General features: G+C 47.8%; 1 protein-coding gene across 1 annotated transcript; it reads left to right on the top strand.

Moving 5' to 3' along the window:
- The first annotated feature begins 31,840 nt into the window (after positions 1–31,840).
- Positions 31,841–32,309, top strand: LOC112878575. Its single transcript, XM_025942836.1, has 2 exons — positions 31,841–31,902; positions 31,973–32,309. Exons 1-2 carry the CDS (start codon positions 31,841–31,843, stop codon positions 32,307–32,309), a joined length of 399 nt encoding a protein of 132 aa, XP_025798621.1.
- The last annotated feature ends 39,780 nt before the right edge of the window (positions 32,310–72,089 follow it).

Below are 72,089 nucleotides of genomic sequence, written 5' to 3'. Positions count from 1 at the left end.
AGCATGATACGTGGTTTTTCTTCGAAGAAAGGTAACGAGCCGTCAGGTCCGGTCGAACGGATCTGATAAATAAACAGATCGGATGTTGAGAATCTGGAGTCGGTCACCAGCTGACCTACGTCGGATCCCTGCGGATGGGAACTGGGGCCCCACTTGGACCAACCCATTAACAGCTCACCATGCACCATGTTTCGACCAACGAGGAAAAACATGGCACGGCTCAGCCTTTTCGCCTTGCCAAAAAAGATGCTTGAAGCGAAGCGATTTTAAGCTGAAACGGTCCCCTCACTGGACCCCCACTGACATTGATATGAACGGGGGTGCCCGATCTTCCATCAGGTGAAGGATAACTTGTTTTGGTCGGAATGCGACACACCGATCCGGCTTCAACTCAGCAACTCGAACCCCGCAATCTTAGCACCACAACTCCTCTGGTTATCAACCGTAGTCACAATCCGGTTGACCTCGCCGAGAAGGCTAATCCCTGCCTGCGAAACGAAGAACACAAGCAAGAACTCGAAAGAAACGCAGCACTCAAATTAAAGTGACAACTGCAGATGAATGATTAAGCTCGAAAGTTGGGGTTCTACAAACCGAAAGACGGCGACTGTTCAAGACAGATTGATCTAAAGCAAAACCCTCCTAACCTAATGGCAGCTTCTGTGTATATAGAATAGAGAGGCTAGGGGGGGGGGGCAAGGGGTGGCCGAGCAACCCTAGGGAGTACAAGGACTTCGGGCCCAAAAACTGGCGTCGCTGCATCCAGACAGATTCTGGTCGTCATGTTGTTTCGACGATTCCCATCGACTCCAAACGTATTTTGATATGGGATCAATTGGGTTGGAAAGCTTATCTCCGTAGCTTTCCAACGATACATAGAACGCCCAAAACGGAGCCCGTATGTGGCCTGGGCGTCCGTTTTCGTGAGGCCTGCTCCTGCAGTCCGAACCGGACTCGCGAATAAATCGGACTTCAATGTGGATTGGGCTTTGAACTCTATCTTCACTTGGGCCTTGGTCATATGCGTATTAGTCATGTCCTCATCATTCTCCTCTTCTTGGTTTTAAGTCGTCCTCGACTCAAAGTCGCTGATGCTTGCGGAAGTAGTTGTTCCCATGCTTGACATGATCGTGCGTTGCTCCCCTTCTTGAAATTAAACCTGTTGTGACAAAACAAACAAAGAAGAACAAGAGGAACTCTGCGTGATAGGATTAGTCTTAAAATAGCCCTCTTTTTCTTCAAATTGTTGCACAGCAAAAGGAGATTTCAGATTTGAACACATATAAACACGATGTACCATGTACTCTCCTTTACAATTATAATTGCCAATAAAGTGATATGTACATCGAGATAACCATGGCAACCCAACACATTTAAATTTCTCCTCCAAACTACTAAGTGCACACAAAGTATCAAACTCTATATAACCCAAAGTATTTAAAGAAGACAACAATTTTCTTTCATCCGTTTCTGTAGCAATTGGAATCAAATGTTTATTTTTAGCATAAGTCTTTGGTTCCAAAACAAAAGGATCAGTTTCCTTCACAAGTTGTGGCACAGGGATAAATATAGAACTATCACACAACTCTTCTTTATCACAAAAATTAGTAGAATATTTATCATGTGACAAAGTCAATTCAGATTTGGTGTCCACTAAATGTTGCTCTATTATAGCATGAGTGGTGGACAATTTCAGCACATCAAGAGAGCTCTTACCTGAGACAATTATCTGTTCATTCTCTATCACCTTGTCTTCTGTTTTAGATACATGCTGCAAAATATTAGGTCCAACAGAAGACAAAGCGATATCTTTAATTTGTACAAAATCAGATTTAGAGGAAGGCACTGTAACATCTGAAATAAGCCAGTCTTTTCTAAAAGGCTCATTCTTTCTTCTCTCTGCTCTGTCAAGATCGGCTTCGAAAATTTCAGTTGCGGTCATAGAGTGAAGTGTAATTTTTCTACCATTGTAGTTGAAAGAATATCTATTTGCAACTTTTTTATGTACCACATTATTTATATTAAGCCATAGCGTTACTAACAATAAATAACATGCTTGCATGGGTACTATATCAAAATCAGCACTACTCTTGTAAAAACCAATGCTAAATTCAATATGTGCTTATTCAGTTACCTTAATCTTATCGTAAGAATTTACCCACTGCATGTAGTATGGATGTGGATGTGGCTTTGTGGTCAGACTAAGCTTCTCGACCACCTCTAAACTTCCAAGGTTGTTGCAAGTCTCACCATCAATGATGACTCGGCAACGTTGTTCCATCACGACAAAGAAAGTCTGGAACAAATTGTTGAATTGATTGTGCTCCACTTTCTCCATTTGAGAACTCAGCACTCGTTGAGCAATCTCAGTGTTTCCTAACATTGTTAGTAAGTAGACAAGAGAAAGCACAAAAGGTTATCCCTATCAACTACTATATGTGGATGTGGATGGTGGAAACACAATCTCGCACGTCTTACCAAGCTCTTACAAGTGTTCTTACCAATACAAAGCAGAGGATGGTACAACCGGTGGCTGGTTCGTGATACCTGTGAGGAAGTGGTACCAAGATTGCAAGATCCTCTGGATGTACTGATCTGTAGTAATATGTGGATCTTCGGGGGGCTTTATTTAGTAGCAAGGATTAGCACAATTGAAAATCAGATAGCAAAAATTGAATAAATATCCAAAGTACTTATCAATGTTGCTGGCCTAAACGTGTTCCTAGAACTAGTTTAAGCAAGAAAGCAACATATACCAAGCACAAAGGACACAAAAGGATGCAAGCACTTCTGATTTTTTTTGTGCGGCTCTTTTTTATGCACTTGCCTTTTTCGTTCTTTCTTTTTCTATTCAAAAGTGCTACAAGAGCAAGAGACAACTCCACGCTATCACAAAATTGTTGTCTGTAAATTACAGATTTGCTACACAAACTTATACAGGCTGTTTGACAAATTGAGAGACCTCAAACACGAAAACTTACAACACGAAAGTTGTAGATCCTCCTTTTCTCTTTCTTTCCAATATATGGCAAGACTCTTTTGGATAAAGGAAGTAGAAGATATTGACGCCGAAATACAGACTACTCAGAAATTGCTGGGTCACCAACAGATTGACTTCCAATACAGATTAGGCGCAGATAAATACGTTTTCTGGAATTCTCACAATTGATAAAGTTGTAGATAGTTTCACAAGCTTTCCAGAAAGTACTAGAACACAAAAATCCTAGTTCGTATGTGAGAGATATCAACAAAATACCGAACTGGACAGAGACAAGTCCGAACCGGACGTGATGACGGGCTGGAAAAGGACACGGTGACACGATGCAAAACTCAAACCAATCTAAGAACTCGATCTAAACCAGCAACAAGACCACGACTATGGACACAAACTCAATGATGTGGACTCCGATATCAAAATATGCAATGGCTTAAAAGGGCTAATGGGATGGGAAAACAGCACGAACACAAAATTGTCTAGGGCTTTTTGGTGGACTGTGGGACAATGGTGAAATTGATGAAACTAAAGATAGATGTGAAACCTGATAGTAAACCTGAGTCTCTGACTACCACTTGATATGAACGGGGGTGCCCGATCTTCCGTCAGGTGAAGGATAACTTGTTTTGGTCGGAATGCGACACACCGATCCGGCTTCAAGTCAGCAACTCGAACCCCGCAATCTTAGCACCACAACTCCTCTGGTTATCAACCGTAGTCACAATCCAGTTGACCTCACCGAGAAGGCTAATCCCTGCCTGCGAAACGAAGAACACAAGCAAGAACTCAAAAGAAACGCAGCACTCAAATTAAAGTGACAACTGCAGATGAATGATTAAGCTCGAAAGTTGGGGTTCTACAAACCGAAAGACGGCGACTGTTCAAGACAGATTGATCTAAAGCAAAACCCTCCTAACCTAATGGCAGCTGCTGTGTATATAGAAGAGAGAGGCTAGGGGGGGCAGCCAAGGGGGTGGCCGAGCAACCCTAGGGAGTACAAGGACTTCGGCCCAAAAACTGGCGTCGCTGCATCCAGACAGATTCTGGTCGTCATGTTGTTTCGACAATTCCCATTGACTCCGAACGTATTTTGATATGGGATAAGTTGGGTTGGAAAGCTTATCTCTTTAGCTTTCCAACGATACATAGAACACCCAAAACGGAGCCTGTATGTGGCCTGGGCGTCCGTTTTCGTGAGGCCTGCTCCTGCAGTCCGAACCGGACTCGCGAATAAATCGGACTTCAATGTGGATTGGGCTTTGAACTCTATCTTCGCTTGGGCCTTGGTCATATGCGTATTAGTCATGTCCTCATCAGACATGTGGGAGCTTGGGGGTCGGACTCGCGAGGAGAACAAACACGTGGTCGCATACAAAATGGGAGGGGGAGTCGAAAGAGAGGGAGGGAGATCTCCCCGCTTTTCGTGACCCTCCTGAACAGAAAATCCCCGGGATAGCGCCTGACCACTCGACGGGCTCAGGGGCAATAGCTGGGCATCAGAATTAAGCACTAAAAGGCCCTCGTTTTATTTCAACATCACCAAGGGACACAGTTATATGGTGCACTTCAGGCACATAACGAAAGCCATGAATCAGATTTGTCAAAATGACCTATATTTTGGACAGAGGAGGTAGCTGGCCATTGGCCATGTACAAGTAAAGCACCACCATGCAATGCAGCGCTTAAAGTTGCCCAAGGTCTGCTTCAGCAAGGGCTGAGATAGGATAGGCGACAACATCATAGTCCATCGCCTAGCAGCAAAGCTGTCTTGAAAGCAGGGGCGGTACGCGGCCATCGACACGTACATCTCGTGCTACCTTGACATACGCCTCAACCACCGTGAAGCGGCTCTTGCAACGGTAGCGAGAGGATGAGAAAGAGGGAAGCTCGGTGAGGCTGTGTGGCACCAAGTGGAGCCGGCAGTCCCACGCGAAATCAGGGTAGGTGCGGCAAGGCTCGCCCCGCCTCCCTATGGGAAGGAAGTAGGGAGTTGCGGGTGAGTCGCCACCTACCGAATGGTTTCACAAAGAGCGGGGAATCCGCCTCTGCCCTCGCGAGGAACTAGCACCTGAACCAAGGCAACCATCCCATGAAGGTAAAGCCGAGGATCTGGACGCTCGAGTTCTCCTTCCTCATGCTCCTCGGCTCGCAGTCAATCCACTGACAGCAAACAAAGAGGGACCGGGGTCCGGCTCGAACGAGCCGAACTCGGGATCTACGAAGCTTAGTTCTACTAAGCATTGCTGGAGGCTTTACCGTTTGGTCCTGGTGAAACAACTAGAAGCCCAGCGCCGCTATTTATAGCCGCACCAAGGCAGGGCAATGCCGCGAGGCTGGATGGGCCAAAATCGAGTAGCTAGCATTAAAAAGGCCCACCAGCCCCAGTTCCCGTCAATGACCGTGGGCCCGACGGGACAGCACAAGACAAGACGGGGCAGGCAGATGCAGGCTGGATGGAAGCAAGTGGCAGGCATCATACAAGCCCCAAGGTGAGTGAAGGATGGGCGCAGGAGGAAAGCCCACGCCAGATGACTTGACGACCGCCAAGGCTGCCACCGGCTACTGTCGACAGACAACGAAGACAAGACCCGATTAGAGGGCGCCTAAACCAAGGCATCGTCAGATTGTACCCTTCGGACCCGATAACTGACCATCCACGCGAATCTCTGATTCGCTTAGAGGCTTGAGGGCTACACCCACTAGGTGCGCTCGCACGCATCCATGTGAGACAGGAAGAGAGGGACCTCGCATCGGTCATGTCGATCAAGGCACGGAGGTGAACATGTCAGCAGGACCCTCTGCGCGAATCTCTGAGTCGCCTAGAGGCTCAGGGGCTACACCCAGTGGGTGCACTCACGTGCACCCACATGAGCCTAACAAGGGTAAGACCCACCCGAGTCATGTCAACCCAGATGCAAGATCGGGGATGCGTCTAGACCGGCGCGGGACTCGACGCCTGGGTAAAGCGAAGCCCTAGCATGGCTCACCGAGCCGTGCAGGGCCTCAGGAGCTACTGTTGTGGGCGAATATCACAGACCCCTCGAAAGTACGTTCCTTAGGAATCTAATTATGGTTTAGCTCTCCGGCAATATGCGGCTCAGCCTAATCAAGGCTGCCGCATGGCCGCGGTCAGCCCACCGGAAAGAAGGGCACGAGCCACCTCGCTTGACCACCAGAGGACGGGCTCTGCCTCGCCCGACCCCAAGGATGCGAGCACGGCCTCGACCGACCAATGTGAGAGAAGCCCCACCTTGCCCAAGCTCAAGGGCGTGGGCTCGACCTCGCCCAACCTCGAGGGAGAGCTCCGCTTCGCCTGACCCTGAGGGAACGGATTCGACCGTAACCACCGCAGGGAAGTGGGGCCCTCGAGGTCCCACGAAATGACTAGTCGTGCTGGGGGTTGAACCTCTAGCGTGGGAGCAGGGAAGGACGTGCCTTGACATGACCCTTGGTCTTGGAGAGTACAGGCCATTATTGCAAGCTCCGGTTGTCCGTTGCACTGGAGGTCAAGCCGTAAAACGCTCTGGGGGCTCACGCCGCCCGTGCCGCCCGCCCTGTTGAGACGCACATCGCATGTCGCACCAGGGAGCGGCGTAGGGACACCCCATCATCATCTACGGGACTAGTGGGGACCGCACGCAAGGAGGCAGGAAAGTGGGATCCCAACAACCTTTCTCTCTCTCTCTCTCTCTCTCTCTCTCTCTCTCTCGTGTATCCGACCCCTGCCCCTTGGCATATAAAAGAGAAGGAGAGGAACCTCATAGGGGGGACGGATTTGGGAGCCCGTTCCCTCTCTCGCCCATTTGTAACCCCTACTGCAAACCAGTGCAAGCACACGAGCAGCTCGAACTGGACGTAGGGACATTCCGTCCGAACCAATATAAACCTCTATGTCTTCCTTGCACACCATCTAGGCCAAATGCACAAAAACAATTTCACTAGTCAACGGTACGAAACACCAACATATTGCTTGAGCTCGGGTGCTCATGAGAGTTTGGGAGAGTTACAAGCTTTCGAGTGAGGATGGATGATGAGTCTACCTATGGAGCGATGCCCTTTTCCTAAACGGATGACCCTCCCTTTTATAGTCCAAGGGGGGCCCTCCTTAAGGGGGGCTGGTAGAAAGAAAGAAAGAGAGTGAGAGAGTTTCCTTGCACTGCTGGTCGGTGTCGTCAGCTCTGCTAGTCGAAGTCCTTGTGTGGCCACCGCCCAAGTCCTGTGTTGCGGAGTAGCCATCTGTTTTGTCCCTATACATCATGCTCTATTGATCGGGGGGCGGTTGTGTGCTGATAAGTATAGTATGGCAGTCACGCCCCGTCCCTGGCGCTACGCCATGTCACTCCATCATGATGGAGGCGTGTTTGCCATATCGTGATGACGTCGCTCCCTGTCCCTTCGCGAGGATAGGCAAGTGGAATAGTATCCCCCTGCTGTGGTAGCAAGGGGGACCGTAACCCCCCGTGTGGGGAGTGGTTGGCCCCGTACGGCAAGTTGACTTCGGCGTGCATCCTTATCCGCTACACCTACTCTCGAAGCCCGCCAGTATGCAAGGTCTGCTAGCCTCGGCCTCGCCAGTCAGGGATAGTGATGCGTGTAAGGTGGAGCCTGGCAGAGCATCTAAGTCGGGGCCATGGTACGGACCCAGTCCCCATGCATCTCCTCGGTTGGGGACACAAGCCAAGTTCTCCCTGACCGAGCGGTCGGTCGGGGTCACGGGCCCAGGCGGTCTAGATGGAGCCACGGCCCATGAGGATGGTCGTTCATTCCAGATGCGGTCTTGGGCTAGCCAAAATGCTAGTGGAAAGTGAGCCCACTGGGGACCTCAAGTCCTTGGACCCGTCAAGATGGTTCGGCAGGAGTTGGAGTAGTCGTTAGCAGCGGGATCTCATGCGGGTGATCAAACACGGAGCGCTCCTAGTGTTGTTGAGCTTGTTCACCTCGAGACGAAGGTCATCGATGGTGCCCTCGATGTCCGGTCTCCAGGTCTCGAGCGACTCCGCGACGCGCTCCATTTTGGCAACACGGGCGTCGTTGGAGTCAATGAGGTCGGTATAGTTGTCGAACTGCTTCTCCTAGCGAGCATCCTACTCGTCCATCCTCTTGGTAAGCTCATCGAGAGGAAGCTTGTTCTCTGGGTTCATGGCTCCGTGGTGGCGCTAAAACTGAGTGAAGTGGTCGTGGGGTGGATGCTGCTCCAGATCGGCGATTCGCCATAGATTGGCTCGTGAGAACTGCAATTACAGGGTATGGGACTCGTTCAATTCAGATCAAATCCCTGTGGCAGAACCAACCTGAATTATACCGGCTCAACTACGTGAGTCCACTTTCGAGGGCTCCAACGTGCTTCAAACGGTATAATCCCTTGGCCTGTCGGGTAACGTCCCGATAAACCACCGATACACAGGATCAAATAAGGTTACCTCACACGAAGGTGAGTCCAGAGATATAGTCACCATCATATTTTACATCGAAGGGAATTACATTACAAGAGTTTCCAAAAGAAGTATGAAGTTTCAAATCTAGAGAAAAGATTACAAACCATTAAAGCTATGGTTTTTGGCAGTGGAAAACATACGCGACGATTACAACACGTCGTTAAGACGGATGTCATGCTAAGCCCAGGCACGACATCACTCGGAATCACCAAAGTTGGTCGGGGACGGATCCCATTCCACGGACCAACCTTCTGGAAGAGCACAGGGCCATGACAGGGAAAGAGTAGGGTCTTCAAAGGCTTTACCTGAAAAACATAAAATTAGCAAGGCTGAGTATACTAATACTCAGCAAGGCTTACCCGGGATTGGGTATACTTTAGCCCATAACTAGACTCATGAAGGCGTGGTAAGGTTCTGGGTTATTTTTAGCTGAAAAGCATCTAAGAGTATATTCTATTTGTAGGTTTTAGCTTTCAGATTCTAGTTTGATTAGCCATTCTAGGTAAGCACCTGCACTAAACAAGCAATGTAGATATTATCATTCATCAAGATTACTTTCTCAACAATTCACTTTTTACTCTCTGTGGTAAAAGGGATAAGCAGTCTCAATCCTCGTGAGAGGCGGGCGATCCGAATCGAATTTAACCTTGCAAGGTAAACCTAACACACACGCTTGGAATACCAACAGGGCGTTCCGAAGCAACCGTTTCCCTCATATTCCGGGTTATGGATCGGGGCCACCACAAGCGACTGCAGGACCGTACGCACATCACTCGTGCAGGACATACGTCTGTAGCGCGACTACAAAACCCGTATTCCTGTCTACCATGCAGAACGTACTCCCACACGTCGGTGCGTGTAAACATAAAATAAAAGTCGAGTGGTGGAGACGCGTCCATTTGCCGGGCCATTCGGGTACTAGGCTTACCGCTTACCATATTTCGCGGCATGTGGCTAGTACTTTCAAACGCTTAGCCACCACTACCACACGCTGCGACCTTATCCACTTTTAACAAAACAGACAGGGTAAACCTTCAGGTCATGATACAACACATGACCCTGTCCATCATCCTTATAGTGATTGCAGAATTGTAAACAAGCAACTCCTATATCGCGCGAGTGACAGGAAATCACCCGACTTTTACCGATCCTATTTAGCAGAGCATCTAAGCGGTAAGGACTCGGGTTCAATACAGTGGAATCCTAAGAGATCATGCAACTAGGGTTTCATCTCAACTCCTAGACTTAATGCATAAGTATAGATAAATAGACATAGAATGTAGTGTAAATAAAGTAGTGGGATATGTCCGGGGCTTGCCTTTACTGGTGGGTCTGAATTTGGAAATGTTAATATCTTCCGAACTTTGGTTCGGGGCTTCAGATACTCCTTTGGTGACATTCATTTGGTCTTCAGGAACATCCTCCGTAGACTCCGGGGAGATCTCGTAGGTACCGTTGCCGATGTAGTTACATCTACATGTAATGCAACATCACATTCAAAGTGTGCACACAAGGCTATTTTTCTTCATGACAAAGTTGCAATTCAACACTCATTTAACATATTACTTACATAACAAACAAAAAGATTTGAAACTACACTTAGATAGAGCTTCAAGAGGACATCTAAATAGGATCGGCTACTAGTTGAGGGTTACAGCAGAACCGATGGGAAACAACGGGGGTTTAGCTGATTGATGTGCTTAGGTTGTGCCTAACAGAGGTGTGTCTGTTGTGTTAGCTTATGGATCTAGGGTGGTGTACTTTGGCCTGTGTAGCTGATTGATAGGTGCACCGGTTTCTAGATAATCGATGAAAACATCGATTACTTCAGCAGAGGGGTGATTCCTAAAGTAGTTGTGTCTTAACTGAGATGTGCTTAAGTGTTATTCTAGGTAACTAAGTGTGGTTGTATCGACTCGATTACGTCAGCACAACTATTGAGTGACGTACAGCCGATTGGAGTGTGGTTAAGGGTATGTGACCGATAGATATGCAGCCAATCTCTCAGTCGATAAATCGGCTGATAGAAGTGTGTGGGCAAGGATGGGGAAAACTAAGGATTGATTGGTCATATTTGACCGATTCGGAAAACGACTAGAATCGGCTTGGATCGGCCGAACGCAAGAATCTTAAGGTCGTGCGTGCAACTCTGATACAGCGTCTAGGTGCAGCCGACGTAGGATAGAACAAAGGAATTGTATCGGCAGCAGCCGATACTAGAAAGGTAACAACTGTATCAGCTAACCAGCCGATGGTAGAAGTATCGACCGACAGCTGTTACACAGAAACATCCTAGACTCAAAGAAAACGGATACTAAGTGGCTGGGTTGATAACCTGATATTGAAGCATAGCTGTTGAGATGTTTTTGCTAAGCAGCAGACATACACAAACTAACAGAGATCCTTTTACGAAAAGGATCCTAAGGAAATGGCAATTGAGACCAGGTTAAAGTTTGGATGGCAGGGATAAAAGCACTCATATGAAAGGTTTAACGAAACATCACATGTTTCTATTTAAGATCTATATTCTATGGCTTACTTTTCAGTTATAACACAAGCATACAATATAAAGCACAATAAAACATTCATTCCCTAACATTTGACCTAAACCACACATCAAAGACTTTCACTCAAGATTACAACATAAAACTTGTAGGTTTTGACTTAGGGTTTCAAACGAAACTGATTTTACACTTCTATGAACTTCTTACGAAAATCCATGAAATGTAGAAGTTCATTGATTTGAAATAAAGAAAACTTTGAAAATCTTATAGAAAACACCCTAGAACTTTTCAGGTTAAAGCAATTGAGTCCCTGGTCTGGGAAAACAGATAACAGGAAGTTAACAACGATATTCCGGCAAAGGAATCGCCGGCATTAGGAAGATTCAGAGAATCGGGGCAAACCTTGGTTGTGAAGAAGAAAAGACGGAAAGTGATTGCTCGTGGCGAACAAGATTGGCGATGAGAAGAGCTCGATGAGAGGGTTCACGAGCTTTCTTGAGGTGTTGTGGTCTTGCTCAGCGATCGACGAGGGAAAGGTGCTGCTGGATGTCGTTGGACTCATGGGAGAAGCCGATAGGGCCGGATTGGTTCGCTATGCCATCTTCTCTGCAAATCTTAGGGTCTTCCTACTCACGGACTGAGCCTTCTCTGCTCATGCTCATGCACCGCAGAAACACATCCGATATGCCCGTGCAGTCACTTGCAGGGCCGCCGTACCTGGTTGCAGCTCCGGTGCGTCACTCTCGCTCGCACAAGGTGTAGCTCTGCCGCCTTTCCCCGCCAGCTGCGACGCCATCCGAATCGGCCTACCACCACCGCGGGCAGAACGCTTCCGCTCCACACTTGCGGACGCGCTAGTCCAATTTAGCCCGGACCTCCGCCTTCGCTTTAGCCGCGTCACACTTGCCCCCTCTACCTCCCCGAGAACCGAAGCCCGCTCGTACCGGGGCCATCTCCATATCCTCCGTGAGCAGTCCGCAGTGCCGCTTGATCTCAACCGCTGCTTTCCCTTTAACGGCCTCCGACGTCCTCCACGCGCGACTCTACTGCCCCCTGGGCGGGTTCGCCCCGAACCGTCGTGCTGCAGCATCTCTACATCCGCGCGTGCGTCTGCATGCTACCGCCGGTCCCGAGCTCCGCTCCAGCGTCCGCGTCGCGTCGCATGTGCCACAGCTCCTTCACACGGGGGTCTCGTTGTTTCCCTGCCGGTCTACGCCGAGCCGCCAGTACTACGCCGCACCTCCTCCGCGTTTGCGTGCCTTCGCGCCATCGCCTGCCGCGGCCTCGCTCTCATGCATTTCCACACCTGTGCACTTCCACGCCGCGCCACCAGCTCGCACGGGCCTGCCCCAGCGCCGCATGCTCCCGCGCCCAAGCCGTTCGCCCGGCCGCTCCGCGCCTGGATCCACTCTTGTGCCGCCAGTTCATGCGCGCCGCCAAGCCCAGCTCAGCGCCGGCGTTCTGCCCCTGGGCCCGCCCGCGCCGTGCACCTGCTCCCGCTCCGCGCGCCTGCGCGAACGCGCCCGCGCCGTCCTGGGCCAGCTCGCCCGCGCGCTCGACCCGAGCCGCGCCGATCGCCCCCGCTTGCGCCACTGCCAGCTGGGCCGCGCCGCCTCCCGCGATGCCCGCGCGCGCGCGCCGCCTGGGTTGCGCCACGCGCCCGCCCACGAGCCGACCGAGCGCCTGCCGCATGCGCCTGGCCGCTGCCGCGCTCGCTACTCCTGCGCTTCGCACCGCGCTCGCCCAGGCGCCTGCCAAGCCGCACGCCCGTGCCTGAGAGCCGGCCTGCCGCTCGCCGTGTGCCTGCACTCACCCGGGCCCGTCGCCCCCTGCCTGGATCCGCCGCCAGCCCGCCTAGCGCAGCGCCGAGCCACCGCCTCCACTTGCCCCGATGCCCGCGCGCGCCTGGGCCGCGCGCCTGCCGCAGCCCACCCACTGCTTGCTCGCTCCCTGCGCCGCTTAGCACCCGAGCCGCCTGGGGCAGAGAGAGGAAGGGAGGCAGGGGATAAGGATGGAGCCAGGAAAAAGATAGGCCGCCGGTGGGGAGAAAAGGAAGAGCACCAGGAAAGGGGAAAGCTGAGAAGGGGAAGTGGAACTCTTCCAAGGACTTGTGCGCAATTTAGAAAAACAACAGGGACCTTTTTGTAAAACATAAATTTCTTATCAATCTAAAACTCTAATAAAGAAATGCCCAAAACGAAAGTTGGAGAGTTTTTCAAACTCTACAACATTGCTTTAGGGCCCAAGTTCAAAAACTCAACACTTATATTTTTACACGTGAATTTTTGAACAAAAGTCGGATTTGAATTGCTTTTGTCCTAAAGAATGAAACTTTATAAAATTCAGGATCTAAATGCAAGCATTTATGACACGTCATAATGATGGGATAGACTCGTCATAATGGTTGGATAGACATGTCATGATGACTTGCACTTTTGACACTTTAACCCTAAGTAATTTTGAAAGTTACTTTTGTAAATCAAACATTTGCATAAAAGGACTTGTACTTTTATAAAATTACATAATTACCCTTATTTTCACCACTTTATCCAAAATTGTTACACACTTCACCACACACATTTCAGATGAAACTTTTGATTAAATATATATTTTTACAAGACATAAAGTAAGAAAAACATATTTCACTCATTTTGAAATTACCCTAATCCACTTACATTTTGCAAAAACAACCCTACATTTTTCTGTAATTATAAAAATACCCTTTCTACTTGCACTTTAAATTTTCAAAAGCTTCACATAAACATACACAAGCTTTATACTAACAAATACATATTTCAAACTAACAAAATATATGCCTAGCATTACAAATACACGAACATCTTCTCGATCTCCCCGGTGAGACCGGGGAGCAGCATCACATCGAGGTTGTCGACGAACTCATCGAGATCACTACATCGGGTTGCTGCAGAGGCCTCCAGCTTGCTGGTGTCGGCTAGGTGGCTGTTGAAGCCACTTGAGCCGTTGGCGACGCAGATCTAGGAGCCGAAGACGAATGTTGTGCTCTTGTCGAGCATGATGCTAGTGAAGTTGAAAGATGCCATCGAGTTCTCCAGTGGATGCTCGATGAACACCCCTACTTGGCATGCCAGCTGTTGGTGTTTAACCTTCAAGCCCACCGAGTGATATCCCCGAGGTGGTAGATTATAGGCGGGATATCGTCGAGATCAGGAACTCGAAGGTATCAATGAGGGTCGCGAAGGGCAGCACGTGCCAAGGTCGGAATCAGAGAGATGGTGTTGGCCGGTAGTGGAGCTGGACCTGAAGCGCTAAGGGCATACCAAGGGTTCGGCTTGAACACACCCGCACATGCTCGGGTCATCATCGGGTGCCGCGGAGCTTCTTGTACAGGGGAGGCTAGTGGCACTGGTGGTGGTGAGGGCGTGGCGTCATATCGAGGCAAGGCAGCTAAGGGCGTGGCCGATGTCACAGGTGGTGATCGTGGCAGCGAGGGCGCAGGTGGTGACCACGTGGGCAACATCGTTGTTGCCTGGATAGGTGATGGACCCGGAGATGGTGAGGCAATAGTCGTGGGCGAACAGGGCAGCATCGGGGAGCTAACTGCAAGTGTGGTGGTGCGTGCAGGAGCTTGACACCAACATCGCTTGGGCGCGCTGTAACACCCTAGTCTAAATTTCAGCTTTTAATAATAATTTTAATTGGCTTTATTTAATTTTCTAGGTTTTCACATGCTTAGACTTGCATTTAAATTAATTTTCTCTCACAAGTAATTAAAATTTCTCTAGGTTCAAACTTGTTTGTGCATTCATGCTGTAGCATATGTTTTATTTGGTTGAGTGCATAAGAGTTGAGTTTGAATCTAATTTGAATTCAACATAGTTTAGTTTGGTTTGAAAAAGAAAAGGAAATAGGAAATAGGAATCGGCTCGGCAGGGCAATCTGCTCAGCCCCATCGGCTAGGCTCACTCTCTCCCTTCCTTTCCTCCGATCGGCTCTTTATTTCCTTCCCTCCAATCGGCTCAGGCCCCACCGGTCAACCTCCTCCAATTTTGTTCATGAATCGGCTCGGCTTCTCTGCTTCCCCGACAACTCTTCAATCGGCTACTTCGTTTTCCGATCGACTTCCCTCTTTCCGATCGACTTCTTTGCCGATTCTTCGATCGGCTTCTCTGCCGATTTCACTGCCGCCGTCCCCACCTGTAACACCCTAAGGTAAATTTTCCCTAATTTTAATGGATTTATTTGCGCTTAAATAAATTTTCCATGCTTTTCTTTAATTTTTGTCGCATTTAAAGTAATTTTATAACATAGGAAAATAAAATTAATCATAAGATCAACTTGATTGTGCATTCATGCTGGTGCATTGTTTTAACTGTGTTGGGTTTGAATTCAAACTTATTTGAATTCAAATGAGTTTGTTGGAATGTTTGGGTATAGAAAAGGAAAAGGAATGAAAAGAAGCAGCCCAACCCCAAACCCTTGGCCCAGCCCAATTCCCCTTTTCCCTCTCCTCTCCCTCACCCGCGGGCTCTCTCCCTCTCTTCTTTCCTGGCCCAAGCCAGGCCCAGCACCCCCTCCCTCCTTCCTTTCCCCCGCGTGGGCCACGCTCGGCCAGCGCCCTTCCCTCTCTCCCCTCCCCGCACGGCCCAGCAGCCGGCCCATCTCCTTTTCTCCCGGCCGAGTCGCGCGCAGGCTCTCTCTTCCCTTCCTTTCTCTCTCTGACCGCGGGCCCCGCACGTCAGCGCCATCTCCCACCTCCCTTTCTTCCCCCGTCCTCTGTTTCCCCGGCGCCCAACGAACTCCGATCTCGCCGGCGACCCTCTCTTCCCGGGCCCGCGCGCCAGTGTGACTCCGCGCCCTACAAAGGGCCGCCCCAAACCCTCCTGGACCCTAACCCTAAAGCCCTAGCCGCCACCGGAGTCTTCCAGCGTCGCCGCCACGGGTAAGTTCATTCGCCTCCGCAATTACCCGCCGCCGGCGATCCTCACGCCCCCTTGACCCCCCTGCCATCTCCACAGGACTACCTGGAGCCGATCTACCCCAGCTAAGGGCCCCGGCCACCCCTGCAGCACCTTTCCCCGCGAGCGCCGTCGTCCTGCTGCCGCCAGTCGCCGTCGTTGCACCTCCTCCGCCACACTCCGGGCACCGTAGCCCCTCGGTGAGTCCCCCTTCGCGCTCTGGTCCTTTTGCACCAGCTGCGATAGCCTTTAGCCACCTGTAACACCCAGAACGCGAGCGCCGCCGGCGTGACCGCCGCCCCGAGCCGCCCTTGCCGCGGGAATCGCCTACCCGAGCCCTATCTCGCCTCCTGGAGCGCCTAGATGGTTTCCCCGCATCGTGCTCTACCCCCTAGGCCTGGTCTCGTCGTGAGATGCCCCCGGGAACGTTGGATTGCGTGTCGCCGGCGAGGCGCCGCCGCGGAGACAAGCTCCGGCGACCAGCGCCGCCGCCCGAGCGCCCGAGAGTCCTCAACCATCCGATCTAGAGCCCACGCCCAGGATTAGATCGTGCCGGGGTAGATCTGAGCCGTGCGATTCAGATCCGAGGGACCCAAGCAGCGCGTACCGGTTCGCCGGAATTTTAAATCTCAGCCGTCCAATTCAAATCCGGTGGATCGCGCGAGTTGTAAACCTAGATCCGTTCCCGACCGTCCGATCTCGATCCAGAGGCTGAGATCGTCCCGTACCCCTTCGAGTGTGGATTCTAATCTGGGCCGCACAGATCCAATCCGAGGATCCAGATTAAAACATACCGCTTCAGCCGCCCCTTTTGCTAAAGAGTCCCTGCCTTTTTGGGGAATCAACCCGCCGTCCACCCGTGAGTCAAAAATAATTGCAGATAGGTCCTTTTCCTTCCGTTTGACCCCCTGAGTTCCCTGGAATTTGTGGCCGCAGTCCATGTCTCGGGTTTTCATGCGCTAGCCCCTGAGTCTAAGCTTTAATTACGTTTTAGTCCTCAGTTTTTGTCCAGAAGCCCCTGGTTGCTCTGTTTTTCTTACAATTAGGTCCCTGGATCCTGTTTTAAGCGCAGTTTTCACGTTTTAGCTCCGTTTTAGGTGTTCTTTATATCCACGCGATCGTTGTAATGCGTAGATTAGTTCTAGGCTAGTTTCATGTGCTGTTCTGTTAGGTTGGTGTACTGTTTTCTTATAGTTTGTTCTTGTTATGCATGTGTGTATGTGTGGGCTATGTTTGATGATCGTGAGTAGACGCGGAACCTTTGGAGCAGTACCAGGAGCAGCCGTCTTCCGAGCACTTCGAGCAGCAGCCGGGAGAGTACGAGGAAGGCAAGTATAGCATGAACCTCCTATCACTTTTAAATACAATTTCATACTGCATTTAATTCTGTATACCTATAAGGATTTCCTAGCCACATTTATATCCTTATATATATCCTATGGGTTGCATTCTTAGTTAGTTGTGCTAGGTTGCTGCGCTATAACACACTTGGTCCTTTTTAATTAATTTGACTAATGGTCTTATGCAACTTAATTCTGGAGCCGACCCTCTGTGCTGTGTGCTTGAGTGGTTTGTGCGTCCTTAAAAGATGTTTTTGTTAGAAACATGGTTTAGGGGGCCAGCACGGTGCTTAGTGCTTGGTTGGCCACTCTCCATAAGGACCGGTTCATAGAGCGACAACCTGGGACAACCGCGCAACCACAAGACTGGTATGGGACGGTCTTGACTTACTAATTAGGTCATTTTGGTTCGGGAGTAACTTACCTGCGTGGGCAAGAGGGGTGGTAAGCTTCAATGGTCTCTGCTCCTCCGGCTTGGTCTGTGCTGTGTGTCTTGTACCCCCGGAGGTGGGCCCCATCATCGCTGATCCAGAATCCTTAGCGGTTACACCTTACTAACGTGTCCTTTGTAACGGTCTCATAGTGTGCTTGCTAGCCATCTCACCTAAGGAAGTGTGATGAACAACTAGCGTAGCTCACGACTTGTGGGTAAAGTTGTGCAACCTCTCGAGAGTGTAAAACTGATATATCAGCTGTGCTCACAGTCATGAGCGGCCCAGATCCTCCGTCTGATTAGTGGGGTTATCAACCTTTGACGAGGGCGATTCCCCGGGTGGCTTTGGTTTGGATGGTTCTCAGTAGTTCTTAATTAATATTGATTAATTCTTATGCAATTTGGGTTATGGTAATTAATCCACTTGTAGTAATTAGCTTTAATAAAATTTGCCAAGACTAAAAGCTAATGCAGTTGAGTCAGCTAACCTTAGAGCCTCATGCTCGTGTTATACTTGTTGAGTACGAGTTTGTACTCACACTTGCCTCTCTACTCTTCTGTTCTATTTTGGATATCTTCGACTGCTGCTCAGTGCCCGGCAACGTGGAGGACTACGTCAGCGGCTTCGACGACTTCTAGGCGTTTGTCTCCCAGTCGACGTCCCTGTGGCGCCCAGCTCTTCATGAATTTCTTTTACGCTTCCGCAACTCTTGAACCGATTCTTGATTCGGTTGTAATAAAATAATTCATTTATTGATTCATTTACGATTTATATTAAATGTTATTCGTGACATGTGTTGTGATATCTTGATGATCTGTTGTATATATGCGTGACTTGATCCTGGCGCATATATGATTGCTCGATTTATGTTCTTATAAATCGGGTGTGACAGATTGGTATCAGAGCCGTGTCGACTGTAGGACGAAGCCTAGGTAGAATCGGTCGAGTTTAGGACTTCCCTTCCTTTGCCTTGTTTCCGCAAATCTTCGACCATCATTTTTCTGCTCCTATTCCTTGAGTCTTAAGCCTTGGATTTGCTATCTCCCCCGTCTTTTCTGAGAAGTAGCTTGAGTTTTCCGTAGACGTTGGCCTGAGTTGCCTAATCATGTAATTTATAAGTTTAGGTTGCCCCGATAAAAAAATACGCTAGAACGAGTGCGTTGGTCGAGTAGTGTGGAAAACTCGACCAAGTCGTGAATATTGAATGTTTGTTATTGTGCAAATGTTTGATTTGGATTTTTGGTTGAGTGCATAGGCTAGTAGTTAAACTTGTTCATGCAAATCGACCTAACCCCACTTGAACTAAATAATAAAATTGAGTTAGAACGTTGGGGGTAAAACCTATATTCCTTTCTTTCTGACATCTTCTTCCGAAGTTCATTTCCGCAGCTGCACGATATCTTATTCTCATAAAATTTCGTTTGTTGCAATCAGATGGTGAACACCAGGTGCACCGGTTCCGGTTCTAACCAGCAGGAGCAGAACAACCAGAGTACCGGTCAGCCGTTACCGATGCCGCCACCACTGACCCCGGAGCAGTTCTTCCAGCTCCAGATGCAGATGATGGCGACCCTGAACAACACCGTTCAGGCTTTGCAGCAGATCCATGCTCAGCCACCGCCTCCTCCGCCGCCTCAGCCCCGCGACAGGCGTGCGGATTTCCTGAGAGGTCACCCGCCGACCTTCTCTCACGCCACGGACCCACTCCAGGCGGACGACTGGCTTCGTTCGGTGGAGCGTCAGTTGGTTGTTGCACAGTGCGACGACCGTGAGCGAGTCCTTTACGCAGCCGTGCAGCTGCGAGGCTCCGCTCTTGACTGGTGGGAGTCCTACCCAGCTCGGGATCGTGACGCTCTCACGTGGGACCAGTTCCGTGAGCGTTTCAGGAACCATCACATTCCTGAGGGCATCATGAAGATGAAGCAGAAGGAGTTCCGTGCTCTTAAGCAGGTAAAATTTAACGGAATTCCCTACCATTTCTTTTGAGCTTGATCTATCCTTGATCTCTTTCGTAAAAATCTAACCAATTGAGCGATTTCCATCCTTGTTATCTGTGTTCGTTATTTCAGGGATCTATGACGGTGACGGAGTACCGTGACCGTTTCCTTCAGCTTGCCCGCTACGCCCCTGCTGACGTCGCTCGTGATAGCGATAAGCAGGAGTACTTCAAGGAGGGGTTGGATGATCACATCCAGTATGCGCTGCTGAACCACCGCTTCGACAACTTCAACCAGTTGGTTGACGCGGCCCTCAACACCGAGCGCAAGCGCCGGGAGATTGAGGATAAGAAGAGGAAGATGGCTCCATCCTCTTCGGGCAGCAACACTCGTCCCCGCTATCAGCATCCACCACAGCAGCAGCAGAGGCCGCCCCAGCAGTACCAGCAGCGGCAGCAGTTTCCGCCTCGTCCTCAGCAGCAGCAGCAGGCGGGACAGGGTCAGAGGCTTCCGGCGCCTCCGGCTCCACCAGCTCAGAGGCAGGGAGCACCCACTCCTCCTCCTGGGCAGCAGGCTCCGGCACTTCCTCGAGTGTGCTTCCACTGCGGCGAGCCAGGACACTACGCCAACGTCTGCCCTCGGAAGGCGCAGGCAGGACAGCAGGGCCGTGCAGCACCGCCCAAGGCCCCAGCTCAGGGCAGGGTGAACCACGTGACGGCCGAGTCAGCAGCCGAGGCTCCCAACGTGGTTATTGGTACGTTCATGGTTAATGCCCATCCTGCTACAGTGCTTTTTGATACTGGTGCTACACATTCTTTCATCACCCAGTCTTTTGTTGAGCATCATGGCATTCCTACTAGCACATTAAAGAGGTGCATGATAGTATCTTCACCGGGAGGGCAGTTGAGGTCTCATGTCTTCTGTCCCAGAGTCAGTGTGGCTATAAGGGGGGTAGATTTCAGTGCGAATCTGATGGTGCTTGACTCCAAGGGCATTGATGTGATCCTTGGGATGGAGACTCTTGCTAAATGGGGAGTCCGGATAGATTGTGCTCAGAGGACTGTCCTTCTGTCAGCACCGGATGGTCAGGAAGTCACTGTTGGTGCCACAGAGCCTTCTGGATTTCTTCATCAGATGGAGGCTAGACCCACGGATGGTATTCGCGTGGTGTCTGAATTCTCGGATGTCTTTCCGGATGATTTGCCAGGTATGCCGCCTGATCGCGACATTGAGTTTTCTATTGATCTCTTGCCTGGCACAGCTCCTATTGCTAAGAGGCCCTATCGTATGGCTCCTGTCGAGCATGAGGAGGTTAAGAAGACTGTCGACGAGTTGCTAGCTAAGGGTTATATCCGTCGCAGTTTCTCTCCTTGGGCTTTTCCTGTATTGCTTGTAGAGAAGAAGGATGGTGCGAAGAGAATGTGCGTCGATTATCGGGATCTGAATGCGGTCACCATCAAGAACAAGCACCCATTGCCCCGTATTGAGGATCTTTTTGATCAGCTTCAGGGTGCTTGTGTATTCTCGAAGATTGATCTGCGTTCGGGTTATCACCAGCTGAAGATTCGTTCTGAGGATATTCCGAAGACGGCATTCACCTGCAAGTATGGGCTCTATGAGTATACGGTCATGTCCTTTGGCTTGACTAATGCTCCGGCTTTCTTCATGCATCTGATGAACAAGGTTTTCATGGATTATCTGGACACCTTTGTGGTGATATTTATTGATGATATCCTGATATATTCCAAGTCAGAAGCGGAGCATGAGGAGCATCTGAGACTTGTGTTGCAGAGGCTCAGAGAGCACAAGCTGTATGCCAAGCTCAGCAAGTGCGAGTTCTGGATTGACGAGGTTCCATTCCTCGGTCATGTTATCTCCAAGGGAGGTATTGCTGTGGACCCCGGAAAGGTGAAGGATGTGCTTGACTGGGTTGTACCGCAGACAGTGAAGGAAGTCCGCTCTTTTCTGGGCTTAGCTGGATATTATCGGAGGTTCATCGAGAATTTCTCCAAGATTGCGAAGCCTTTGACTTCCTTGTTAGAGAAGGGTGTGGATTTCTCTTGGACTGATGGGCGTCAGAAGGCCTTCGAGGAGCTGAAGAAGAGGTTGACTACGGCGCCAGTCCTTACTCTGCCAGACCAGAGCAAGAGGTTCACAGTGTATTGTGATGCTTCGAGGGATGGTCTTGGTTGCGTTCTGATGCAGGATGGCAGAGTGATAGCTTATGCTTCGCGGCAGTTGCGCCGGCACGAGCTGAATTATCCCACTCATGATCTGGAGTTAGCTGCAGTTGTGCATGCTCTGAAGATATGGAGGCATTACTTGTTTGGGCAGAGGTGTGATATTTACACCGATCACAAGAGCCTCAAGTATATTTTCACTCAGAGTGAGCTGAATATGCGGCAGAGAAGATGGCTAGAGCTGGTCAAGGATTACGACCTGGAGATTCACTATCATCCGGGCAAGGCCAATGTTGTAGCAGATGCTCTGAGCAGGAGGAGCTATGCTAACATGGCCGTGGCTTTTCAGATGCCTCAGGAGTTATGCGAGGAGTTTGAGCAGTTGAGTCTGGGTTTCTTGCATCATACCTCGGGTACATCGTTCGAGGCGGAGCCCACTCTAGAGGCAGAGATCAGGCAGCATCAGAAGGAAGATCAGAAGCTGCAGGAGATTCGTGAGTTGCTCAAGACTGGTAAGGCTCCTCATTTCAGAGAGGATGATCAGGGTACCTTGTGGTACAAGGGTCGTATATGTGTGCCGGATGTAGCCGATCTCAGGAAGTTGATTCTGAGTGAGGCTCATGATACAGCGTATTCTATCCATCCAGGCAGCACGAAGATGTATTACGACCTGAAGGAACGATTCTGGTGGTCTGGAATGAAGCGTTCCGTTGCGGAGTACGTGGCTATCTGTGACACTTGTCAGCGTGTCAAGGCAGAGCATCAGAGGCCAGCCGGGTTATTGCAACCGTTGAAGATTCCAGAGTGGAAATGGGAAGAAATCACTATGGACTTCATTGTTGGCTTGCCTCGTACTCAGAAGGGGTACAACTCCATATGGGTAGTAGTGGACCGGTTGACGAAGGTGGCTCATTTTATTCCGGTAAACACTACTTACTCCGGTGCTAGACTCGCAGAGTTGTACATCTCCAGGATTGTCTGTCTGCATGGCGTTCCTAAGAAGATTATATCTGATCGAGGATCTCAGTTTACTTCACGGTTCTGGGAGCAGTTGCATGATTCGTTGGATACGAAGCTGCGCTTCAGTACTGCTTATCATCCTCAGACAGATGGGCAGACAGAGAGAACCAACCAAGTGTTGGAGGATATGCTTCGAGCTTGTGCTATTCAGTATGGTACCAGCTGGGATAAATGCCTGCCGTATGCTGAGTTTTCTTATAATAACAGCTATCAGGCCAGTCTGAAGAAGTCCCCGTTTGAGGCTCTGTATGGTCGAAAGTGCAGGACTCCGTTGTATTGGGATCAGATTGGAGAGAGGCAGGTATTTGGCCCAGATATTGTTAAAGAGGCAGAACAGCTGGTACAGCAGGTGCGAGAAAATCTGAGGGTCGCTCAGACTCGTCAGAAGAGCTATGCGGATGTTCGTCGTCGGGATTTGACCTTCGCAGTGGGTGATCATGTATATCTGAAGGTCTCACCGATGAGAGGAATCCGCAGGTTTAATGTAAGAGGGAAGCTAGCTCCTCGATACATTGGTCCGTTCAAGGTGTTGGAACGGAAAGGTGAGGTGGCATATCGTCTGGAGTTACCACTCAATCTCTCAGGAGTGCACGATGTGTTCCACGTGTCTCAGCTGAAGAAGTGCTTGAGGGTGCCAGAAGAGCAAGCACCGATAGAAGGGTTAGATGTGTAGGAGGACCTGACCTATATTGAGCATCCGGTGAAGATTCTGGGGACATCTGAGAGAGTCACTCGAAACAAGAAGGTCAAGATGTGCCGTGTTCAGTGGAGTCATCACACGGAGGATGAAGCTACTTGGGAGCGAGAAGATGATCTGAGGAAGACATATCCCGATCTCTTTGCTAGCTAGCCTATTCGAATCTCGGGACGAGATTCCTGTAAGGGGGGTAGGTTTGTAACACCCTAAGGTAAATTTTCCCTAATTTTAATGGATTTATTTGCGCTTAAATAAATTTTCCATGCTTTTCTTTAATTTTTGTCGCATTTAAAGTAATTTTATAACACAGGAAAATAAAATTAATCATAAGATCAACTTGATTGTGCATTCATGCTGGTGCATTGTTTTAACTGTGTTGGGTTTGAATTCAAACTTATTTGAATTCAAATGAGTTTGTTGGAATGTTTGGGTATAGAAAAGGAAAAGGAATGAAAAGAAGCAGCCCAACCCCAAACCCTTGGCCCAGCCCAATTCCCCTTTTCCCTCTCCTCTCCCTCACCCGCGGGCTCTCTCCCTCTCTTCTTTCCTGGCCCAAGCCAGGCCCAGCACCCCCTCCCTCCTTCCTTTCCCCCGCGTGGGCCACGCTCGGCCAGCGCCCTTCCCTCTCTCCCCTCCCCGCACGGCCCAGCAGCCGGCCCATCTCCTTTTCTCCCGGCCGAGTCGCGCGCAGGCTCTCTCTTCCCTTCCTTTCTCTCTCTGACCGCGGGCCCCGCACGTCAGCGCCATCTCCCACCTCCCTTTCTTCCCCCGTCCTCTGTTTCCCCGGCGCCCAACGAACTCCGATCTCGCCGGCGACCCTCTCTTCCCGGGCCCGCGCGCCAGTGTGACTCCGCGCCCTACAAAGGGCCGCCCCAAACCCTCCTGGACCCTAACCCTAAAGCCCTAGCCGCCACCGGAGTCTTCCAGCGTCGCCGCCACGGGTAAGTTCATTCGCCTCCGCAATTACCCGCCGCCGGCGATCCTCACGCCCCCTTGACCCCCCTGCCATCTCCACAGGACTACCTGGAGCCGATCTACCCCAGCTAAGGGCCCCGGCCACCCCTGCAGCACCTTTCCCCGCGAGCGCCGTCGTCCTGCTGCCGCCAGTCGCCGTCGTTGCACCTCCTCCGCCACACTCCGGGCACCGTAGCCCCTCGGTGAGTCCCCCTTCGCGCTCTGGTCCTTTTGCACCAGCTGCGATAGCCTTTAGCCACCTGTAACACCCAGAACGCGAGCGCCGCCGGCGTGACCGCCGCCCCGAGCCGCCCTTGCCGCGGGAATCGCCTACCCGAGCCCTATCTCGCCTCCTGGAGCGCCTAGATGGTTTCCCCGCATCGTGCTCTACCCCCTAGGCCTGGTCTCGTCGTGAGATGCCCCCGGGAACGTTGGATTGCGTGTCGCCGGCGAGGCGCCGCCGCGGAGACAAGCTCCGGCGACCAGCGCCGCCGCCCGAGCGCCCGAGAGTCCTCAACCATCCGATCTAGAGCCCACGCCCAGGATTAGATCGTGCCGGGGTAGATCTGAGCCGTGCGATTCAGATCCGAGGGACCCAAGCAGCGCGTACCGGTTCGCCGGAATTTTAAATCTCAGCCGTCCAATTCAAATCCGGTGGATCGCGCGAGTTGTAAACCTAGATCCGTTCCCGACCGTCCGATCTCGATCCAGAGGCTGAGATCGTCCCGTACCCCTTCGAGTGTGGATTCTAATCTGGGCCGCACAGATCCAATCCGAGGATCCAGATTAAAACATACCGCTTCAGCTGCCCCTTTTGCTAAAGAGTCCCTGCCTTTTTGGGGAATCAACCCGCCGTCCACCCGTGAGTCAAAAATAATTGCAGATAGGTCCTTTTCCTTCCGTTTGACCCCCTGAGTTCCCTGGAATTTGTGGCCGCAGTCCATGTCTCGGGTTTTCATGCGCTAGCCCCTGAGTCTAAGCTTTAATTACGTTTTAGTCCTCGGTTTTTGTCCAGAAGCCCCTGGTTGCTCTGTTTTTCTTACAATTAGGTCCCTGGATCCTGTTTTAAGCGCAGTTTTCACGTTTTAGCTCCGTTTTAGGTGTTCTTTATATCCACGCGATCGTTGTAACGCGTAGATTAGTTCTAGGCTAGTTTCATGTGCTGTTCTGTTAGGTTGGTGTACTGTTTTCTTATAGTTTGTTCTTGTTATGCATGTGTGTATGTGTGGGCTATGTTTGATGATCGTGAGTAGACGCGGAACCTTTGGAGCAGTACCAGGAGCAGCCGTCTTCCGAGCACTTCGAGCAGCAGCCGGGAGAGTACGAGGAAGGCAAGTATAGCATGAACCTCCTATCACTTTTAAATACAATTTCATACTGCATTTAATTCTGTATACCTATAAGGATTTCCTAGCCACATTTATATCCTTATATATATCCTATGGGTTGCATTCTTAGTTAGTTGTGCTAGGTTGCTGCGCTATAACACACTTGGTCCTTTTTAATTAATTTGACTAATGGTCTTATGCAACTTAATTCTGGAGCCGACCCTCTGTGCTGTGTGCTTGAGTGGTTTGTGCGTCCTTAAAAGATGTTTTTGTTAGAAACATGGTTTAGGGGGCCAGCACGGTGCTTAGTGCTTGGTTGGCCACTCTCCATAAGGACCGGTTCATAGAGCGACAACCTGGGACAACCGCGCAACCACAAGACTGGTATGGGACGGTCTTGACTTACTAATTAGGTCATTTTGGTTCGGGAGTAACTTACCTGCGTGGGCAAGAGGGGTGGTAAGCTTCAATGGTCCCTGCTCCTCCGGCTTGGTCTGTGCTGTGTGTCTTGTACCCCCGGAGGTGGGCCCCATCGTCGCTGATCCAGAATCCTTAGCGGTTACACCTTACTAACGTGTCCTTTGTAACGGTCTCGTAGTGTGCTTGCTAGCCATCTCACCTAAGGAAGTGTGATGAACAACTAGCGTAGCTCATGACTTGTGGGTAAAGTTGTGCAACCTCTCGAGAGTGTAAAACTGATATATCAGCTGTGCTCACAGTCATGAGCGGCCCAGATCCTCCGTCTGATTAGTGGGGTTATCAACCTTTGACGAGGGCGATTCCCCGGGTGGCTTTGGTTTGGATGGTTCTCAGTAGTTCTTAATTAATATTGATTAATTCTTATGCAATTTGGGTTATGGTAATTAATCCACTTGTAGTAATTAGCTTTAATAAAATTTGCCAAGACTAAAAGCTAATGCAGTTGAGTCAGCTAACCTTAGAGCCTCATGCTCGTGTTATACTTGTTGAGTACGAGTTTGTACTCACACTTGCCTCTCTACTCTTCTGTTCTATTTTGGATATCTTCGACTGCTGCTCAGTGCCCGGCAACGTGGAGGACTACGTCAGCGGCTTCGACGACTTCTAGGCGTTTGTCTCCCAGTCGACGTCCTTGTGGCGCCCAGCTCTTCATGAATTTCTTTTACGCTTCCGCAACTCTTGAACCGATTCTTGATTCGGTTGTAATAAAATAATTCATTTATTGATTCATTTACGATTTATATTAAATGTTATTCGTGACATGTGTTGTGATATCTTGATGATCTGTTGTATATATGCGTGACTTGATCCTGGCGCATATATGATTGCTCGATTTATGTTCTTATAAATCGGGTGTGACACCACCTACCAGCGCCCGTCTTCCTCCCCTTTCTTCTTTCTTCCCCGGCGTGCAACGGCTTCCGAAGTCCCCGGCCACCGCGCTCCAGCTCGGGCCCGCACGCCAATGTGGCCCGCCGCCCTACAAAAGGGGAGCCCCTGCGCCCTAGACCCTAACCTTAGCCGCAGCCCCACCGGAAATACCCCAGTGCCGCCACCCTCCTTGCTCCGCCGCGTCGCCCTCTCTGCCTGCCGTCGGTGAGCCGCTCCGCCGTCCCGATTCTTCGCCACCGGCATTCGTTGGTTCCTCTTAACCCCCTCTGCACCTTCGCAGAAGTTCTCTGAAGTGATCTAAGTCATCCAGGATCCCGACCGCTCGTCTGTAGCCGCCTGCCCGCGAGGACCCGACCGCTCCCGCCGCACGGCCATCATCGACGACATCTTCCGCTGCAGCTCCGGCCACCACGAGCCTTGGTGAGCTTTCCCTCCTTTCCCTGGGCCTTTTGCGCCGGATCTCGTAGTTTCTAGCAGTCAGTAGCTCCTAGAACGCCACTCGCCGGCGATGTCCGCCGCCCGAGCCGCCCCGAGCCGTGGATCATGAAGCCCGAGCCTCTCCAGGCCCAGCTGTAGCCCTAGGTCGATCCCTTGAGCCACGGTGAGGCCCCCTGGCTTGATGTCGTGGAGAATTAGCCACCGGAGTGACGGGAACGTCGAGCTCCGGCGGTCAGCACCGCTGCCCCCTCGCGACCCCGCGCCCTGAGCCGTCCGATGTAGATCCAGTGGCCCAAATTAGTCCCGCGCGCGAGTCAAAGGAGCAGCGTATCGGTCAGCACCGGTAACTTTTCTAAAGAGACCCTATGCTTTACTGAAATAAACCCGCGGTCCACTTCAGTTCAATAATAATTGCAGTTTAGCCCTGTTTCTTGCATGCACCCCCCCTGAGCTTTCCAAATTTGAGGTCTGAAGCCCAGCCCGGCTGTTTAGCGCATTAGCCCTCAGATCTTTCTGGTTTTGTTCAGAACCCCCTTGGTTTTCCTATTTTCTTACAGAAAGGCCCCTGGACCTTGTTTTAGCCCTAGATTTCGCGTCTTAGCTCTGTTTTAGGTGATTCTTGCGCTCACGCGATCGTTATAATGTGTAGAATAGCTTTAGACTAGTTTTGCATGCTGTTTTCTTGTATTGGTGTACTGTTTCTTATAGTTTGCTATTGTTTGCATGTGTGTGCATGTGTGGACCATGTATTGCTGTTATGATCGTGAGTAGACGCGGAGCCTTTGGATGAGTACCAGGAGCCACCATTTTCTGAGCAGTTTGAGCAGCAGCAGGAGAACTTCGAGGAAGGCAAGTATAACATGAATATCCTATCACTTTTAAATACAATTTCATACTGCATTTTAGTATTGTGTGCCTATAAGGATTTCCTAGCCACCTTATCCTTTATATATATCCTTGGGTTGCATTGTGGTTAGTTGCGCTAGGTGCTGCGCTCTCACACACTTCGGTCCTTTGTAATTAATTCGACTAATGGTTATATGCAATTTAATTCTGAGAGTGGCCCTCTGTGCTGTGTGCTTGAGTGGCTCACGTCTCCTTAAAAGATGTTTTTGATAGAAACATGGTTTAGGGGGCCAGCACGGTGCTTAGTGCTTGGTTGGCCACTCTCCATAAGGACCGGTTCATAGAGCGACAACCTGGGACAACCGCGCAACCACAAGACTGGAATGGGACGGTCTTGACTTACTATTTAGGTCGTGTTGGTTCGGGAGTAACTTACCTGCGTGGGCAAGAGGGGTGGTAGGCTTCAATGGTCCCTGCTCCTCCGGCTTGGTCTGTGCTGTGTGCTTGTACCCCCGGAGGTGGGCCCCATCGTTGCTGATCCAGAATCCTTAGCGGTTACACCTTACCAACGTGATCCTTTGTAACGGTCTCGTAGTGTGCTTGCTAGCCATCTCACCTAAGGAAGTGTGATGAACAACTAGCGTAGCTCATGACTTGTGGGTAAAATTGTGCAACCTCTCGAGAGTGTAAAACTGATATATCAGCTGTGCTCACAGTCATGAGCGGCCCAGATCCTCCGTCTAATTAGTTGGGTTATTCTTGGTGGTTTGGATGGTTCTCAGTAGTTCTTAATTAATATTGATTAATTTCTTATGCAATTCGGGTTTATGGTAATTCATCCACTTGTAGTAATTAGCTTTAATAAAATTTGCCAAGATTAAAAGCTAATGCAGTTGAGTCAGCTAACCCCAGAGCCTCATAATCCGTGTTATACTTGTTGAGTACAAGTTATGTACTCATACTTGCCTTCTCTATTCTTCTGTTCTCTCGGGGATATCTTCGACTGCTGCTCAGTACCCGGCGACGTGGAGAACTACATCAGCGGACTCGACGATTTCTAGGCGTTGTCTCCCAGCCGACATCCCTGTGGTGCCCTGCTTCTCCTGTATTCATTTTACGCTTCCGCACTCCTTGAACTGATTCTTGATTCAGTTGTAATAAAGATATTCATTTATAATTTATACGCTTTTATTTCGAGATACGTGTTGTGATATCTTGATGATTCTGTTGTATATATGCGTGACTTGATCCTGGCGCATATATGATTGCTCGATTTATGTTCTTATAAATCGGGTGTGACACGCGCGGGGCGGCGCAGTTGGGAGAACGTCGATGTCGCCAGTCGGTGGCGAGGGAGCTGGAGCAACCGGTCGGTACGGGAACGCCGATTCATTGAAGACAACATGCCGGGAAGTGATGACGCGCCTGGTGGAGAGGTCGAAGCACCGGTAGCCCTTGTGGTCGCTGCAGTAGCCGAGGAACATGCACGTCATGGACCGCGAATAGAGCTTGTTGGACGCTGTCGCGGACTGATTCGGGTAGCACAGGCTCCCAAACACCCGCAGGTGATTGTACGATGGAGAGATGCCGAAGAGGAGGTGGAATGGAGTGACATATCCAGTTGCTTGACACGGACGCCTGTTCAGAAGGTAGGTGGCCGTCGACAGGGCCTCGGCCCAGAACTATGGTGGAACATGAGCATGAAACAACATAGTACGCACGCTGTCGTTAAGGGTCCGTAGAGTGCGCTCAGCCTTCCTGTTTTGGGCAGATGTGTATGGGAACGACAAGCGCAGGGCAATGCCATTGGCAGTGAAGTACGAGCGAAGCGCCAAGTTATCAAACTCCTTGCCATTATCAGTTTGTAACGCAAGCAATGGTAACTGAAATTGGTTGCGTACATATGCATGAAAGGATAGGATGGTGGGCAGAACTTTGGATTTTGCACGTAATGGTAAAGTCCAAGCATAGCATGGTAAAGTCCGCTTCTTCCTAGAGTTGGAGCTGGAGCGCCCACGGTTGGATGGGGAGCAGAAGGGCGGCTGCCGTGGGTGGTGACGAGGGCCTAATGCGTCGCCATTTTCAGGTGTTCCTTATCATACAGCTCCTCCAGGAGAATGTAGGAGCGGGTGGAGAGGAAGGTGTGCGGCGGCCGACGATCGCTGATGACGGGGATAATGTAGCGGTACTTTAGGTTCAGGCCACGGAGCAGGTTGAGCACCTAACTCTGCTCGGAGATGGGCTTCCCAACATCACGGAGGGCGTCGGCCAACTGCTTCAGACGAGAGGTATACTCGATCATGTTCATGTCTCCTTAGTACAAACTCCGGAATTCCACCTCCATGTAGATGGCTCGATGCAGCTGGTTGTCGCGGAACAGGTCGTCGATGCCGGACTAGATGGAGGAGAATGTTGTGGCTTCAGGCATGCGGACGATGCTCAGAACATCCTCGGAGATGGTGTTCTAGAACCAGTTGATGAGGCATTGGTCAACCATCATCCACTCGGGGTCGCGGCGGCAAGCGGAGGTCGAGGAAGCAGCAATGTGGGAGCCGAGGCTAAATTTTCCGATGACGGAGTCCATGAAGCAGCGCCACTCGGGGTGATTCGGCTCGGAGATGTCGAGGACAACGGGAACGTGAGACTTGATGTTCACGGTCTGGAGAGTCACCGCAGAAGCAGGCAGAGCAGAGGCAGATGCATAAGAGCTGCGAGTGGCGTCAGCAACAGAGGATGCAGAGGAGGAGGAGGAGTCGCTAGCGCTGGTGAAGTCGAACAGCGGGTTGAACGAAGAGCCCATGGCGGCGAGGAGGAGGAGGCAGCGGAAGAGGAGGTGGTTGAGATCAGGTCACGCAGCATCAGATCGCACAAACTGATACCATGAAACATGGTAGGACTCAATCCACACTCATTGCATTGACCATTGGTTCATTTATACACGTACAAGATAGCAAGGCTGCTAACTGACTTCCTAGCACTATGCATAAGCGATGCGGACAAGCGAGCTGCGTGGGCGCATGGCCAGCGACCCGGGCGGGCGTAGCTGCTAAAGACTCAGTCAGGCCGTTACAGAAGATATGCTTCAACACTCCCGGTCGCCGCTCCCCCTGCCGTTGCAGCTTGCCTCGTAGCGCGCGCTTGGAAACAGGTTCACCCTGTGCCTGCCCGGTGGCGGCTTGTTCCTCGGCTTCACAATGTTCGGCAACATGTTGGTGAACTGGGGCGGCACCTCCCCGAGATCACCTCCACGATCCCGTACTACCCACTCGCTAGGAACCCCAGGAACGACACCTATTATCTCCCCGTCAAGGCAATCTCGGTGCGTGGGCAGCGAACCGTCGAGGTATCCCTGCCCTCCGATGCCCTCGATATCGACATCAACAAGAGCCACGGCGGCGTGGTGCTGACCACGGTGACGCGGCACATGACCATGCGCCCGGACGTGTACCGAGCCTTGTTGCAGGCGTACGACATGGTGGTGCAACGGTACGAACACATAAATTAGACTCCCTACTTGACCAAAATCCGGAAATGCTAACTCGCTGACCGTTGGCAGGAATAGCTACGCGGTGAAGCGGGTGTCGGCGGTACCGCCGTTCGAGCTGTGCTACGACGAGTCGACGCTGCGGCTGCGGGAGCGATTCGGCTACGACGTGCCGGTGATCTCACTGGAGCTCGCCGGGGCACCTCAGGCCTGGACCGTGCCCGGTGTGAACCTTCTGAAGCCTTGGGGCAGGCCTGTGTGCATGAGGGTGGTCGAGATAGGGCACGACACCGCGGGGGCAGCAGAGGACGAGCCAGCCATGGTGCTCGGCCTAGACCAGCTGGCGGGGCACCCGCTGGTGTTTGACCTGGACAAAGGCGTGGTCGGGTGTCACACCCGGTTTTTTTAAGGATAAAACCGAATGCATAACTATATGTATGCCAGGATCAAGTTCCATACATATAGTGACTTCATTAGTAAATATTCAGCAATAGTATCACGAAAAGAGAATTAAAAGACTATAAAGACTATCAGAGTTATACAGCTTATCCTAGAAACGAAAACTCCAAACTTCACAGGCAATCGACAGGGGGTTGCGCAAGCCTATAACTTAGCATCATCTTCAAAAGGCTTAACACCACTTTCTCCTCTAAGCAGCAATTATAACAAGCGTGAGTACACTTATAGTTGGTACTCAGCAAGTTTGGGAATTATATGACATGAAGGCCAAAATCAAGGAAAGGCTGACTAGCTTACTGTGATAAGCAATTTTAGTTGATCAAGTTTTATTAGAACCTAATTACTAAGGTATAAGTTCATACCAAAACCCACTTTTAAAGAGAGACAAGAGATACAGCATAAGCATAACCACAACCATAAACATGATCCACGATAACCATAACCATAAACATGGTCCACAATTTAATTCATCTTCAAGTTCAATTATCATGTGAGGGTCCAAGCCGCTCTTAACCATGAGCACGGCTGATATATCATTTTTCACTCTACAGAGGTTGTACACTTTACTCACAACTCGTGTCTCCCGATTTGCCCGAGGTAGCTAGCCTCTTAAACACTTCCGAGGTGAGTGGCAAGAGATTCACTACGAGGCCTTTATAAAGATTCCCTAACTTATGACAATCCACTAAGGTTTCAGACCGCAGTGGTCATAACCCTCCCTAATGAGGAAGACGCCTTAACCAGGAACATATCTACGCCTCAAGAGGACAGGGCTATACCCCATCAACGCACTCCCCTCTTGCCCTTTCGGTAAGATCATCACAAGCTAGAGTTTCTAATTAATTAGCCAAGACCAGAGCCATATAGTATTGTGGTTGCACTATTTTCCTGGGTGGTTCTCCATGTTCCGATTAAAACATATAATCTTGTATTAACAACGCATAGCGCATGAACATGGATAGAACAGGTGTAGCATCATTATTGTTGCCATCATGGTTATAAATTATTCCCAAACCATAACTAGTTATAGCAACTAAGCAATAGCTAACTAACATAAAGGTAAAACCTAGGTTGACAAGGAATGGTCATAAAGACTAGGCATATCCTTAATTAGGATCCATCAAAATTAGGACACATGCATACACAAAGAAAAAGTTATATTTATTGTGATTATTAGGATAAAAATATGATCAAGGAAACACTTGCCTTTCTTTTAGAGAATAGCTACTTAGAGTCTTCAACTCTTATTCTTGAAACTCTAAATCTTCAAAACTCTTGGATCAGGCTCCTTCTAACGTCACACAAGCATCGGGCCGAAATCATACAAGCAAGCAAACAAACAAGAACAACTAAGAACAGATACAACAAATAAAAGAAAAGCTTTAAAAGAGCGTACAAAAGGATAGGGCTCGTTGCTACGGTCACAAGAAAGAAAGAAAGAAACGCGAACAACGGAGCTAGTGTTGAAAAGATACAGCTATCAGAAGATTTATATTATAAAAGAAATAAAAGAACTATAGGCTTTCAGTTATTTTAATTTAGAAAACTAATGTAAAAGATATAAAAGAGAAATATCCCTAATTATAATTAACTTATATTATATTTGCATTTATAAAAATGAAGTAGAACTTCGTCAAATTTTATATATAATTATCTATGTACAAGTTACGCTAATTAAACAATTAATTAGAAAAGAAAGCTTGTGAGAACATCTAAACGCATAACTTTCTGATTTGAGTTGAACTACAAATTAAATTACAAACACATTTAAGTTGATATTAATCAAATTAACATTAATTATGAAAACCAGAGTAAAGATTTAATTGGATTTTATTTCGGAAAAATAGATGAGAGCATATTATTCAAATTAAATTGATATCTAATTTTAAAAAAATAGGAATTATGGTACAACAACACTGCTAAACGATAGCTTAGGATTTTAGAAGACTAACGCAAAAAGAACGGATCGAAACGGATCTAAAACGCGAAAACTACGCATGAAACAGTGCTGCAGGGACCTATACATAATTAACTATAGACTTCGGGGGTTAGCAGGAAAGAAATTCAAGACACAGAAAATAGTGCTTACAAATACAGAAAAGTTTAGGGTTAGATCTGAAAAATTCTATGATGGGGCCGGATTGAGAAGATGTAATAGATCTAGGGGTTTTTTGCAAATTTTGCAAGATACAGAAATTTACACGATAATTATAGAATCTTCCAGGGACTAAATTGAAAAAGCTTCACAGCACAGCCCCAATGGCGGCGACGGGTACTGTACCTCAAATTCCCGTCGATTTTGGCCACGGGAGAGCGCGGGAAGTGGGGGAAAAGAAAGAGGAGAGGGAGGGGGTTTGATTCCATACCAAACTTACCGCGGAGATGCATCATGGCGATCAAATTTCGCGGAGGAAGATGCGAATGCTGCTCTATTTCGAGTCCTGTTCCTGGTGGCTATCCTGTCCTCTGTTCTGTGCCACGGCGTTGGGCAGGGGGTGGCACAGGGGCGACGCAGAGGCGGGGGCACGGCGCCCAGGTGGCCTGTGGCACTTCTGGCGATGCACACGGGTGCAGGAGGAGGAGCGCACAAGGCAGGAGCGATGGGCAGGGGCGCAAGTGCATAGGGGCTCACGGAAGAGGGAGGGGCGGTGGCGTGGCAATCCTGGGTGCACAGGGCAAGGGGGGAAGGTGATGCAGGAGCAGGGCGCGACGGTGCTTGGGCTGGCGGCGTTCTGGTGGGGGATGGGGTGAGGCGCGACACGGGGACTTGTGCGCTCCAGGGCGGCGGCAGCTGTGCTGGGCACACGGCGGGCAGGAGGAGGAAGAGCGGCACACAGGGGGCTAGGGCCGGCAGCACCAGCAGGGCTGGAGAGATTGAACTTGCAAGCAGAAGGTCGTGCGGCAGCAGGGGAAGACATGAGCAGAGAAGATGCGGCTTAGGGTTACACGAGAATTTACAGGGCACGCAGGAGCCGTTGCAGGGAAGAAAAATTAGGGCCGGCTATCGGGGAACAGGAGGTGCAAGGCACGTTTAAATAGGCCTGGAGATATCATGCTGGGCTCCAACTCGAACGAGGATAAGGATGCAGCGGCGCATCGGGCTGGAAAGAGAGGATAGAAGAGGTAACGGAAAGAGAAAATGAGATTGACCGAGCGAGTTCGGTTATGTGCCGAAACAGGTTCGGGTGAGGGCCGAACGTGAAAACGAGCTGACTGTGCTGGTTGAACATGAACCATTTATTTGGGAGCGCGAAAAGAGAAGGAAAGGATCAGGCCGAGTTGTTAGGGCCGACGGTGTGATAGTTCGTGTACTTGTAATGCTAGACATGTATTTTGTTAGTGTGAAATATGTGTTTGATAGTATAAAGCTCATGTGTGTTTGTGTGAAGCTTTTGAAAATTTAGAGTGCAAGTAAAAAGGGCATTTTTGTAATTTCAGAAAGACCTAAGGTTGTTTTTGCAAAATATATTTGGATGGGAGGTAATCTCAAAATGAGTGAAGGGTAGTTTTGCAAATATGTTTTTCTTATTTTATATCTTGTAAAAATATATCTTTATCCAAAAAGTTGCATTAGAAATGCATGTGTTGAATTGTGTAAAAGTTTGGGGAAAATGGTAAAACTAAGGGTGTTTATGTAATTTTATAAAAGTACAAGTCCTTTTATGCAAATGTTTGATTCACAAAATTAACTTTCAAATTTACTCAGGACTAAAGTGTAAAAGTGCAAGTCATCATGATATGTCTATCCAATCATTATGACGAGTCTATCCCGTCATCATGACATGTCATAAATGCTTGCAGTTAGGTCCTGAATTTTATAAAATTTTACTCTTTAGGACAAAAGTAATTCAAATCTAATCTTTGTTCAAAATTTCACGTGTAAAGATGCAAGTTTTGAGTTTTTGAACTTGGGCCCTAAAGCAATGTTGTAGAATTTGAAAAACTCTCCAACTTTCGTTTTTGGGTATTTCTTCATTAGGGTTTTGGATTGATGGGAAATTTTGCTTTACAAACAAGTCCCTGCAGTTTTCTAAATTTATGTATAAGCCCTTGGGGAATTTCATCTGTCCTTCTTCTCTCCTCATCCTTATCCTGCCGTCTCCTTCCTTTTTCTTTCACCACAGGCAACAGCTCCATCCAAATAGTTCTCTTCCTCTCTCCCTTTGCTCAGCTCCAAGCAGGGCGCGGCAAAGGGCGGCACGAGCGGCGGCCGATGCTGGGGCAGCGTGCGGGCAGGCGGCGGCTCGGTGCGCGGGCGAGCGGGCCCAGGCGCGTGGCAAGCGACGGCTCGGCGCAGGCGCAGGGGGCGGCTCGGCGTGGCGCAGGAGGCGCGCAGGCGAGCGCGGGCAAGCGGAGGCGCGCGGCGCGGGCTCGAGCGACTAGCAGCACCAGCGGCTCGGCACGCAGGTGGGCGGAGCGCGCGTGGAGGGTGCTGGAGGCGCGGTTGGCGGCGCGCGCGCGAGTGGCTCGGCCGGGGCAGGAGCAGGCCCAGGTGGCGCGAGCAAGCGTGGAGGCACACGGGAGTGAGCCAGGCGGGGGAAACCGGCGATGCAGGGCGGCTCGGTTGGAGCGCGGACACAGGGAGCCGGCGAGGGTGCGGCAGATGCAGGCGCAGGCGACAGCGCAAACGTGCGAGCCCAAGAGTGGAGTGCAGGCACCCGACGGCGGCGCGGGGACTGGCAGGCACGGCTGGTGGCGGCCCGAACGAGCGGCAGGAATGGAGGCTGGTGATGCGGGCGCACGGGTAGAGCAGCGCGTGCGCGGCGGAGCAGAGTGGGCGCTGGAACATGGGTGCGCGGGAATGACACGGCAAGGCTGGAGCAAGCACGGCGCAGATGCAGGCGGCGTAGGCGTGTGAGCGCAAGAGCAGGACCTGAGCGGAGGCGAACGGCCCGAAACGAGCAGTAGCGCGCAGGGCGGATTCAGACGCGTGAGCAGCAGCGCGATGCGGACTAAGGGCGCGTGCGGTTCGGGCGTGCACGCATGGAGGTGAGGCGTGGTGGCTCGGGACCGACTCGCACGGAGGGCAACGAGGTCGCGCACGGCAGTACCTTGGCAAGGACGGCCGCGGAGGGACCTGCGATGCGGCAACGCCGAGGCGAACGCGAGTCCGGCAGTAGGAAGGGCTGTGCAGGGCGACAACGTGCAGGACAACGGCGTGCAAGACGACAACATCTAGCGCATAGCGGTGTCTTCGCTGGACGCGCTCAGGCCGCGACCGAATTGGTGTACAGGAAGGTCGCACGCAGTGCGGGAGGCGCTGCGGCGCGACGATTCGGGGCGGACCTGCCCAAGGGGCAGTAGAGTCGCGCGTGATGGACATTAGAGGCCGTTGAGGAAAAGGCAGCGGAAGGTACGGCCCTAATACAGGCAGACCACGGTCCTCGCGAAGGCGGAGGTGTGAGTATGGTGTGGCAAGTCGGAAGGAGAAGTTGTGGAGCGAAGGCGGCAGTCGGGCCTGACGAGCTCGGAGGAGCCTCGATGCAACCAAACACGGCAGTCCTGCAGGGAGCTACGCGAGTGTGCCGGCCGTGTTTCAATGGCACACGTGCGTGAGCAAAAGAAGGCTTAGCTTGTGAGCAGTTGGACCCTGGAGGTTCGCGGAGGAGTTGTCCTAGTGAACCAATCCGGCTCTGTCGTCTCGTCCCAGGGTCCACGACATCCAACAGTTCTTATCCCTCGTGGCTCGCTCAACCGCTATCACCACGAGTCACCACGGAGACTACTCCTTCGGCAATCTTCCACCCACGGCAACCCTTCCCGGCAAACTCCTTCGTCATCCACTTAATCTCATCATCGTCGAGCTTTTCTCTTTGCTGATCCTGTTCGCGATGGGAATTCACTTTTCACCCCTTCTCTTCCACAACCAAGGCTACCCCAAGGTTTGCCCTGATTCACTGAATCTTCTTAATGCCGGCGACTCCTTTATCGGAATATCGTCGTTACCTTTCCATTCTTTGTTTTCCCCGACCAGGGACTTAATTGCTTTGGTTTAGAAAGTTTTAGGGTGTTTTCTGTAAGATTTCCAGAACTTTCTTTATTTCAAATCAATGAACTTCTACATTTTATAGATTTTCGTAAGAAGTTCATAAAAATGCAAAATCAATTTTGTTTGAACCTTTAGGTCAAAATCTACAAGTTTTGTGTTGTGCTCTTGAGTTGGAAGTCCTTGATTTGTGGTTTAGGTTAAATATTAGGAAATGAATGCTTTATTTGTACCTTCTGTGATATGCATGTATTGTAGCTGAGTATAGATTATAGGATGTATGTCTCAAGTGGAGAAGTGTGATAATTAGTTAATCCTATCACACGAACGCTCATATCCCTGCCATCTAGACGTCATCCTTGTCTTGATTGCCGTTTTCTTAAGGTCCCTTTTTGTATATGGATCCTTGTTAGTTTGTGTATATCTGCTGTTTAGCTAATTCATCTCTGCAGCTATGCTTCAGTATCGGCTATCAGCTCAGCCGCTAAGCATCTATTTCCTTTGAGTTTAGGATACTTCTGTGTAACAGCTATCAGCCGATGCATTTCTTTTGATATGCTTCTACCATCGGCTGACTAGCCAATCCAGTTGCTATCTTTCTAATATCGGCTACTGCCGATATAATTCTATTGTTCTGTCCTACATCGGCTGCACATAGTCGATGTATAAAAGATGCACACAAAATCTTAGGATTCTTGCTATCGGCCAATCTAAGCCGATTCTAGTTGTTTTCCATATCGGTTATGGCCGATGAATCCTTAGTTTTCCCATCCTTATCCACACACTTCTATCAGCCGATTTATCGACTGAGAGATAAGCTATATATCTATCGGTCACATACCCTCAATCACACTCCAATCGGTTGTACGTCACTCAATTGTTGTGCTGATGTAATCAAGCTGATACAACCACACCAGTTACCTAGAATAACACTTAAGCACATCTCAATTAAGACACAACTGCTTTAGGAATCACCCCTCTACTGAAGTAATCGATGCTTTCATCGATCAATTAGGAGCCCGGTGCACTCATCAATCAGTTAAACCCCGTTGTTTCCAATCGGCTCTGTTGTGATCTTCAAGAAGTAGCCAGTTCTAATTAGTGTTTCCTAAAGTTCTATCTAAGTTTAGTTTCAGATCTTTTTGGTTGTTATGTGAGTAGTATGTTAAATGAGTGTTGGATTGCAACTTTATTGTGAAGTAAGATAGTTTTATGTGCACACTTGAATGTAATGTTGCATTGCATGTAGATACGACTACTTCTGCAACTGTACCTACAAGATCTCCCAGGAGTCTGCGGAGGATGTTCCTGAAGACCAAGTGAACGTCACCACCTACAAGATCTCCCAGGAGTCTGCGGAGGATGTTCCTGAAGACCAAGTGAACGTCACCAAGGGTTTATCGAAAGCCCCGAACCAAAGTTTGGAAGATCTTAACTTTACTGACTGCAGTCCCACCAGTAAAGGCAAGCCCCGGACATAACCCCTACTTTATTTACACTGCAACCTATATTATCTATATTTATCTATGCATTATGCTTTTAGGAATTCTATGAGAAACCCTAGTTGCATTTTCCTAGGAACCAATGTATTGAATGTTAGCACTTGAGTCCGACTAGCTGCAATGCTAATAGGACTGGTAGAAGTCGGGTGATTCCCTGTCACTCGCGCGATATAGGAGTTGTAATGTTTACATTCCTGTTATCACTATAAGGATGCCGGATGAGAGTTTTGTGAGGTATCATGGTTGAGGTGATACCCCGTCTGTGTTGTTGAATCTGTTAAGGTCGCAGCGTGTGGTAGTACGGGTTAAGTGTCTGAAAGTACTAACCACATACCGCAAAATATGGTAAGCGGTAAGCCTAGTAGCCAATCGGCCCGAGGAGTGGACATACCTCCCACCACTCGTCTTGCTTCTTCTGGTTACTTATGTTCGACGTGTGGGAATACGTGTTGCAAGGGCAACCAGGAGTACGGGTTTTGTAGTCGCGCTACAGACGTACGTCCTGCACTTTGGAAGTGCGTATGGTCCTGCAGTCGCTTGTGGTGGATCTGATCCACGAGTCGGAATGAAAGGTAAACGGTTGCTTCGGAACGACCCTGTGATGTTCCAAGCGTGTGAGTTAGGTTTACCTTGAAAGGTTGAATTTCGATTCAGGAATCGTCCGCCTCTCACGATGAATGAGACTACTTATGCCATTTACCACATTGAGTAATAAGAGCAATCATATGATTATCAAAGATGATGTTTGACCAAAGATTCTACCATGATTGAATAGCTATAAGTGCTCATTTAGAATGAATAATCACATAGAACTCAAAAGCTAAAAGTTGACATTAAGGATCTACTCTTTATTGCTTTTCAGCTGAAAATAAAACCAGAGCCTTGACAATGCCTTCATGAGTCTAGTTATGTGCTAAAGTATACCCAATCCCGGGTAAGCCTTGCAGAGTATTAGTATACTCAATCTTGCTAGTTATATGTTTTTCAGGTGATGTCTTTGAAGACCCTACTCTTTCCCTGCCTTGGCCCTGTGCTCTTCCAGAAGGTTGGTCCGTGGAATGGGATCCGTCCCCGGCCAACACGGATAATACCGAGTGATGTCGTGCCCGGGCTTAGCATGACATCCGTCTTGACGACGTGCTGTAATCATCGCGTATGTTTTTCCGCTGCTAAAAACCATAACTCTAACAGTTTGTAGTAACTTTTCTAAATTTGGAACTTCGTACTGCTTTTGGAAACTCTTCTAATGTAATCTCTGTGATGTAAAATATGATGGTGACTGTATCTCTGGACTCACCTTCGTGTGAGGTAACCTTATTTGATCCTGTGTATCGGTGGTTTATCGGGACGTTACCCGACAGGCCAAGGGATTATACCGTTTGAAGCACGTTGGAGCCCTCGGAAGTGGACTCGCGTACTTGAGCCGGTATAATTCAGGTTGGTTCTGCCACAGCTGGTATCAGAGCTATAAGGTTACTCTGGAGATACATTTTACCTTAAAAATGCTTTCAGTATAAAAGTTTGACCAACAAAGTATTTGGCAAAACTATGTTGGATTCGTTAAGGATTGTACTTAGTACGTAAAGCCCTAGGGTAATGCTTATAAGGGAAATAGAGGTGGCTATAATATATATATATAACCCTAACTACCAGCATTACTTTCTGTCAAAACTTAAATTCATGCACAATCCAACCTTACATTCTGTAATGACACTTTCGACGATGAGGTAAGAAGGTAAGGATCCTCAGCTAACTGGGGAGTTAGCCTTCCTGTCGGTGATGCGAACCGAACGCTGTTTCTCAAGCAGTGGCCTACTTGAGATGCTGCCAATGTACCAACTTCAGTTGACTACATTGGGAGTATATAGTTAGGTATGGGGTATGAACAGCAACACCCCGCATTTTGCGGTACCCTGTGAATACGTTGTTTCCATGATGTATGTTAACGTCGTCTGTACGGTGGTAATTGTACAGATGCTGTTCCTATAATGAACAGTAATGATTGGGGACGCTTTCATGACATGCTGGCATGAAAGGTTCGGTATATATATCTTGTGTTTCTGTAGGAGTGCTAACCACGATTCGATAGGTTCTGAACGGTTAGGATCTATTGACTAGATATGATAGGGAGAGACGTACTTATATGGTGCCACCGTAACTAACCACGTAAGTCCAAGGTTACTTGGCAGTTATTTTTTGTTTGTGAGGACGTGTAGAACGTGCATACATCATGTTATCTTGGATTGACCTGATTGCCTTGTTTGTTACGTTGATGTACTAAAATATGTGCTTGTATCTGAATGCCTGCCTAGACTTTGTGTTGTAGGAGCTAACGTAATATGCTAGGCTAACTTAGAGTTAAGAAAGTCTTTTGTGAATCAAGTGGGTTGGGTCATGTTTGGACCTTATCGCTGATCTTAGCTTGACAGCCAAATCAAACCCTTGATCTTGTTTGGAATCTGTTTCGGCAGAACCATTGAGCTTTTCTTGTGATAGTTAAACCTTGATAATTATCATCAAATCCTTCAATCCATCATCTAGTGATCCATCTATCCTCTCCTGATGTTGTACGTTATCTTGTTGGCTATTCTGGTTACAACATCTGAAAAGTTGTACCTCCAATTTTTGCTCAGATGATTTTGGATAAATTAAAAGGATTTATGACAATAATTACTTTTTTGAATACAATTCTCTCGGCAAAAGTCATGCATCATAACATATACCATCTTTGGTCAGTGCATGGTGTTGCATTGTCATCGGAAATCTGTAGACTAACTAACGGGTGTGCACCCAGTACAACCTTGAGTTGTCTTTGGGTTCCTAAGTCTTTCTTGCTGCTATTGGCACAATAGGGATGCTATTCCTCTTTTGTGGTGGTCTTTAATCACATGACCATGATGCCGTGTCGGAACCTAAGGCCTCATGTGCGCTGCAGCCATATGATTGAGCCATTAGGAGCGCACTGGCGACTAGATATATGTGACGTAACCCCACTGCAATCTCTTTCTCTGCAACCTTACTAGTGTCCTAACTTTTGATCCACGTTTAAGGATATAGACCTACCCAGGTGTTCGTTATGAGAGAACGGTTGTAGAGTGCGAGTCATATGCATCATCAACTCATGAGGGTATTGTGGCAGAACCAACTTGAATTACACCGGCTCAAGTACGCGAGTCCATCTTAGCGGGCTCCGGCGTGCTTCAAACGGTATAATCCTCTGGCCTGTCGGGTAACGTCCCGATGAACCACCGAAAGCAGGATCATAACAAGGTACCCCGCACGAAGGCGAGTCCAGAGATACAAGGGCCATCACATTTTACATCACAGGCAGTTATGTTACATGAGTACTACAAATGTACAGGATCTTCCCCACCGGGAATTATTACAAAACGACATAAGTTTTAGAGTAAACTGTGATACCAAAGTACGATATACTACACGACGTCAGTAAGGATGTCATGCTCGCCCTTGCATGACATCACTCGGAGGGGTCCGGGTTGGCCGGGGACGGGTCCCACTCCACGGACCAACTATCAGGCAGAGGGTAAGACCACGGTATAGGCAGGGCTTGATCAGCAGAAGCGTTACCTGAACAAAAGTTATAAAGCAAGGCTGAGTATTCTACTACTCAGCAAGGCTTACCCGGAATTGGGTATACTTAGCCCATAACTAGACTTATGAAAGCTTATAATGGTTCCGGGTTTAGTTTCAGCTGAAAAGCAACAAAGAGTAGATCCTTAATTTCAAGTTTTAGCTTTCAGATTCTAGACAATTTTCCATTCTATGTAAGCACCTATAACTAAGCAAGCATGGTATAATCTTTGGTCAAGCATCACCTTTGATAATCAAAAGATTGCTCTTATTACTCAATGTGACAAAGGAATTAAGCAGTCTCAATCATCGTGAGAAGAGGACGATTCGAATCGAATTTAACCTTGCAAGGTAAACCTAACACACACGCTTGGAACACCACAGGGTCGTCCCGAAGCAACCGTTTGCCTTTCATTCCGACTCATGGATCAGATCCACCACAAGCGACTGCAGGTCATACGCACTACCAAAGTGCAGGACGTACGTCTGTAGCGCGACTACAAAACCCGTACTCCTGGTTGCCCAGCAACACGTATGCCTACACGTCGAACATAAGTAACCAAAAGAAGCAAGACGAGTGGTGGGAGGTATGTCCACTACTCGGGCCGATTGGCTACTAGGCTTACCGCTTACCATATTTCGCGGCATGTGGCTAGTACTTTCAAACGCTTAATCCCGATCACCACACGCTGCGACCTTATCAGTAGTTTTAACAACACAGACGGGGTATCACCTCAATCATGACACCTCACAAAACTCCCGTCCGTCATCCTTATAGTGATAACAGAAATGTAAGCATTACAACTCCTATGTCGCGCGAGTGACAGGAAATCACCCGACTTCTACCGGCCCTATTAGCAGAGCAGCTAGCTGGACTCAATACTAGTATTCATCACAGTGGATCCTAGGGGAATGCAACTAGGGTTTCAAGCAAATCCTGAGAACTTAATGCAAAGAATATGTAAATAGATAGAAAGTGTAGTGTAAATAAAATAGTGGGTTATGTCCGGGGCTTGCCTTCTTGAGCAGGGTTGAGAGTAGAAGGATCGAGGTTCTCCGAACTTTGGTTCGGATCTTCAGTTAGATTCTCGACGGTGTCTCCGGGATTTTCAGGAATTTCCTCGACTTGATCCGCGATCAGCTCGTAGTCACCGTCAGCGAGGGTAATCGGTTCTACATGATATGCAAAACAATTATTATTAAGAAATGTGCATTCTTTTATTTGAGTCACATCAAAAATTATGCTTTCAAAGATTAATACTTCGAGAAAGGCCAAAACAAAGAAAATGTTAGCCTAAATTTATAATTGATGCTTAATTTAACCACATCATTGAATTAATTCAAGATAAGCATCAAAGCATATATTAAAGTTAAATTTAAATTTGAATTTAAACTTTTTAAGTAAAGAAGGTTATAAAATTTGGAACACTTAAAAAGAAATAGATCACCTCCTAATTCATAACTAAAGGATCTAATTAGTTAAAGTTTGAAAAGATATGTTTAGCTCATACTAATTTAAAATAATTTAAAAGGATTCAAATTGTAGTATAACTTGGTTTTGAATGTTTTGCATCATTTGAGATATCATGTATAAGAATTACATATCATAATTGCAAATAATCAACACAATATGTAAGAATTAAAGACATTACATTTCCTTGTTTCAAATTTAAATTAGATTCAAAAATATTTGGTTTCATATCAAATCCTTTTAACAAAAGTTATAGAGTTCATAATCTAGTTTCCAACAAAACAAGTTTTGCTAATTTTGGAATTTCCTATGATTTGTTATGTATTTTACAAGGCAGCATATGCATCTCACATGAAATAACAGGCACTTAGGGGGGGGGCCTCGGTAATTTTGCACTGGAACCCCTGGAACAAAAGAACTAATTGCATCAGGGTCCTTGCCCGACCCTGCGACGGCCGGCACATCGGGCACGACGGCGTTCCCGCCGGCGGCGAGGACTCCGGCCAAGGGGAAGGGGTCTATCACCATCTACACGACCTCGGAAGAGTATAGCACAAGGAAACACAGGATTGGTAGTAGATGAACAGGGCGACCGACGGACGGGGGCGGCGGCCGTGGCGGCGCATCGCCGTTCCCGGCGATGGGACGGCGAACACGGGCCAAGAAGGGGCGCATAAGCACCAGTGGACCATCGGGGAGCTGTTTGTCTACCTAGTGGAGCGGGAGGCCGGGTGGAAAGGGCTGTCGACGGGAGGACCGAGCTCAAACGGCTCCGGCGGGCGGCGGCTCGGGATGAGCAAGATTCCGGCCAAGGGGCGGTCGAGGTTGATGGGGCTCGAGCTGAGGAGCAAGAGGAGAGGGTGGAGAAGCTACCGGTGCAAGGAATTGGATCGGAACGAAGTGAGTGCTACGGATTTTGGTGAGGAATGCACGGCGGCGAGCTCGGGTTCTGGTGACCGTGGAGAAGAACACAGGGCAAGCTAACTGGGAAAGAGGAGGGAATGTGGTTTGGTTGTAGCATCACTAGCTCACAGAAGAGAGGGAGACACTGGGGGAAAGAATGGATCAAGGCCAAGCTCTGGATTGCGACGGCGAGAGGGCGGCCGGCATGCACCCGAGGATGTCGTGGCGCCTACGCAGGGGGACACCGGAGCAGGGGCTGCTGCGGTGGGCAAGGAATGGATTGACGCGTGGAGAGGGGTAGCATGAGGTGGACGACGGCGACTGCAGGACGGTGGCCAGGGGGGGCGCTCTGTCGCCGGCGTCTGGGCGGGAGCAGAGGAGCAGAAGGGGTGCAGAGGAAGAAGAAAGGGGAAAAGATCCAGGGACTTGTTTGCAAATTGTAAAAGTTTCAGGGGCCCTGCAGAAAAGTACTTTTTCCCACTAATCTAGGGGTTTTCTGAGAAAAAGTCCAACATGAGAATTGTAGAGTTTTTCAAGCTCTACACTTTTGCTTTAAAGCTCAGATTCAAAAACTCAAAGTTTGCCCTATTACAAAATGAATTTTGAATCAAGTTAGAATTAATTTTACCTCTGTCTTTACCAACCCAAGTTTTAATCAAATTTTTGACATATTTACATTACTTTTAAGATGTCATGGTGACAAATATTTTTTTACAGATAGGTCCTTAAGTAAGCATAAAATTACTTTTACCCCTTACTTTTGCACAAAAGACCCTGTAATCCTGCATTTTTACACATAGGCCCTTGCCTTTACTTAAGAGCTTATTTTACCTTATGACCATACCCAAAACACACACTTGCTCAAAAAGACTTGCAATACATGAAAATTTTTTAAATATACCCTTAACCTCTAAGTCTATTACATCCAGGGTTTAATTTGTATGAATCTTATTACCTGGATGTCACAGCCTTCCCCCCTAAAAAGAATCTCGTCCCGAGATTCGGAAGTAGAAGATGATAGAATGATCAGATTTGGGAACTAGTTGAAAGGAAAGTCGGGAAATTTTGTTGAAGATAAGATTCCGTTTCCCAAGTTGCTTCCTCTTCAGTGTGATGATCCCATAGTATCTTATACATTTTGACTGTCTTCCTTCTAGTGACTCTTTCCTTGGTATCCAAGATTTGGAGAGGTTGTTCAACATAGGATAGATCAGGTTCGACCTCGATGGCTGGGATTTCAATGATCTCCGAAGGTACCTTGATACACTTTTTAAGCTGAGAGACATGGAAGATATCGTGAATAGCACTCATTTGAGGTGGAAGGAGAATTTTGTAAGCCACTGGGCCACAAATTTCAAGAATTTTGAAAGGTCCGATATAACGGGGTGCTAGTTTTCCTTTTATTCCAAAACGCTGAACGCCCTTGGTGGGGATACTCGGAGATATACAAAATCTCCTATTTGGAACTGTAAGGGTTTCCTTCTCCGATCCGCATAACTCTTTTGTCTAGATTGAGCTGTTTTAAGATTAGCTTGAATAATTCTGACCCTGTCCTCGGCTTCCATAACCAAATCTGGTCCAAAAATCTTGCGCTCACCAGTCTCAGACCAACTCAAAGGGGTTCGACATTTGCGACCGTATAAAGCTTCAAAAGGTGACATTTGGAGACTGGACTGGTAACTGTTGTTGTAAGAGAATTCAGCCAAGGCAAGATATTTGTCCCAACTTGTTCCATAATGAATGATACAAGCTCGAAGCATATCTTCGAGAATTTGATTGACTCGTTCAGTTTGTCCATCTGTTTGAGGATGATATGCAGAGCTTCGAATTAGTTTAGTGCCGAGAGCGGATTGTAACTGTTCCCAGAAACGTGCAACAAATGGTGCTCCTCGATCAGAGATGATAGTCTTAGGAATACCGTGCAGTCGAACAATTTGATCAAGATAGATTTCAGCGTACTTCTTGGCAGAGTACGTAGTATTCACGGGAATAAAGTGAGCCACTTTTGTGAGTCTATCGATAATTACCCATATAGAGTCATGCTTTTGAGAGGTGTTTGGAAGACCAACAATAAAATCCATACTAATGTCTTCCCATTTCCACGATGGAATGGGTAATGGTTGTAGTACACCCAAAGCTTTAAGGTGACTAGCCTTGACCCTTTGACATGTATCACATTCAGATACATATTTAGCAATTTCTCTTTTCATCCTAGTCCACCAAAAATGTTGTCGTAAGTCTTGATACATTTTGGTGCTACCGGGATGAATAGAGAATTTGGACGAATGAGCTTCATCAAGAATTTGTCTGCGAAGCTGATGATCTTTTGGTACAACAAGGCGGTTGTTGAACCATAAGACTCCCTGAGGGTCAAGATAGAAACACTTGTATTTAGCCTTTCCTTGGGATAGTTCTGATTTGATGATTTTGATACCCTTATTATGTAATTGTGACATAAAAATTTTTATCCCGAAGGGTATTCTCCAAGGCTAACAGATTTAGACTACCTTGAGGAACGATCTCTAGATTGAGTTTCTTCATTTGATAGCAGAGAGTATCATTAATAGTAGTCATGGATGCGCAATGGCAATGTGCTTTGCGGCTAAGTGCATCCGCAACCACATTAGCTTTACCAGGATGGTAACATACCTCAAGGTCATAATCTTTGATCAATTCTAGCCATCGCCTCTGCCTCATATTCAAATCCGCTTGGGTAAAAATATATTTGAGGCTTTTATGATCCGTGTAAATGTTACACTTAGCACCCATAAGATGGTGCCTCCAAATCTTAAGAGCATGGACAACAGCTGCTAATTCCAGATCATGAGTTGGATAATTTTGCTCATGATTCCGGAGTGCTCTGGATGCATAAGCAATGACTCGGTTGTTTTGCATTAGAACACAATGAGACCAGTCCCAGAAGCATCACAGTAAACGTCAAAAGGTTGGGTATTATCCGGCTGAGCTAATACGGGAGCAGTGGTTAAAAGTTTCCTTAAGGTATGGAATGCCTCATCACACTTATCATTCCACTGATATTTAACTCCTTTCTTAAGAAGCTCAGTCATGGGCTTAGCTATCTTAGAGAAATCCGGAATAAATCGGCGATAATACCCTGCCAATCCAAGAAAACTATGGATTTGATGGACTGAAGTTGGGGGCTTCCAATCCATAACTTCTTGGACTTTTGTTGGATCAACCGATATGCCTTCGCTAGAGATAGTGTGTCCCAGAAATTTCACACTATCTAGCCAAAATTCACATTTTGAGAATTTGGCATAAAGGCGATGATCACGTAATCGCTGAAGAACGATATGTAGATGATTGGCATGGTCTTCATTATTTTTGGAATAGATTAAGATATCATCAATGAAGACCACGACAAATTTATCAAGTTCCGGCATGAAGACTGAATTCATAAGATACATGAAATATGCCGGAGCGTTAGTAAGCCCAAAAGACATAACCAGATATTCATATAGCCCATATCTGGTTGAGAAAGCCGTTTTCGGAATGTCACAAGGCTTAATCTTAATCTGATGATAGCCAGAGCGTAAGTCAATTTTTGAGAATACCTTAGCTCCAGCTAATTGATCAAACAAAATATCAATGCGGGGAGTGGATACTTGTTTTTGATGGTGACCGCATTGAGTGGTCGATAGTCAACACATAGCCTTAGGCTATTGTCTTTCTTTTTAACAAAAAGAGCAGGACAACCCCAAGGCGACGCACTTGGGCGTATAAAACCTTTATCGAGAAGATCTTGAAGTTGAATTTTAAGTTCGGCCAATTCGTTTGGAGGCATACGATATGGCCTTTTAGAGATAGGGGCAGTGCCTGGTTGGAGTTCAATAATGAACTCAATTTCTCTGTCAGGTGGCATCCCAGGCAAATCATCAGGAAAGACATCCGGATACTCACAAACTACCGGAATGTCCTTAACTTTGAGGTCTGTGATAGCGTAAGTGCAAGAATAGAGATATTCCTGCCTGGGCAGATAGAGGGTAATAGCTCCACAATGGGGTGAATCGATTTCAATAACTCGGGAAGAAATGTCTAGGAGTACTTTATGCTCAGTCATCCAATTGGTCCCGAGTATAACGTCAATACCCTCAAGATTTAGCAACATCAAATCAGTTTTAATTACTTGGCTGCCGAATCGAATGGGTACACTTTTAACCATTTGATTAGAAATAATTTTGCCTCCTGGTGTGGAAATCATATATGATCCTTGGGTGGGACAAGGATCAAGTTTTATTCGGGTACTACAGTTGTTACTAATAAAACTATGAGTTGCTCCAGAATCAAATAAAGTAACAACTGGTTGATGATGGATATAAAACGTACCCGACATGACAGGGGCTCCGTCCGGAAGTTCCGCAAGGGTGGTGAAGTTGATTTGCCCTTGCCGAACTTGCATCAACGGCCTTTTACCCTTGTTTTGATTGCCTTGATTAGAACTCTGCCCTGGGTTAGGTTTCTTAGGCCGTGGACAATCCCTGATGAAATGATCTGCACTCCCACAATTAAAACAGCGATAGCTGCTACCTTTTGGTGGAACTTGCCGCGCATTTGGCCTTGGACCAAATTGTTGTGGCTGTTGTGGAGGTGCAGAGGGTCTATAGCTTCCTTGTGGTGGAGGCGGCCTAAAAACCAATCGACCAACGGGGGCATTCCTCTGGGGTGCTCTTATTTGGGCGTTAGGAACAACCCGATATCTTGGCGGTTGAGCACTCGAGGATCCCGTAGGCATCTTTCTTTTTTTGTCAGCACGATGTGCTATAATGCAGTCCTCCTGGGTTAGGGCCATATTGACCAGCTCACTGAAACTATTGGGCCTGACAAGATTCAGGCGCTCTTTGAGCTTAGTATTAAGGCCGCGACGGAAGTGGTCTTGCTTTTTGGCATCATTATCTACATGATGACCAGCATATTGGCACAGATGATTGAACGTCTGTGCGTATTGCAAAACTGTATTGGAACCTTGAGTTAATGCCAAAAATTCAATTAACTTCCGCTCCAGTAATCCTTCAGGGATATAGTGTGCCCTAAAGGCAGTTCGGAATTCATCCCAAGAGATGACATGTCCCGCGGGCTGCATGGCATAAAAGTTATCCCACCAAATTCGAGCAGCACCGCGCAATTGCTGGGCAGCAAAAGAAGCTTTGTTTGAGTCCGCACACGGTATAGTCAAGAGAGTGAACTTGGACTCAATAATATGAAGCCAGGCATCAGCATCCAAAGGTTCTTCGGCTTTACTGAAGAACGGAGGTTGAGTGCTAAGGAAATCTTGATAGCTGGCCACTGGAGGAGGAATGTCATCACGACCTCCACGAAACGGTTGACGCTGCTGGTTTAGTTGTGCTTGCACCAGCAGATTAAGAAGCTCCGTCTGCCGTGCCATCACCTCAGCTAGGTTGGGAGGTGGCGGAGGCATCTGTTGAGAACCACTGGCCCGACCTGCCCGGAATCCTTCCGGGGTTCCACGTGTGGCTCCCACCATCTGAAATAAAGGAGACGTCCGTTAATATTTGCATAATCTCACTCCTAATTTCAGAAAACACATCATCACCATACATTACATACACATTCCATTCAATCCTCTCATATTAGCATATTCAGATAAAGATTAGGAAGATTAAAGCTCAAAACTTATATTACAACAGGAATACAAAGGTACTTCGCAGTACATACATATATGGGTCCACATATCGGCCATCTATACTACACCAAAAGGCACTAGGTCTAAACATACTACATCTTAACTTAGAACATCTCACTCCTCACAAGATACAATTAAAAGAAAGTCGACGATTCGACAGCTAAAAATCGTCGAGGTTGCCTACAGATGATTGGCTGCCAGAAGAAGAATGGTGGGGACTAAGAACAGGATCACCATGCTCAGAATCAAGTTCTGAGATTCCTTCAATCTCTTCCGGATCTTCCTCTTCAGCCTCAGGTACTGCAGGTGCAACAGGAGGGATCGGTGGTTGCTGCAGTTCTTCAATTTGAGCTTGGGCATCATCCACCACAAGAATCAGATCTTGGATTTGCGCCTGTAGAAATTCGATAACTGTATCACGTTGAGTGATTATATGATCACTCTCATGAATCTGATCCTCTCGGTGATGGATGGTTTCGTTTTGAATAGCAATAATCCCATTCTTCTCAATCATCGCTGCTCGTAGTTGATCCACCTGGATGATGTGTCTGGCAGCTTCCCCGTGAAGGCTTCGCGCAGTAGTAATCAGATGGCCCATCTCACGGCGTAACAGTAAGTGATAACGGTACTGTACGCCCGTGAAACGCCTCCCCCTTTGTAGTACTTCTTCTGGTGGACCTTCCAGGTTATGACTCTCAGGAATTGGCCCGAGGTCCCGCTCTGCTTTACCAGGATCTGTTGTAGCAAACAATCCAATAGGTTGTCCTATAACTTCCTCGGGATGTTGACTGCAAAAGGCGTAAATGGCTTCTAAGGCCGCTGCTTCGATAGTGTCCACAATACGGTAGCCCATCATACTGATCTCAATAGGCTGCCTTTGTGAACGGAAGGGATGCTGAGGGATAATCATCCTAACATAAGCCCTATGGATCCCTTCTTCCAAATGTTCGACAGCATCATACTGAGGAGGTTCTGTATACTGAAAAGATTGTAAGGATTCCCATAATAAACGAGGAAAACCTTCAATATGGAGGGCATTAGTGTGGAGATGCCCTTCCGGATCCCAGAAAACATTAGGTGAAGCTGCCATCTGCAATCAAGGATGCAAATGGTAAAATGGTGCTTACCTTATTAGAAAATTTCAAGGTAAATGGAAGAAATGATTGATACCTTCAACCATGTGTTCTATAACCTAGATAAGACTTAAGATTTTTAATCAACACTACCACACAAACCCACTAACCCATATTAAGGATAAACAACACACTATTCGTCTTTTATTTGAAACATACAACACATTCTTTTATTTATCAAAAGATTATGCATGCACGTACTACTCGTCCTCTCAACCAAAAACAACTGCCGAATACTTTCGGACTTACGTAGTTAGATTCGGTGGCATAATATATATACGTCTCTCACTAATAACTAGTCGATAAACCCTATCCGTCCTAACCTCGTTATCGTGGTTAGTGTACCTGCAGAAAAACCACAATACATATATATTTCCAATGAACCTTTCATGCCAGCATGTCATGAAAGCGTCCCCAATCATTACTGTTCACTATAGAAACAGCATCTGTACAATTACCGCCGTACAGACAACGTTAGCATACGTCATCGAAACAACGTATTCACGGGGGGTACCGCAAAATGCGGGGGTATGAACAGCGATCGCCATACCCTGCGCCGAACCTTATACTCCCAATGTAGTCAACCAAGGTTGGTACATTGGCAGCATCTCAAGTAGGCCACTGCTTGAGAAACAGCGTTCGGTTCGCATCACCGACAGGAAGGCCAAGCTCCCTCAGTTGGCTGAGGATCCTTACCTCCTTACCTCCCGATCGAAGGTGTCATTACAGAAAGTAAAGTTAGGTTGTGCATGAATTTAAGTTTTGACTGAAAGTAATGCTGGAAGTTAGATTTATATACATATATAATACAGCCACCTCTAATTTCCCTTAGACATCACCCTAGGGCTTTACGTACTAAGCACCACCTTAACGAATCCAACGTTCCTTTTGCAAAATACCTTGTTGAGCAAATTTTATACTAAAAGTGTTTTTAAGGCACCTTACATCTCCAGTGTACACTTGTTAGCTCTGATACCAGCTGTGGCAGAACCAACTTGAATTACACCGGCTCAAGTACGCGAGTCCATCTTAGCGGGCTCCGGCGTGCTTCAAACGGTATAATCCTCTGGCCTGTCGGGTAACGTCCCGATGAACCACCGAAAGCAGGATCATAACAAGGTACCCCGCACGAAGGCGAGTCCAGAGATACAAGGGCCATCACATTTTACATCACAGGCAGTTATGTTACATGAGTACTACAAATGTACAGGATCTTCCCCACCGGGAATTATTACAAAACGACATAAGTTTTAGAGTAAACTGTGATACCAAAGTACGATATACTACACGACGTCAGTAAGGATGTCATGCTCGCCCTTGCATGACATCACTCGGAGGGGTCCGGGTTGGCCGGGGACGGGTCCCACTCCACGGACCAACTATCAGGCAGAGGGTAAGACCACGGTATAGGCAGGGCTTGATCAGCAGAAGCGTTACCTGAACAAAAGTTATAAAGCAAGGCTGAGTATTCTACTACTCAGCAAGGCTTACCCGGAATTGGGTATACTTAGCCCATAACTAGACTTATGAAAGCTTATAATGGTTCCGGGTTTAGTTTCAGCTGAAAAGCAACAAAGAGTAGATCCTTAATTTCAAGTTTTAGCTTTCAGATTCTAGACAATTTTCCATTCTATGTAAGCACCTATAACTAAGCAAGCATGGTATAATCTTTGGTCAAGCATCACCTTTGATAATCAAAAGATTGCTCTTATTACTCAATGTGACAAAGGAATTAAGCAGTCTCAATCATCGTGAGAAGAGGACGATTCGAATCGAATTTAACCTTGCAAGGTAAACCTAACACACACGCTTGGAACACCACAGGGTCGTCCCGAAGCAACCGTTTGCCTTTCATTCCGACTCATGGATCAAATCCACCACAAGCGACTGCAGGTCATACGCACTACCAAAGTGCAGGACGTACGTCTGTAGCGCGACTACAAAACCCGTACTCCTGGTTGCCCAGCAACACGTATGCCTACACGTCGAACATAAGTAACCAAAAGAAGCAAGACGAGTGGTGGGAGGTATGTCCACTACTCGGGCCGATTGGCTACTAGGCTTACCGCTTACCATATTTCGCGGCATGTGGCTAGTACTTTCAAACGCTTAATCCCGATCACCACACGCTGCGACCTTATCAGTAGTTTTAACAACACAGACGGGGTATCACCTCAATCATGACACCTCACAAAACTCCCGTCCGTCATCCTTATAGTGATAACAGAAATGTAAGCATTACAACTCCTATGTCGCGCGAGTGACAGGAAATCACCCGACTTCTACCGGCCCTATTAGCAGAGCAGCTAGCCGGACTCAATACTAGTATTCATCACAGTGGATCCTAGGGGAATGCAACTAGGGTTTCAAGCAAATCCTGAGAACTTAATGCAAAGAATATGTAAATAGATAGAAAGTGTAGTGTAAATAAAATAGTGGGTTATGTCCGGGGCTTGCCTTCTTGAGCAGGGTTGAGAGTAGAAGGATCGAGGTTCTCCGAACTTTGGTTCGGATCTTCAGTTAGATTCTCGACGGTGTCTCCGGGATTTTCAGGAATTTCCTCGACTTGATCCGCGATCAGCTCGTAGTCACCGTCAGCGAGGGTAATCGGTTCTACATGATATGCAAAACAATTATTATTAAGAAATGTGCATTCTTTTATTTGAGTCACATCAAAAATTATGCTTTCAAAGATTAATACTTCGAGAAAGGCCAAAACAAAGAAAATGTTAGCCTAAATTTATAATTGATGCTTAATTTAACCACATCATTGAATTAATTCAAGATAAGCATCAAAGCATATATTAAAGTTAAATTTAAATTTGAATTTAAACTTTTTAAGTAAAGAAGGTTATAAAATTTGGAACACTTAAAAAGAAATAGATCACCTCCTAATTCATAACTAAAGGATCTAATTAGTTAAAGTTTGAAAAGATATGTTTAGCTCATACTAATTTAAAATAATTTAAAAGGATTCAAATTGTAGTATAACTTGGTTTTGAATGTTTTGCATCATTTGAGATATCATGTATAAGAATTACATATCATAATTGCAAATAATCAACACAATATGTAAGAATTAAAGACATTACATTTCCTTGTTTCAAATTTAAATTAGATTCAAAAATATTTGGTTTCATATCAAATCCTTTTAACAAAAGTTATAGAGTTCATAATCTAGTTTCCAACAAAACAAGTTTTGCTAATTTTGTAATTTCCTATGATTTGTTATGTATTTTACAAGGCAGCATATGCATCTCACATGAAATAACAGGCACTTAGGGGGGGGGCCTCGGTAATTTTGCACTGGAACCCCTGGAACAAAAGAACTAATTGCATCAGGGTCCTTGCCCGACCCTGCGACGGCCGGCACGTCGGGCACGACGGCGTTCCCGCCGGCGGCGAGGACTCCGGCCAAGGGGAAGGGGTCTATAACCATCTACACGACCTCGGAAGAGTATAGCACAAGGAAACACATGATTGGTAGTAGATGAACAGGGCGACCGACGGACGGGGGCGGCGGCCGTGGCGGCGCATCGCCGTTCCCGGCGATGGGATGGCGAACACGGGCCAAGAAGGGGCGCATAAGCACCAGTGGACCATCGGGGAGCTGTTTGTCTACCTGGTGGAGCGGGAGGCCGGGTGGAAAGGGCTGTCGACGGGAGGACCGAGCTCAAACAGCTCTGGCGGGCGGCGGCTCGGGATGAGCAAGATTCCGGCCAAGGGGCGGTCGAGGTTGATGGGGCTCGAGCTGAGGAGCAAGAGGAGAGGGTGGAGAAGCTACCGGTGCAAGGAATTGGATCGGAACGAAGTGAGTGCTACGGATTTTGGTGAGGAATGCACGGCGGCGAGCTCGGGTTCTGGTGACCGTGGAGAAGAACACAGGGCAAGCTAACTGGGAAAGAGGAGGGAATGTGGTTTGGTTGTAGCATCGCTAGCTCACAGAAGAGAGGGAGACACTGGGGGAAAGAATGGATCAAGGCCAAGCTCTGGATTGCGATGGCGAGAGGGCGGCCGGCATGCACCCGAGGATGTCGTGGCGCCTACGCAGGGGGACACCGGAGCAGGGGCTGCTGCGGTGGGCAAGGAATGGATTGACGCATGGAGAGGGGCAGCATGAGGTGGACGACGGCGACTGCAGGACGGCGGCCAGGGGGGGCGCTCTGTCGCCGGCGTCTGGGCGGGAGCAAAGGAGCAGAAGGGCTGCAGAGGAAGAAGAAAGGGGAAAAGATCCAGGGACTTGTTTGCAAATTGTAAAAGTTTCAGGGGCCCTGCAGAAAAGTACTTTTTCCCACTAATCTAGGGGTTTTCTGAGAAAAAGTCCAACATGAGAATTATAGAGTTTTTCAAGCTCTACACTTTTGCTTTAAAGCTCAGATTCAAAAACTCAAAGTTTGCCCTATTACAAAATGAATTTTGAATCAAGTTAGAATTAATTTTACCCCTGTCTTTACCAACCCAAGTTTTAATCAAATTTTTGACATATTTACATTACTTTTAAGATGTCATGGTGACAAATATTTTTTTACAAATAGGTCCTTAAGTAAGCATAAAATTACTTTTACCCCTTACTTTTGCACAAAAGACCCTATAATCCTGCATTTTTACACATAGGCCCTTGCCTTTACTTAAGAGCTTATTTTACCTTATGACCATACCCAAAACACACACTTGCTCAAAAAGACTTGCAATACATGAAAATTTTTTAAATATACCCTTAACCTCTAAGTCTATTACATCCAGGGTTTAATTTGTATGAATCTTATTACCTGGATGTCACAGGTATGCATCATACTTTATGCATTTCTTACATGCATACATTGCAAGCATTGTCATCCTTGCATCATGGTGTAAACATTGAATCATGGTAATTGCATTGTGTCATATGCACCATCTTGATCGTGCATGGAATCCTTCATCCTCGTATTGCATCATCATTGTAATCATACATCTCAAACAGTGCATCACATTCATGGGTATATATATCAAGCATTGCACTCTAAGTTGGAGCATTTTGTCACTATTCCTTGATTGCATCGGTATATATAGGCATGTTTTGCAATCAACATCATCCCAATCATTCAGATAATAAACTCTGAGCAGGAATGTTTCGAACATCATTTATCAATCTCTTGTGTTATCATCATTTGCTATCCATAAGTTTTGTGATGAATGTCGCCGACATTTATCGTCCTCATGTTGTGATCTCATGTTGTGATCTTAGTTCTATGAGAACTTAATCACCTTTCTCTCTCTTCTCTCGTCAAACTCATCTATGTACAGTCTATCCATGCTCTCGTTATACTTATCTTGTCATACTCCAATAGTTTTTACCATCAACATCAATCTTCTTTGCTGTGATTGCTTTCTTGCCACTTTTGATGGGTGATTTGCTTCTCTTCCCTTAAAAGTCTTTTGTCCGAATCTCGGGACGAGATTCTTTTTAGGGGGGGAGGCTATGACAGTTCGTGTACTTGTAATGCTAGACATGTATTTTGTTAGTGTGAAATATGTGTTTGATAGTATAAAGCTCATGTGTGTTTCTGTGAAGCTTTTGAAAATTTAAAGTGCAAGTAAAAAGGGCATTTTTGTAATTTCAGAAAGACCTAAGGTTGTTTTTGCAAAATGTATTTGGATGGGAGGTAATCTCAAAATGAGTGAAGGGTAGTTTTGCAAATATGTTTTTCTTATTTTATATCTTGTAAAAATATATCTTTATCCAAAAAGTTGCATTAGAAATGCATGTGTTGAATTGTGTAAAAGTTTGAGGAAAATGGTAAAACTAAGGGTGTTTATATAATTTTATAAAAGTACAAGTCCTTTTATGCAAATGTTTGATTCACAAAAGTAACTTTCAAATTTACTCAGGACTAAAGTGTAAAAGTGCAAGTCATCATGACATGTCTATCCAATCATTATGACGAGTCTATCCCGTCATCATGACGTGTCATAAATGCTTGCAGTTAGGTCCTGAATTTTATAAAATTTTACTCTTTAGGACAAAAGTAATTCAAATCCGATCTTTGTTCAAAATTTTATGTGTAAAGATGCAAGTTTTGAGTTTTTGAACTTGGGCCCTAAAGCAATGTTGTAGAGTTTGAAAAACTCTCCAACTTTCGTTTTGGGTATTTCTTCATTAGGGTTTTGGATTGATGGGAAATTTTGCTTTACAAACAAGTCCCTGCAGTTTTCTGAATTTACATATAAGCCCTTGGGGAATTTCATCTGTCCTTCTTCTCTCCTCTTCCTTATCCTGCCGTCTCCTTCCTGTTTCTTTCCCCACAGGCAACAGCTCCATCCAAATAGTTCTTCTCTTCCTCTCTCCCTTTGCTCAGCTCCAAGCAGGGCGCGGCCAAGGGCGGCCCGAGCGGCGGCCGTCGCTGGGGCAGCGCGCGGGCAGGCGGCGGCTCGGCGCGCGGGCGAGCGGGCCCAGGCGTGCGGCAAGCGACGGCTCGGCGCAGGCGCAGGGGGCGGCTCGGCCCGAGCGGCGGGCGGCGCGGCGCAGGAGGCGCGTAGGCAAGCACGGGCAAGCGGAGGCGCGCGGCGTGGGCTCGAGCGACTGGCAGCACCGGCGGCTCGGCACGCAGGTGGGCGGAGCGCGCGCGGAGGGTGCTGGAGGCGCGGTTGGTGGCGCGCGCGCGAGTGGCTCGGCCGGGGTAGGAGCAGGCCCAGGTGGCGCGAGCAAGCGTGGAGGCACGCGGGAGTGAGCCAGGCGGGGGAAACCGGCGATGCAGGGCGGCTCGGTTGGTGCGCGAACACAGGAGGCCGGCGAGGGTGCAGCAGATGCGGGCGCAGGCGGCAGCGCAAATGTGCGAGCCCAAGTGTGGAGTGCAGGCACCCAGCGGCGGAGCGGGGACTGGCAGGCACGGCTGGTGGCGGCCCGAACGAGCGGCAGGAATGGAGGCTGGTGATGCGGGCGCACGGGTAGAGCAGCGCGTGCGCGGTGGAGTAGAGTGGGCGCTGGAGCATGGGTGCGCGGGAATGACACGGCAAGGCTGGAGCAAGCACGGCGCAGATGCAGGCGGCGTAGGCGTGTGAGCGCAAGAGCAGGACCCGAGCGGAGGCGAACGGCCCGGAACGAGCAGTAGCGCGCAGGGTGGATTCAGACGCGTGAGCAGCAGCGCGATGCGGACCAAGGGCGCACGCGGTTCGGGCGTGCGCGGATGGAGGTGAGGCGTGGTGGCTCGGGACCAACTCGCACGGAGGGCAACAAGGTCGCGCACGGCAGTACCTTGGCAAGGACGGCCGCGGAGGGACCTGCGACGCGGCAAGGCCGAGGTGAACGCGAGTCCGGCAGAAGGAAGGGCTGTGCAGGGCGACAACGTGCAGGACAACGGCGTGCAAGATGACAGTGTCTAGCGCATAGCGGTGTCTCCGCTGGACGCGCTCAGGCCGCGACGGAATTGGTGTACAGGAAGGTCGCACGCAGTGTGGGAGGTGCAGCGGCGCGACGATTCGGGGCGGACCCGCCCAAGGGGCAGTAGAGTCGCGCGTGATGGACATTAGAGGCCGTCGAGGAAAAGGCAGCGGAAGGTACGGCCCTAATACAGGCAGACCACGGTCCTCGCAAAGGCGGAGGTGTAAGTATGGCGTGGCAAGTCGGAAGGAGAAGTTGTGGAGCGAAGGCGGCAGTCGGGCGTGACGAGCTCGGAGGAGCCTCGATGCAACCAAACACGGCAGTCCTGCAGGGAGCTACGCGGGTGTGCCGGCCGTGTTTCAGTGGCACACGTGCGTGAGCAAAAGAAGGCTTAGCTCGTGAACAGTTGGACCCTGGAGGTTCGCGGAGGAGTTGTCCTAGTGAACCAATCTGGCTCTGTCGTCTCGTCCCAGGGTCCACGACATCCAACAGTTCTTATCCCTCGTGGCTCGCTCAACCGCTATCACCACGAGTCACCACGGAGACTACTCCTTCAGCCATCTTCCACCCACGGCAACCCTTCCCGGCAAACTCCTTCGTCATCAGCGGAATCTCGTCATCGTCGAGCTTTTCTCTTCGCCGATCCTGTTCGCCACGGGAATTCACTTTTCACCCATTCTCTTCCACAACCAAGGCTACCCCAAGGTTTGCCCTGATTCATTGAATCTTCTTAATGCCGGCGACTCCTTTATCGGAATATCGTCGTTACCTTTCCATTCTTTGTTTTCCCCGACCAGGAACTTAATTGCTTTGGTTTAGAAAGTTTTAGGGTGTTTTCTGTAAGATTTCTAGAACTTTCTTTATTTCAAATCAATGAACTTCTACATTTTATAGATTTTCGTAAGAAGTTCATAAAAATGCGAAATCAATTTTGTTTGAACCTTTAGGTCAAAATCTACAAGTTTTGTGTTGTGCTCTTGAGTTGGAAGTCCTTGATTTGTGGTTTAGGTTAAATATTAGGAAATGAATGCTTTATTTGTACCTTCTGTGATATGCATGTGTTGTAGCTGAGTATAGATTATAGGATGTATGTCTCAAGTGGAGAAGTGTGATAATTAGTTAATCCTATCACACGAACGCTCATATCCCTGCCATCTAGACGCCATCCTTGTCTTGATTGCCGTTTTCTTAAGGTCCCTTTTCGTATAAGGATCCATGTTAGTTTGTGTATATCTGCTGTGTAGCTAATTCATCTCTGCAGCTATGCTTCAGTATCGGCTATCAGCTCAGCCGCTAAGCATCTATTTCCTTTGAGTTTAGGATACTTCTGTGTAACAGCTATCAGCCGATGCATTTCTTTTGATATGCTTCTACCATCGGCTGACTAGCCAATCCAGTTGCTATCTTTCTAATATCGGCTACTGCCGATATAATTCTATTGTTCTGTCCTACATCGGCTGCACATAGTCGATGTAGAAAAGATGCACAAACAATCTTAGGATTCTTGCTATCGGCCAATCTAAGCCGATTCTAGTTATTTTCCATATCGGTTATGGCCGATCAATCCTTAGTTTTCCCATCCTTATCCACACACTTCTATCAGCCGATTTATCGACTGAGAGATCAGCTATATATCTATCAGTCACATACCCTCAATCACACTCCAATCGGTTGTACGTCACTCAATTGTTGTGCTAACATAATCAAGCTGATACAACCACACCTAGTTACCTAGAATAACACTTAAGCACATGTCAATTAAGACACAACTGCTTTAGGAATCACCCCTCTACTGAAGTAATCGATGCTTTCATCGATCAATTAGGAGCCCGATGCACTCATCAATCAGTTAAACCCCGTTGTTTCCAATTGTCTCTGTTGTGATCTTCAACAAGTAGCCAGTTCTAATTAGTGTTTCCTAAAGTTCTATCTAAGTTTAGTTTCAGATCTTTTTGGTTGTTATGTGAGTAGTATGTTAAATGAGTGTTGGATTGCAACTTTATTGTGAAGTAAGATAGTTTTATGTGCACACTTGAATGTAATGTTGCATTGCATGTAGATACGACTACTTCTGCAACGGTACCTACAAGATCTCCCAGGAGTCTGCGGAGGATGTTCCTGAAGACCAAGTGAACGTCACCAAGGGTTTATCGAAATCCCCGAACCAAAGTTCGGAAGATCTTAACTTTACTGACTGCAGTCCCACCAGTAAAGGCAAGCCCCGGACATAACCCCTACTTTATTTACACTGCAACCTATATTATTTATATATATCTATGCATTATGTTTTTAGGAATTGTATGAGAAACCCTAGTTGCATTTTCCTAGGAACCAATGTATTGAATGTTAGCACTTGAGTCCGACTAGCTGCTATGCTAATAGGACCGGTAGAAGTCGGGTGATTCCCTGTCACTCGCGCGATATAGGAGTTGTAATGTTTACATTCCTGTTATCACTATAAGGATGCCGGACGGGAGTTTTGTGAGGTATCATGGTTGAGGTGATACCCCGTCTGTGTTGTTGAATCTGTTAAGGTCGCAGCGTGTGGTAGTGCGGGTTAAGTGTTTGAAAATACTAACCACATACCGCGAAATATGGTAAGCGGTAAGCCTAGTAGCCAATCGGCTCGAGGAGTGGACATACCTCCCACCACTCGTCTTGCTTCTTCTGGTTACTTATGTTTGACGTGTGGGAATACGTGTTGCAAGGGCAACCAGGAGTACGGGTTTTGTAGTTGCGCTATAGACGTACGTCCTGCACTTTGGAAGTGCGTATGGTCCTGCAGTCGCTTGTGGTGGATTTGATCCACGAGTCAGAATGAAAGGTAAACGGTTGCTTCGGAACGACCCTGTGATGTTCCAAGCGTGTGAGTTAGGTTTACCTTGCAAGGTTGAATTTCGATTCAGGAATTGTTCGCCTCTCACGATAAATGAGACTACTTATCCCCTTTACCACATTGAGTAATAAGAGCAATCATATGATTATCAAAGATGATGTTTGACCAAAGATTCTACCATGATTGAATAGCTATAGGTGCTCATTTGGAATGAATAATCACATAGAACTCAAAAGCTAAAAGTTGACATTAAGGATATACTCTTTATTGCTTTTCAGCTGAAAATAAACCCAGAGCCTTGACAATGCCTTCATGAGTCTAGTTATGGGCTAAAGTATACCCAATCCCGGGTAAGCCTTGCTGAGTATTAGTATACTCAGTCTTGCTAGTTATATGTTTTTCAGGTGATGTCTTTGAAGACCCTACTCTTTCCCTACCTTGGCCCTGTGCTCTTCCAGAAGGTTGGTCCGTGGAATGGGATCCGTCCCCGGCCAACACGGATAATACCGAGTGATGTCATGCCCGGGCTTAGCATGACATCCATCTTGACGACGTGCTGTAATCATCGCGTATGTTTTTCCGCTGCTAAAAAACATAACTCTAACAGTTTGTAGTAACTTTTCTAAATTTGGAACTTCGTACTGCTTTTGGAAACTCTTCTAATGTAATCTCTGTGATGTAAAATATGATGGTGACTGTATCTCTGGACTCACCTTCGTGTGAGGTAACCTTATTTGATCCTGTGTATCGGTGGTTTATCGGGACGTTACCCGACAGGCCAAGGGATTATACCGTTTGAAGCACGTTGGAGCCCTCGGAAGTGGACTCGCGTACTTGAGCCGATATAATTCAGGTTGGTTCTGCCACAGACGGCGATCGAACATCATCGGAAAAACACCGAAGACGAGCATGACCTGATCGGGAGAACGATTAGAGAATCGGGAGCTCGATGGGACATCTTAAGGATTCGGAGAGGATAAGGTTAAAAGGATATGCAACAAAGATATGGCTCGGTCCGGCTACGATGAAAATCAAAATAGAAATATTTTCCAGAACATATTTTTAAGCTTAAAATAAATCAAGAAAAGTCCAGATAAATATTTTAACCCACGAAAACTATATCCGGAAGAATCCCAGAAATTTCCAAGGAAACTCGAGAGGTAATTTTAGGACACGAGGAACCCAAATGGAATATTTGGACTTTATGAAAAAGAATTTTAGAGCTTTTCAAATAAATAATAATAATAATAATAATAATGGATCTAGCTCTAGGATAAATAGAATAATTGCCAGAAAAAATCTTTAAAATTCTTGAAAAATCCTATTAATAGGTGAACATATTGTAAAAGATATTCACATCCTAAAATTAAATATTTTAGGGTGTGACATCGGGTTCGGTGATGCGCTGGTTTACATGGACACGAGCTGCACCGAGTTCTACTACATTACTTGTTATGTTCGAAGCCACGGGACTTCGCACATGGCGTATATATTTTAGGATAAGCGATGGGACATGACCCATACCCTACATCAGCTATAACTACTTATACCGTTGTAAGACTAGTCGGAATAGAAATAAACTACCCGAGTAGTACTTGGATAGGACCCCTAAACTCGTATCTGGCTAGAATTTCCATGTAACCCTGTCCCTGTAACACCTTAGGTGTTTGAAATTGTAAAACAAGGATCAGAAATACAACATCATGCATAATGACCAAGAATAATTAAAATAATACATCCCATATATGTACGTATGCATGTACATGTATGTATGTATATGAGACTTTTCTATTTTGTGGGTTTGAAATCTTTCATGCTCAACTTGGCACAACAAATATAGCATATAAACACATGCATATTTTTCGTGCCTAACAAGTTCACTTAAAATGCCAATTGCAAATTCGAATTTTAGAATTCAACAATAGGAATTCAAATCCTAGTAGTAGTAAATTTAAAATAACTTTTAAACCATTACTCAAATAAACTTTTGTCTGAAACAAAAGTTGTAGATTTTGAAATTTTACTCAACTTTCATATTCAAAATTTTTCAAGCTTCAATTGAAATTTTTGAGAACATTTTCAATTTAATTCGGTTTTTTTCTCTCTCTATTCTCTCTCTCCAATCCTTCCCTTGTTTTGCCCCGTCGAGGGCCAGCTGCCGCTGGCCACTTGGGCGATGATGACTGACTGGTGCTAGGTGCCAAGCCAGTCACCAGCCAAGCCTCCCAGCAAGCCAGCTGCCGCAGCTGGGCACCCAATCGCACCGCGCGCCATCTCCTCTCCCCCGCGCCGAATCCCTCTCGCCCAACACTGCTGCTGCTCCGACCGCAGGCCACGATGGTGCCCTGTGCACTGCCCCGGCGCCCAATGGCTGCGCTCACCCTCCATCAGCCTCCGCACTCCCTCTTCCTCTCCTGCTGGCCTATAAAAGCCACCCTGGGCCGTCCCTGCTCACGCACGAGCTCTGCACGGCAGCCAAATTGCCGCTCGCACCACCCTCACGCTGAGCTCCTACCTCTGGCTTCCCTAAGCCCCCATCAACCCCTAGGATAGGTTCTGTCAGACCCGGGGCTACGGGACTATGTACATAACGTAGTTTAAATAGGATTAGGAGATAAGGCTTGCTTTATCTCTTATTTATGTTGTTTTCTACTCGTATGAGTAGAAGATAAAGCTAGTCGGTACAGAAGGAAACTACTTGAGTTGTATTCGAGTATGATTCCTTGGCTAGTATTGGACTAGGATTCATGTAACCCTGTCCTCCCGGATATATAAGGGGGGCAGGGACCCATTCAAAACACAACATCTACACCCAAGGCAATACAAACCACCATACAGGACGTAGGGTATTACGCACCTCGCGGCCTGAACTGTCTAAATCTTGTGTTCCATGCACCTTCGAGTTCCTGATCTCGGTGTCTCCTCACCTAAACTTACCACCTTGCGTATACCCCTCGGTGGGCAGATGGTAAAACACCGACAACTGGCGCGCCAGGTAGGGGAGCGCATCGAAGATCCTCCGGTGAACTCGATGGCATCTTTCAGTTCACCAGGTCAGTACCCTCTTAGGGAACGACGTTTGTTTTTGGCTTGTGGGTCTGCATCGCAGATGGTGCGAGCAGTTTCCGTCGATTCCTTGTCGACATGAAGCCAAAAACTCCCGCGGCGGGTTTTCATAGCGACCTCAACAAGTTCATTGATAATCTCGACGACTTGTCAATCCATGGATTCGCTACAAGGACCGAGGAGTCTGCTTTCAGCGCGATTCCATCCAGTGCTGCAACAACCTTGCTCGGGTTGGACCCGTTCCAATCTGAGGACTCGCGTAGCCGATCACGGCTTGGTCTACACAATTTGGCCACTGATCTTCAGGAGGCCGACGTCTCCGAGTCCCTCTCCACATTGGAGAAGGACTTAGACTCTCTACTCCAACTCGGAAAGCCCGAAGCCACCATGCATCGGGAGGCTTCGGGTTGTTTTGGTGCCAACGGTTTGATGATTACCTCCACTCCGGAGGGGCGTTTTGTGCATTGGAAGGGCATGAAACTTTCCAATCTACTCGAGGCCGAGAACCGCATTGTGGCACACCTCGAGCCCTTGCCTTTTCAGGAAGGCAGGCCATTAGCCACCGTGGCAGAGGAGTTGACCGAGCTAGTTGATGCGAGCTCCGATGAGTTCATCTCACGCCAGGTGCTGATGGCGGAAGAAGGCGAGGATGATGGCGACTTGCCCATCGTTGACTTTGATGCGGTATCTGAAGATGAGGCCACAGCCGCCGGTGACGAAAACGACACTGATCGTGAGGCATGGAGGACCAGGAACATAGCTCGCGCAGCCCGCTGAAGGAGGGTCAATGAGCGCATGCGATCTATGCTCGCGAGCTTGACGCCGAATTCGCTGCCATAAGCGAGCGGGGCTTCAGGACTCCGGTGGCCAACATCGCCAGGGTAACGGCTATACTCGAGCGCAGTAACAATCCAAACGTGCATCAAGCACTTCATTATGCACAGAGGGCTTGGATTCAGCTTGATCAACAAAACTCGGAGTCTACCCTCAGGGAGGAGTGCGGGGGCGAAAGCCGAAGCTAGGCTCATAGTGGAACGGCAGGCGGTTGTCCCCGACCTCAGCGCAGCAACAACGACAATGCTCGCAGGAGTCAAGCCCCTGGCGGGAGGCAGCAGCCACCTCCAGGGGGTAACCCGCGGTAGGCCAATCATCGGCCTCCTCCAGAAGACCTGCGCCAGCGAATCAATGAAGGACGTGATGCATGGTCCGTAATCGATTCCAGACGCAGAGAGCGCGAAGTAGCCGAGACAGAGGGAACTGACTGCAGCGACTGTTTTCGAGCTTTCTCCGCACGCTTTAGCAATTACAAGTACCCTGAGGGCTTCAAGCCGGTCGGCATCACCAAGTATGATGGCAAGCAAGCCCCTCAGCAATGGCTACGTTGGTACTCCACCGCCATTGAAGTCGCAGGGGGCTCCAACATCACCAAGGTTGTCTACTTCCCGATGGCTTTGGACCTTGTGCCGCTCACCTGGTTGGAGAGCCTCAGCAACAACTCGATCGACTCCTAGGAGCAGCTCAAGAAGGTCTTCATCGGCAACTTCCAGGGGATGATCACTCGCGCAGGTACTCATCATGATCTTGCTCAATGTAAACAGGAACGTAATGAGTTCCTACGGTCCTATACACGCCATTTCTTCGACGTCCGTGCTACCATTGCGAATATCTCAGAGGAAGACATCATCAACTTCTTCTACAACGGCATCACCGACCCAGGCATCTACAGAGACTTTGGGCAGAACAGACCGAAAACTGTTGCTGGGCTTCGTGATATGATGCACGATTGGTCCGAGCAGGAAGAAAAGATGCGCGAGCAGTTCCCAAGGCACAATGATAGCAACTTGAGGCGTGGATCTCATCATGGCTGTAGATCGTCCCTCGTGAGGCGGGACTACTCGTGTCCATCCCGAAAGTGCAAGCCAGATGATCTCATCATGGCTGTGGATCGTCCCTCGTGAGGCAAGAAGACAACGATGCAAGAAGAGTTCGAGAAGCTCCTGCAGAAGAAATGCCCATGGCATCCAGGTGCCAATCATGCGGCAATTGATTGCCACCACCTCCGGAGGATATTTAGCAATCCCGGTGGTGGCAAGAAGAACAAGAAGCCAGTGGACAAAGAACCCGAAGACGATGACCAAGGGGACCAAACGCACAACTCGAAGTTCCAAGATGCCTCAAAGACCGTCAATGTCATCTTCAGGGGAGATGGAGACTTTGGTTCCAGGCGGGAACAAAAACTGCTTCTCCGGGAGATTATGTCCGTCGAGCCGGCGGCTCCGCGACCACTCCGTTGGTCAGAGGTTCCCATCTCATTCTCCCGCGACGACCAGTGGACAAGCTTCTCAGAGCCCGGTAAGTTCCCCCTGGTCCTGGATCCGGTGGTGGCAGAAGTCAGGCTCACCAGGTGCTCATCGACGGTGGGAGTGGTCTCAACCTCATCTTCGCCAGCACTTTGAGAAAGATGGGTTTGAACTTCATGGATATGTTGGTTCCAAGCAAGTCTCCTTTCTACGGCATCATCCCAGGTAATGCGGCGCACCCACTTGGCATGGTAGTTCTTCCAGTCACCTTCGGCACGAGGGAGAACTACCATACCGAGTTTATTAAGTTCGAAGTTGCTAACTTCAAATCTTCTTATCATGCCATACTCGGCCGACCGGCACTCACCAAATTCATGGTAGTGCCGCATTATGTTTTTTCTGCTTCTTAAGATGCCAGGTCAAAGTGGAGTACTCACTCTCCGAGGCGACTTGAAGAAGTCATATGATTGCAACCAGGAGGCGATCCAGTATGCTTCAACTACGCGTGTGCCAGATGCTTCAGGGGAAGTACTCGTGGCCACGCAGTAGCTCTCTTAAGCTGGGCTGGAGATCCCTTCGAGAAAAGCCTGCAAGTCGAGCATCCAGTCGACCAGCGATGTGGCCCTCAAGTCAATCCAGCTCCAGGAGGGTGACTCATCCAAGACCGCCGTCATCGGCGCAGGCTCAGATGAGAAATAGGAACTCGCGCTTGTTAGTTTCCTTCGGGCTAATCGAGACATATTCGCATGGAAACCAGTGGATATGCCAGGGGTGCCCGGGGAACTGATTGAGCACAGTTTGAATGTACACCCATAGGCTGTGCCCAAAAAGCAACGCCTTCGAAGATTTGCTCACAACAATCGTGAGGCAATTAAACGGGAAATAGCTAAACTCCTCGTGGCTAGCTTCATTAAAGAATTAATTCATCCAGAGTGGGTAGCTAATCCCGTCCTTGTAAAGAAAAACAATCATGAATGGAGAATGTGCGTTGATTACACCGATCTCAACAAGCATTGCCCAAAGGATCACTTTGGGCTACCGCGCATTGATCAAGTCGTCGACTCAACGGCAGGTTGTGTACTCCTCTGCTTCCTTGATTGTTATTCAGGATATCACCAGATTGCGCTCAAGGAGGAGGATCAAATCAAAACTGCGTTCATCACCCCACTTGGGACGTACGCTTACAAATCTATGTCTTTCGGGTTGAAAAACGCAGGAGCTACCTATCAGCGCGTGATTCAGATGTGATTCGCTGATCAGCTGCATCGGAACATTGAAGCTTACGTGGATGATGTGGTCATCAAGACCAGGAATCCCGATGACCTAATTGCAGACCTGAAAGAGACGTTCAGCAGCCTACGCAGGTTTCGGTGGAAGCTCAATGTGGCAGAACCAACCTGAATTATACCGGCTCAAGTACGCGAGTCCGCTCCCGAGGGCTCCAACGTGCTTCAAATGGTATAATCCCTTGGCCTGTCGGGTAACGTCCCGATAAACCACCGATACACAGGATCAAATAAGGTTACCTCACACGAAGGTGAGTCCAGAGATACAATCACCATCACATTTTTACATCACAGGGATTTACATTACAAGAGTTTCCAAAAGAAGTATGAAGTTTCAAATTTAGAGAAAAGATTACAAACTGTTAAAAACTATGGTTTTTGGCAGCGGAAACATACGTGATGATCTACAGCACGTCGTCAAGGCGAATGTCATGCTAAGCCCAGGCACGACATCACTCGGTATCACCAATGTTGGTCGGGGACGGATCCCATTTCACGGACCAACCTTCTGGAAAAGCACAGGGCCAAGGCAGGGAAAGAGTAGGGTCTTCAAGGACTATACCTGAAAAAACATAAAACTAGCAAGGCTGAGTTACTCAGCAAGGCTTACCCGGGATTGGGTATACTTTAGCCCATAACTAGACTTATGAAAGCTTATAATAGTTCTGGGTTCAGTTTCAGCTGAAAAGCAACTAAGGGTAGATCCTTATTTTCAACTTTTAGCTTTCAAGTCCTATGTGATTATCCATTCTAGATAAGCACTTATAACTAAGCAAACAAGGTAGAGCTCTTTATCTCAACCATCAGTATTACTCATCATATAGTTGCTCTTGTTACTCTGTGTGATAAAGGGATTAAGTAGTCTCAATCATCATGAGAGGCGGACGATTCTGAATCGAATTTAACCTTGCAAGGTAAACCTAACTCACACGCTTGGAACACCAAAGGGTCATTCCGAAACAACCGTTTGTCTTTCATTCCGATTCGTGGATCAGATCCACCACAAGTGTCTGCAGGAACATACGCACTTCCAAAGTGCAGGACATACGTCTGTAGCGCGACTACAAAACCCGTATAACTGGTTGCCCTTGCAACACGTATTTCCCCAATCGAATCAAGTAACCAGAAGAACCAAATACATGTGGTGGGAGGTATGTCCACTCGTCGGGCCGATTGGTTACTAGGCTTACCGCTTACCATATTTCGCGGCATGTGGTTAGTACTTTCAAACGCTTAACCTTGATCAGCACACACCGCGACCTTATCAAACTCAACAACACAGACGGGGTATCACCTCAACCATGATACCGTACAAAACTCCCGTCCGTCATCCTTTTAGTGATAACAGAAATGTAAACATTACAACTCCTATGTCGCGCGAGTGACAGGAAATCACCCGACTTCTACCGGCCCTATTAGCATAGCAGCTAGCCGGACTCCAGTGCTAGTATTCAATACATTGGTTCCTAGGAGAATGCAACTAGGGTTTCAAGCAATTCCTAAGAACTTAATGCATAGAATACGTAAATAGATATAGATTGCAGTGTAATAAAAATAGTAGGATATGTCCGGGGCTTCCCTTTACTGGTGGAACTGAAGTCAGAAATGTCAATATCTTCCGAACTTTGGTTCGGGGCTTTAGATAATCCTTGATGACGTTCACTTGATCTTCAGGAACATCCTCCGTAGACTCTGAGGAGATCTCGTAGGTACTGTTGTCGAAGTAATAGTATCTACATGCAATGCAACATTTCATTCAAAGTGTGCACACAAAACTATTTTATTTCACAGCAAAGCTGTAATCCGGCACTCATATAACACACTACTCACATAACAACCAAAAAGATCTGAACTAAACCTAGACAGAGCTTTAGGGGAACAACCAATTAGAAACAGCTACTTGTTGAGGGTTACAACAGAGCCGATTGGAACAACAGGGGTTTAGCTGATAGATGTGCTTAGGTCGTGCCTAACAGAGGCGTGTCTGTTTTGTTAGCTTATGGATCTAGGGTTGTGTACTTTGGTCTGGGTAGCTGATTGAAAAGTGCATCGGGTTTCTAATTGATCGATGAAAGCATCGATTACTTTGGCAGAAGGATAATTCCTAAAGCAGTTATCTTAACTGAGATGTGCTTAAGTGTTATTCTAGGTAACTAAGTGTGGTTATATCGACTCGATTACGTCAGCACAACAATTGAGTGACGTATAGCCGAATGGAGTGTGGTTAAGGGTATGTGACCGATAAATATATAGCCAATCTCTCAGTCGATAAATCGGCTGATAGAAGTGTGTGGATAAGGATGGGAAAACTAAGGATTGATCGGCCATATTAGATTGTTATGAAAGACAGCTAGAATTGGCTTGGATAGATCGATGGCAAGAACCCTAAGATTGTGTATATACCTTGATATATCGACTATATGCAGTCGATGTAGGACAGGACACAAGAACTGTATCGGCAGTAGCCGATACTAGAAAGGTAACAATCGTATCAGCTAATCAGCTGATGGTAGAAGTATCGATTGACAGCTGTTACACAGGAACATCATAGCTTAAGGAAACGGATGCTTAGCGGTTGAACCAAAAGCTGATGTTGAAATGCAGCTGCAGAGATGTATAAGCTAAGCAACAGATACA

This window comes from Panicum hallii, unplaced genomic scaffold, assembly GCF_002211085.1.
Source record: "Panicum hallii strain FIL2 unplaced genomic scaffold, PHallii_v3.1 scaffold_17, whole genome shotgun sequence".
Lineage (NCBI taxonomy): Eukaryota > Viridiplantae > Streptophyta > Magnoliopsida > Poales > Poaceae > Panicum > Panicum hallii.
The sequence above is the reverse complement of the archived record's forward strand: the minus strand, read 5'-3'. Positions and strand labels throughout refer to the sequence as shown.

What these genes read in the sequence shown, in the direction of transcription:
- LOC112878575 (XM_025942836.1), top strand. Translation starts at nt 31,841, where the DNA reads ATGACCATGCGCCCGGACGTGTACCGAGCCTTGTTGCAGGCGTACGAC. An exon ending in TACGACATGGTGGTGCAACG is followed by an intron (nt 31,903 to 31,972) that starts GTACGAACACAT and finishes GACCGTTGGCAG; the next exon opens with GAATAGCTACGCGGTGAAGC.